The 72089-nt window shown below is 36.4% G+C and overlaps 3 protein-coding genes and 1 long non-coding RNA gene across 9 annotated transcripts in view; all 4 read left to right on the top strand.

Moving 5' to 3' along the window:
* The window catches only part of LOC127847010 (carnosine synthase 1-like), a 78635-nt gene extending 77942 nt beyond the window's left edge, over positions 1–693 (top strand). Inside the window, exon 17 of the mRNA XM_052378499.1 lies at positions 1–693. This exon is cut by the window's left edge and continues 738 nt beyond it. The gene's annotated coding sequence lies outside the window, so the exon portion shown is untranslated.
* A 6-nt stretch (positions 694–699) lies between these two features.
* On the top strand, positions 700–6033 carry LOC127847011 (uncharacterized). The gene is made up of 2 exons (XR_008033782.1): positions 700–929; positions 1086–6033. It is a non-coding gene; the product is annotated as an uncharacterized LOC127847011 (long non-coding RNA).
* A 4885-nt stretch (positions 6034–10918) lies between these two features.
* Positions 10919–12067, top strand: LOC127849260 (uncharacterized). The gene is made up of 2 exons (XM_052381979.1): positions 10919–11003; positions 11442–12067. The coding sequence occupies exons 1-2, from the start codon at positions 10919–10921 to the stop codon at positions 12065–12067; spliced, it is 711 nt and encodes a 236-aa protein (XP_052237939.1).
* A 6802-nt stretch (positions 12068–18869) lies between these two features.
* Positions 18870–67254, top strand: LOC127847009 (carnosine synthase 1-like). 6 transcript variants are annotated; one of them, XM_052378492.1, is made up of 18 exons: positions 18870–19063; positions 22288–22604; positions 26769–27086; positions 27851–28031; positions 32052–32290; positions 33327–33467; positions 34416–34706; positions 42333–42510; positions 45629–45732; positions 46809–47040; positions 52995–53205; positions 55681–55841; positions 56186–56238; positions 56426–56642; positions 59033–59195; positions 59985–60268; positions 62312–62398; positions 65389–67254. In XM_052378492.1, exons 2-18 carry the CDS (start codon positions 22518–22520, stop codon positions 65880–65882), a joined length of 3441 nt encoding a protein of 1146 aa, XP_052234452.1. In that variant the 5' UTR covers positions 18870–19063; positions 22288–22517; the 3' UTR covers positions 65883–67254. The 6 variants fall into 6 exon arrangements, with proteins under 6 accessions (XP_052234452.1, XP_052234455.1, XP_052234453.1 ...); XM_052378495.1 differs by lacking the exon at positions 56186–56238 and adding an exon at positions 55981–56033; XM_052378498.1 differs by lacking the exon at positions 18870–19063 and adding an exon at positions 19200–19527 and having other exon boundaries at positions 22294–22604.
* Positions 67255–72089: the final 4835 nt, after the last annotated feature.

Below are 72089 nucleotides of genomic sequence, written 5' to 3'. Positions count from 1 at the left end.
TTTTCTCATCCAATCTTAATGAACCGTGGTCCTAATTTTAATCAGGATAATATCTAGGCCGAGTTTGAATGTGGGTCACTTTCATCCAGAAAATAGGTCATGACGTAAAATCTTAGTATAAAAAATATTGATAGCACTGTGTAGGCCATTTGTATGGCTAAGTCTTGATACTTGGTCATGACATTCTCTGGGATGGATTTAACTGTAGGTCACATGTGTCCACCAGTCAACTAGTCAAAATTTAGAAACATGATACCACTGAAGAGGCCACTATTATGACTATAAAACTTGGTCAGAATGTTAATCTTGATAATATTTAAGCTGAGTTCTTATCGAGGTCAGTCAAGTTCAAAACCTAGGTCACAAGGTCGAATCTTAGGTAAAAACGTGTTACCACGCTTTATGTAGCATGTGGGAAAAATCTTATTATGCTCCCCGTAAATTTTCGGGGAGCATATAGTTGCCAGTTTGAAGTTCCTTCCTTATTTCCGTACTTCCTTCCTTCCGTCGCACTTTTGTAACCGTTTCTCATAGCACCTTCAATACTTTACCGATCTCTTTCATATTTGGCATGTAGGTACCTTGCATTGACCTCTACTTTTTGATGAGGTTTGAGGTCACTAGGTCAAGTTCACCGAGGATAATAATAATATACTTTTTCCATCACACTTTTGTTACGGTTTCTCATAGCACCTTCAATACTTTACTGATCTCTTTCATATTTGGCATGTAGGTACCTTGCATGGACCTCTACCTTTTGATGAGATTTGAGGTCACTGGGGTCAAGGTCACCTAGGCTAATAATAATATACTTTTTCCATCACACTTTTGTTACAGTTTCTCATAGCATCTTCAATACTTTACCGATCTCTTTCATATTTGGCATGTAGGTACCTTGCATGGACCTCTACCTTTTGATGAGGTTTGAGGTCTCTTGGGCCAGGGTCAAGGTCACCGAGGCTAATAATAGATTTTTCCGTCACACTTAAACAGTTTCTTATATCACCTTCAATACTTTACCGATCTCTATCATATTTGGCATGTAGGTACCTTGCATGGACCTCTACCTTTTGATGAGGTTTGAGGTCACTGGGGTCAAGGTCACACAGGCTAATAATAGATTTTTCCTTCACACTTTTGTTACAGTTTCTCATAGCACCTTCAATACTTTACCGATCTCTTTCATGTTTGGCATGTAGGTACCTTGCATGGACCTCTACCTTTTGATGAGGTTTGAGGTCACTGGGTTATTAACACCTGGGTTAGGTGGTTATTAACACATAGATTGACAAAGCGCATCATCGGGGAGCATTCATCAGTTTCACTGATATTCTTGTTAATATTGAATTTATGATTAGCTGCAGTTGCTCCCCATTAACTGCAATAGTTACCGTAGTTCAGTTTACTTGTGTGTAACATGTGCGTTTTTTTGTTATTTGACCTTCGATAAATTTTATGTCCACTTTCATGGAAAGGGTCATATAGCAGTTGCACTGTACATATGTCTATGTAAATCAATATAAGAGTCGTTTGTAAAAAAACTGGGCATAATGCATGTGCGTAAATTGTCATACTTTCCGCTTTTATGGTATTTAGTTTAACGGAAGTCTCTTCTACACAAAAATCCAGTTAGGGCGGAAAGTGTCATCCCTGATTAGCCTGTGCAAACTGCACAGGCTAATCTGGGATGACACTTTAGGCACATGCATTATGCCTAGTTTTCTCAGAACGCGACACATATGGTGGTGTGCCGCATGTAACTACCGTCGCCTTACCCAAACGGTCAAAGTTACCCGTAGTGGTAAATATTCAAATTTCGCCATAAAATAGTGTGATACTTCCTGTCTCAGCCATAACTTTTGATATATATTTATTGATTATACAATAGCTGAGCTCAAATGCAATTCATAGTAAGGAAACCATAAGGCAGACAAGATGTCCACTTCGCCCTTGGGGCATCAGGTATGACTTGTATCTAAGACAAGGGTATCAATCATAAATAAGATATTGGGACTTTCCTTTTTTAACCCATTTATGCCTAGTGTCTAGAAAAAAGGCCTTGGCAAACAGCGTAGACACAGATGAGACAACAAGTCTCATCAGGGTTTGCACTGTTTGCTTAAAGGATTTTCTGTAAGACATATTCTAAATATAGAAATAAATATACTAGACATCCCTAATTTTGGGAATAAATTGCTCCAATTTAGAAGGATTGGAGAGTCCACCTGGCATAAATGGGTTAAGCAAAATTCCTTTGAGTCATGATTGGATGAGAAGATAATTGTGAGTTGATTTCTTATTTTGATTTAGCAAGAGTTGAATAGCTAGTGGAGAGCACAAACTTCGTTTCTATGCCCTACCCTTTCAAAATAGGCGACACCCTTCCATTTTTACCTAACAGTACTTCAAAATTATTATGTCCCATCTTTTTTTACCCTTTTTAATGTGTCAGTGTGTGTTGGGTACTGGTAAATAAAGACACACTGAACATGTTTGTATTCGCTATCATTAATTGTATAGGGTAATATACAGGTGGACTTGATATTGACATCAACTTCTTTTTAAGAATGTTGAATGGGAGATTGAAGCGGAACAATCTGACAATTTTTCCACATAAGAGGTCCCACGGCCCATTTTTAGGGCCCTGGATGTTTATAGTCTGCATATATATATACTGTACCCAGTGACTTTAGGTTATGTATATGTAATTGATGTTGTTTACATCATTGAGTTTGAAAAAAAAAAATTGTTTTAAAGACATTATGCATACTTGGAAGTAGATCTAATTTTATATGTAATTACATTTTTGACCAGTTTCCTTTGAATGAACTAGAATATTTATGCCATGAAGGAGAATATTTTTGTACTCCCATTCTTACATGGTGTTGATCTTTAAAAGATTTATGTAAGCACACGCAGCTGATTTTGTTCCATATTGTATATGGTTGTTGATAATTGGTATGTTTTTATATGACATGCTTGTTGTGCACTTATTTCTGATTTATCTCAGACAAACTGATGACATTTTGACATTGTAAATATTTCCATCTTGTTCAGTTATGTAAACTTTGAAGGATTTAAATATAATGTTCAGACCGGGCTTCTTGGATGAAAAATTTTGGATTTTTTTAGCTCCAAATATAGAAAAATCTTGGTGGCGGGAATGTTCTATTTTTATTGAAATAATTATGTATCAGAAGTTGTGGACATTAACTTGTCTTGCTTTGAATGTATTATTTGACCGTGTGTTGAAAAATCTGTAAATGTCATCCCATTCCTATTTAATTTTGGTATTTTATGGCAGGTATTTTGTTTATATCATTAAAGGATTTTTTGTAATATTAAAAAAATGTACCCAAATAACAAAAGCATCATGTAAAAACATCATACCGGTATTATGTTCAAAAATGTTTGCAGATTTTATTTGGCGATGTCACAATATTGTCATTCTATAATCTTTTTTTGTTTTCAATAACAAATTTTGTGAAAAAAAATAAAACTTCAAGTTAGCTACTTACTTGTTCAATAAAAAATTAGAATCTACAAAGGTGTGGACATTTACTTGTCATATTTGGAATGTATTTCTTGTATGAAAGTACATGTATTATTTTTGTAAAAAAAGGTATAATGTTTGTAGAAAAAATATGAAAAAATATGTAAAATTTAGCCCATTCCACATATATGTTGGTAAATATGGAATTTATTTCTTTTATACAATGAATACAATATTGAAATATTAAAAAATCAAGGGTAACCAAGGGCACCATTGAAATAGCACCATATTATGTTAAAAATATGTGCTCATAGATTATTAAGCGATTATAAATATTATCCTTCAATAATCATTTTTGTTGCTTGTTACGCAGTATGTTTAAAATTGTAAACCTTTAAAGTTAGATATCTATTCGTTCAATACAAATTCACAATATACAAAGGTTTGAACATTTACTTGTTTTTAGCTCACCTGAGCACAACGTGCTCATGGTGAGCTTTTGTGATCGCTTTTTGTCCGTCATCCGTTGTGCATTGTGCAGCGTCAACATTTGCCGTGTTAACTCTCGAGAGGCCACATTTATTGTCCAATCTTCATGAAATTTGGTCAGAACATTGGTTTCAATGATATCTTGGATGAGTTCGAAAATGGTTACGTTTGCTTGAAAAACATGGCTGCCAAGGGGCGGGGCATTTTTCCTTATACGGCTATATATGGCTGTATTAAAATATTGTTAACACTCTAGAGGCCACATTTATTGTCTGATCTTCATAAAACTGGGTCAGAAGATTCATCCCAATAATATCTTGGACGAGTTCGAAATTTATGCCGGTTGGTTGAAAAACATGGCCGCCAGGGGGCAGGGCATTTTTCCTTACATGGCTAAAGTAAAACCTTGTTAACACTCTTGAGGCCACATTTATTTTCCCATCTTCATGAAACTTGCTCAGAACATTTGTCCCACTGATATCTTGGATGAGTTCAAAAATGGTAACCTTTGCTTGAAAAACATGGCTGCAAAGGGGCGGGGCATTTTTCCTTATATGGCTATTTATGGCTATATTAAAATGTTGTTAACACTCTAGAGGCCACATTTATTGTCCAAGCTTTATGAAACTTGGTCAGAAGATTCATCCCAATAATATCTTGGATGAGTTCGAAAATGATGCTGGTTTGTTGAAAAACATGGCCACCAGGGGGCGGGGCATTTTTCCTTATATGGCTATAGTAAAACCTTGTTAACACTCTAGAGGCCACATTTATTGTCCAATCTTGGTGAAATATGGTCAGAAGATTTGTCTTAATGATATCTTAGATGAGTTTGAAAATGGTTACATTTGCTTGAAAAACATGGCTGCCAAGGGGCGGGACATTTTTTCTTATATGGCTATATAAGGCTATAGTAAAATCTTGTTAACACTCTAGAGGCCACATTTATAGTCCTATCTTCATGAAACTTGGTCAGAAGATTCATCCCAATAATATCTTGGACGAGTTCAAAAATGATTCCGATTGGTTGAAAAACATTGCCACCACGAGGGCGGGGCTATTTTCCTTGTATGGCTATAGTAAAACCTTGTTAACACTCTAAAGGTCACATTTATTTTCCGATCATCATGAAACTTAGTCAGAAGATTTGTCCCAATGATATCTTGGATAAGTTCGAAAATGGTTTTGGTTGCTTTAAAAACATGGCCACCAGGGGCGGGGCATTTTTCCTTATATGGATATATATGGCTATAGTAAAACCTTGTTAACACTCTAGAGGCCACATTTATAGTCCAATCTCTTGAAATTTGGTCAGAAGATTGGTCTCAATGGTATCTTGGATGAGTTCGAAAATAATTATGTTTGCTGGAAAAAAATGGCTTCCAAGGGGCGGGGCATTTTTCCTGATATGGCTATAGTAAAATCTTGTTAACACTCTTAGAGGCCACATTTACTGTTCGATCTTCATGAAACTTGGTCAGAAGATTCATCCCGATAATATTTTCGACGAGTTCAAAAATGATGCCGGTTGACTGAAAAACATGGCTGGCAGGGGGCGGGGCATTTTTCCTTATACAAAACTGTATGGCTATAGTAAAACCTTGTTAACACTCTAGAGGCCACATTTATTAGCCGATCTTCGTGAAACTTGGTCAGAAGATTTGTCCCAATAATATCTTGTTATCTCAGGTGAGCGACTTTGGGCCTTTCAGGCCCTCTTGTTTATGTTATTCTTGTATGACGTAATAATGTATGTTGAAAAAAATCTGTAAATCTTAGCCTATTCTACATATGTTTTGGTAATTTATGGAAGGTATTTATATAATTGAAAAAAAAACAAACATTGTAATAATTAAAAAATCATTTGTAACCAAATCACAATAGCACCATTGTCATAGCACCACATTATGTAAAAAATATGTTACCAAACTTAATTTAGCGATGTTATGGCATCAAAAATATATATTTATTGTGAAAACCAATTCTGTTTAAACAAGTTTTCCTTTATAGAAAGATATCTATTTGTTTAATAAAAAATCTGAATGCACAAAGGCTTATATTCAGTGCTCAGAAACCTTGGAAAATCCTGTTGACAAAACAATCTGGAAAAGGAGAGGTATAAACCCGCCATTAATTGTCACTGGCAGGATTGGATATTTGCTTAAAGCCACACACCTTGAAATGAAATAAATGTTAATCAATACATATAGATGCAATTTAAAAGTGTACAACATTGTCATTAAATCTATACCTTGTTAGCAAGTAATTTTTTTTAGCTCACCTGTCACAAAGTGACATGGTGAGCTTATGTGACCGTGTGATGTCCGGCGTCCGTTGTGCGTGCGTGCTTCTGTCAACAATTTGTTTGTGTAGACAGTAGAGGTCACAGTTTTCATCCAATCTTTATTAAATTTGGTCAGAATGTTTATCTTGATGAAATCTGGGTTGGGATTGTATTTAGGTCATCTGGGGTCAAAAACTAGGTCACGAGGTCAAATAATAGAAAAACCTTGTGTCAACAATAGAGGTCACAGTTATCATCCAATCTTTATGATATATGGTCAGAATATTTATCTTGATGAAATCTGGCTTGGTATTGTATTTGGGTCATCTGTGGTCAAAAACTAGGTCACTAGGTCAAATAATAGAAAAACCTTGTGTAGACAATAAAGGTCAGTTTTCATCCAATCTTTATGAAATTTGATCAGAATGTTTATCTTGATAAAATCTGGATTGGGATTGTATTTGGGTCATCTAGGGCCAGAAACTATGTCTCTATGTCAAATCATAGAAAAACCTTGTGTAGACAATAAAGGTCACTGTTTTCATCAGATCTTAATGAAATATGGTCAGAATGTTTGTCTTGTTAAAATCTGGGTTGGGATCGAATTTGGGTCATCTATGGTCAAAAACTAGGTATATAGGTCAAAGTTTAAAAAAAATGTGTAGACAGTAGAGGTCAAAGTTTTCATCCAAACTTAATAAAATATGGCCAGAATGTTAATATTGATGAAATCTGGGCTGGGATTGTATTTGGGTCATCTGTGGTCAAATACTAGGTCAAATCGCAGAAAACCCCTGTGTAGACAATGGAGGTCATAGTTTTCATCTGATCTTAATGAAATGTGGTCAGAAATTTTTATCTTGATAATATCTGATTTTGGATATGGGTCATCTGGGATCAAAAATTAGGTCACCGGGCCGATTCTAGTGAAAGAGGTCACAGTTTTCATCACGTCTTTTTGAAATTTTGTCAGAATGAATTATTTTATGAAATCTGGCTTGGGATTGTATATGGGTCTGATAGAATTTAAGTTGATGTAGCAAGGTTAGTCAGGTTTGCGATTCAGGGCCATCATGGTCCTCTTGTTTAATATTAAACCGAAAGTAGATTTTCTATTCGTATAGGTCCATTTCGACAAGCGCGATTATTTTTAAGTTTTAAAGCGCAAAAATACGGATTTCTGCCTTGTAACCACCATATATATTCTAAAATGCATATATTAAATTAAGTCTATAGCCTAGTTAGCAAGTAATTTATTATTTTTTAAACCGAAAGCAGGATTTCTATACGTTTATGTCCATTTCGACAAACGCGATTATTTTTAAGTTCTGAAGCGCAAAAAGACGGGGTTCTTTCTACCTTGTAACAACCAGATATATTCTAATTGGCATAGATAAAATTAAATCTATAGCCTAGTAAGCAAGTAATTAATTGTTTTTCAAACGGTTACGCTTTTAAAACCGAAAGTAGGATTTCTAGACGTATACGGCCATATCAACAAACGCGATTATTTTGAAGTTTTAAAGCGAAAAAAAGATGGATTTCTACCTAGTAACCACCAGATATATTTTAATTGGCATAGATAAAATATGTTCCTTATTTATACTTAAATTTACTTTCATTTCAAGGTGAGTGGCTTTAAATCTTGAACACGAGTAAACTAAGGCATAGTTTTAAAAACCCGCAACACATATCCATTGATAGACCTCGCGCTTGGCTACATCACCTTCAAGATCTCGGTCTATAGGGCCCTCGTAAAGTTAAAAAAAATGATGACAGGAACATACATTCGTCAGAGCACTCGATTATTTTTTCTACAAAACTACACGAGTGAAGTTAATCTAACTTGTCGAATATGCAACGATGCACAGTTGACGATGTCACAATTTTTGCTCGACTGCACGGGATATTGCGCGAGAACCAAGACTGAGCGATATTAAATATGAAGTGGACATCCTGTCTTGTAAAGCTTCAAAGCTGCGAGATGAGCAATCTCTGAATAAACAGGTTAACATAATTATGTACCGTACTTCACCTTACAAGAGTGAGAGACTGCATGAAGAGAAGCTAGAAGGCTTTAAGTTGCCATGCAACAGACTCGTATTCGCACCATATAACGAACATGGTAAACACTTAACGTATCTTTATGTGATCAATATTTTAAAACAAGCTGTATCAAAAACCCTCCATCACAAAAAAAGTCTTTAAAAATCGGTGCTACCGGGTAATCGACATCTGGTGTTGAAAACGCTATTATCGACGTAACCATGTATCGTTAACCTATACTGGTGAAGAGAACACAGAGATAACAGAATAGCCGGTCATGGTGTCATAATTATGTCGCTATTGAAAACAACAGTATTTGTAAGATTTTAAAGCGATGAGAAAAAACATGTATTCCCTATCGTCTCGCACACTGGGTGGTGCGATAGTCGAGTGGTAACACTTTGGTCTACCATTCCAGAGGTCCCCGGTTAATTCCTGGCCGGGGCACTTGAACTTTCAGAAATGCTACAAGTGTTTCCCACCCAACTAGAGATGTACTGCTATGAAACCCAGGTAATTCTCGCGTGTATCGGTGCTTTACACTGAGCACGTAAAAGAACCAAGGGATCTATTCGCAAAGGGCTAAGGTATCGCATCCGGATTCCTTCTATCTAAATACTGCCTCTTCTGCTTGCTGTGTCTTCAGCAAAACCAAAGGACCCCATTGGAAATAAGTGCTTGCACTTTCATGGGTTATCCTTGACTGCAAGGTCAAAAGAAATACAAGTACTACTACTTATCATTACATAAAATCACAAATTTGAAACTTGTCGATTGTTGTTTTTTTCAAAACGCAAATACGTCATACGCATTAATCGTTCTCTAAAAACAAACTTTAAAACATTTATTCAAAATAATAAATAAGGGGACTATATTGGTCTGGATCCTGTCTTTTATATGTTTCATATAACCCAGTGTTTGTTTGGAATATTTAAACAATAATAAAAGAGAGTGTTTAACGTTAACTTAACTTACCGGTAAACATAAATAAGTACTCAAAATAAAATACCGAATCAATATTATTGATTACCGATACATGGTGTTCCGCTATGTGTTTTAACAATTAATAAATGTCTATGTAAATATTTAAATAACAAAATGCACATTTTCTATCTTAAAGTGATGAATATGAGTCTAAAAATATATAAGCGTGTACATTAAATCTCCAATTAATAAATAAACGTAAATAAAAAAATCAAAAAAATCAAAGAAGATTTGAATGGTCCATTATTTTATCAATCTAGTTTATAAGTTGTTCAACACAGTGAAATACAATGTCTGAATCTAAGTGGTTTAATTACATTTCACTTATAATCATCTTGTCAGTCCATATTTTATCTCCGAAAAATTTCGATATTAATTTCGTACGATAAAAGGATAAAATTACAAATAGAATCACGAAAATGGTGCCATATAAAATTGAGCAACAAATCAGTAAAAAATGTATTAACATTTACATTAGATTGGTGACAATATCTCCGATTAAAAAAAGAGTAAACTTTTGAAATAATAAAAGACACGCCTGTCCCAATGATGATTTTAATCCATTTCTAACCAAAATAATATTACGATATGCACTTTTTCATTTTCTGTTCTTCCATCCATTTATCTAAATTTCATGTACATTGGCATTTTCACAGATTTTGGCAGATATTGAAGTTTGTAATTAAATGCTTCATATTGATAAATGTAAACATTGGATATAAAAGGCTCCAGTAAAAAAAAAATTAAAGAAAGAAAATAAAGTAACCCTCAACTGGGCTCGAAACACTGGCCCCTGGAGTAAAAGTGTATCGCTTTGACCACTCGGTCATTCGTGCTTATACAATGAGTGACGTATTTTATACTTTAAATAAGCAATCCTCGTAGTGTCACAAAATATAACGACAACATCAGAAATCTCCAAATTATCCAATCGTTCCGCGTTGCAACGCTTTGCAATTTTCAGGTGTTTAAATCGTCAAAAGATGCAGGATTAATGTATTAACATGGCTCTTAAGAGTTTTGAAAGATTTTCAGTGTCTAGTGACAGCCATTCCGTCGGAATACGATTGGACAAAAATGTTAACAAATTAGAAAACTTGTTCGTTGGATTGAACATCGAATCCAACAAGCGAAGGAAGGCGTTATAACTACAGGTGACGGGTGTACGACATTTACGAGTCTTTGGATTTAGAAGGCAACGATTCAAATTACGATGAGACGAAAGCGGCGCTAAAACGACATTTTTCGTCAAACACAAGCACAGAGTTCGAGAAATTTGAATTTCGAAACCTGAAGCAGCAGCAAGGTGAATCGTTAGATTACGACATGTCTCCGTCAAACAGCAACGAACTGTGCCTTTGCTAACAACGATGCTTAAATAAAATGCCAATTTATCCAAGGTGTATTGTCACAGAAACTGAGAATCAAATGTCTCGAGAAATCAAGCAGAAATCAGGTCGTTTCTCGGCATAACAAACTATGTTCCGCGATTTATCCGCGATTACTCAACAATCTCCGAACCGTTAAGACGCCTCACTCAAGATAAGATCGCGTTTGAGTGTACACATCCGCAAGAGACCGCGTTCAGACAGCTCCAAAACGCACTTTCAAGTGATCAAGTGATGACAAACTTCGATCCTTCTAAGGACACAGAATTATGGGTAGGCGCCAGTCCTGTCGGTGTTTCTGGAATACTAATTCAGGACAGTAAGATAATTGCATACGGAAGCATGTCACTCACCCCAGTCGAACAGCGCTACAGTCAAGCAGAACGAGAAGCTCTCGCCTGTGTTTGGGGATGTCAACATTTCCATTTATACTTGTTTGGCAAAGCATTTAACCTCATCAGCGATCATCGGGTCTGGAGTTAATTTTTAACAACACAAAGCAGATCCAGTCAGCCCGTCTTGAACGATTGTGCTTAAGATTGACCACATAAAACTTTTAAGTTAAGTACCGTGCTGGGAACCAAATGATCGCCGACTACTGCTCCAGACATCCGATTAAAAAAATCAAAGCATACAACGTAGCAGAAGAATACGTTAACATCATCGCGAGCAATTCTGTGCTAAAATCGTTAACCCTCTCAGAGGTCTGGCGTGCCACCCAGACAGACTGACTGTATAATTCAGTGTTTGGTTCAAGCTGTTAAAAACAACACGTGGGGCAAACACAATTGCTCGCAGACAGACAGTTATCGCAGTTATGTAAACGTTCGCGAAGAACTGACCGTGGTGTCACTCTCAGATGGACACATTTTATTGCGTGGCACCCGATTGCGTTTCCCAGAATCATTGCAGGATAAGGCCATTAACCTGGCACACGAGAGTCACCAAGGTCGAGTCCGCACACGAGAGTCACCAAGGTCGAGTCTGCACACGAGAGTCACCAAGGTCGAGTCCGCACACGAGAGTCACCAATGTCGAGTCCGCACACGAGAGTCACCAAGGTCGAGTCCGCACACGAGAGTCACCAAGGTCGAGTCCGCACACGAGAGTCACCAAGGTCGAGTCCGCACACGAGAGTCACCAAGGTCGAGTCCGCACACGAGAGTCACCAAGGTCGAGTCCGCACACGAGAGTCACCAAGGTCGAGTCCGCACACGAGAGTCACCAAGGTCGAGTCCGCACACGAGAGTCACCAAGGTCGAGTCCGCACACGAGTCACCAAGGTCGAGTCCGCACACGAGAGTCACCAAGGTCGAGTCCGCACACGAGAGTCACCAAGGTCGAGTCCGCACACGAGAGTCACCAAGGTCGAGTCCGTTGTAAATCATTACTGCGTGAAACCTGTTGGTTCCCTTACATGGACAAACTTATAGACGACAAATGCAAACATTGTATACCCTGCATGTCCCATCAAACGAAATAGAACAAGAACCAGTTAAGCCAAGCCCGTTGCCTAAACGTCAGAGGGATGAAATTTCGGTAGATTGCTGTGGCCCAATGCCTTCGGGAGAATACTTAATGGTAGTTATTTGTTACTACTGTAGATATCCAGTGGTCTAAAAACTCAACCACGTAGCTGCACAAGCCGTTTACAAATTTCTAGAGAGAATCTTTGGACTGTTTTCAATACCAAACGTTGTCAAAACCGACAACGGATCGCCGTTCAACAGCCATACATTGTGCGTTCTCAGAATTTTCCGAATCACAGGAAAAGAACATCCCTTCACCGAAAAGCCAACGGTACAGCAGAGGCTTTCATGAAACCTCTAGTCAAATGTATGAAAACAGCACTGGCGTCCGGACAAAACTACAAATCAGAACTTTAAAAATTGCTTATGAACTACAGAAGCACCCCGCACCAAGCACTGGAGTTTCACTATTTGAACTAATGTTCAAAATGAAAACAAACCTCCCGCAATTTTCGTTACCGCCAAGTCGTAAACGAAAATATGTCAAGGAACGTGACACAAAAGTGAAGCAGAAAAACAAATACTACGCCGATAAACGGAATAAAGCAAAAGCATCTGCGTTACGACCAGGAGACAAGGTTCTGGTCAAACAGCAGATGCGAATCAAACTCGTACACCGTTTTCGCCAGTTCCCGGAAGTCGTGTCGCGCAAGCTTAAGGGTTCCATGGTAACTGTTCGACATAAGGATCGAACCCTAACACGCGATGCCTCTCACTTCAAGCCTGTGCTGGCTTTACCACTGTCTCACGATGACCTTCGTACGCCAGGAAATAGCCGTCCATCAACCCGTACAACAACCGCTCAGACGTTCGAATCGTCAAGGAAAGCCGCCGCGAAAATACGACAATGACTAACAAACCGCAAATGTGACACATGGTACAGTATGTATAAGAATAACGTGCGCGCTAGTGTATTATTCATGAATGGATTTGTTAATAATGATCATGTATATACAGACCGGACTATAAATACGCGTTAGATAACTGCAGTTCAAAAATATTTTTTGAAAGGACATTCTCCCGACACTCTCTGAGTATAAATTACTGGAATAATTTGACTAGACTTTCTTCAAACTTTTTGGCATCTAAATTTACTTTATGCATTTTAAATCATGCATTTTTATTTGAAGATAAAAGGGATGTAATGTCCAACCAAAACTTGAAAAGGCTTTTTTATAAGTCTAAAATTGTCAAATCATCTCCAAATCTAACTCTATAAGTTGAACCTTAGAAACATAGTATTGAAATCCCTTTTATTATCAATTTTAAAGTATGTGTAAGCATTTTTAAATCAATAACATAAATCTCCCAATTTTAGGCAAAAGTACGCGGTACTTCCAAATCCAAAGGGACCCGGCCCCATTTCCAAAATGGTGTTAACACTGAGTAGAATTTATGTCTGAATAGAATATCAGGTGCTTGTGTTTTTGTAATGTTAAAGAAAAATGGTTTCCATGACAAACTGATATTAATTGCAATATCATTAAACATGGTTTTATTATAATTATTATAACATTTGCTTATTCTTTTCATGGCGGAGTGGTGTAGTGGCTATGGTGTCCGCCTAGCGATCGGGAGGTCACGGACTCGATCCCCACCGTGGGAGCGTTATTGGGGAGATTCCCCCCCCCCCCATAGACACCAAGTACTGGTTCTAGTCCCAGGAAACGCATAAAACCTGAACAGGCTGCGAGTTTATCGCAGGCGGTTCTGGTTTCATGCTGTTTGCACGTAGCCATTTTCACTTTGCTTCGAAGTGGGAAAGGGTTAAACATTTTAACTTATTTGAAAAGTAAACCTGGTTGCTTATTACAACACTTCAATGTTGAATAATTTCTGGACAAAGTTTGAACTGTGGAGCTCCTTGAAGCCTGTTTAAACCACCAGTGCTTTTGAGTTTACTGTCCAAAGGTGTTGACATCAGTTTTGATCATGTTTGTGCGTTTATTATGTATATGCATGTATTGTCTTGTGCATTTGTTTTGTGTCTCATTGTTTGGCAATATTTAGTTTCTTGTCTAAAATTAAGGACCACATTCTCTTATAGCGATTTTCTGTTCCCAATTGGTAAAACAATGCGCAAACAACCCTGAAATTGGGAAAATTCGCGCCGTGAAATTTTCATATTGGGAAATAGGTGTATTTAATTTTCGCTCCCAAATACGGTACTTTAAAATTGATAATTAAAATTGATAACTAAGTGTTGTCAAGTTGTTAATAATATATTTACTTACGTTCAAGCCATGGAGCTGCAAAGGGAAACTAACTTAATAATATTTATAACAAAATCAACTGGGATTTTTTCACAGTGTTTGGGAAATTTGAAGTTTCTTTTCCTAATTTGGAAAGTGCCGGTTTCCGGTACTTTATAAAGTAGGAAAAAATCGCTGTGTATTTCGCTCCTGCTAATGTATTTTATGTCATTCATCTATATTTAGTCCATTTTTTCAAATAGGTATTTTTTCGGTGTGAAAACCAGTGAATTTAAAATGTGTTTGTGATAACAAAATATGCGTTAACATTCAGCAAAAATTGCTATATGTTGTGTAACGTAATTACTCTTAGTTTTCGGACACTTAATGTGTGTCTGAAAATTTAGATACGAAAAGTAACTATTTAAAAAACACAGGTGTTGGAAAATTTAGACACATACTAAAAATATTTGTATACTTAATGGCTGCCTATGGATCTGTTAGCTACAATAAACTTGTTGATAATGGGAATGACCTACAATATCGTAACATTTTGTTATGAAGTGGTTCGACTTTTGTTTGTTTTTGATCTTTATTTGATTTTCTTTATAGCACCTTTCACTCTTCTCGCTGTTATGTATGATCTTTGATATAACGACAATTGGGTTTAATTTAATCATGCAAAACTGTCTTAACATTTGAAGTCTGTTATACAATAATGTAAACATTTGACCTTTTTGCCGTTTGTGCCGACCCATTATAATCCATGTTTAACGTTACAATGTAAATAGCTGGGCGAAACATCTATGCAAAAAGAGACACATTTAAAACCAAATACACCCCTCTAAGCCCATAGCCAGAACCAAACCAATCATTGATTGTACATAATTTATGTACTACACGTCTTTTTAAGCAGAAAAGACATTCAAGAAACGTGTAACATGGCTTGGTGATGAGGACTTATGTTGTAATATCGCAGTGCTAAATACGTCAAAACGTTCCATGTCATAATTTCAATCGTTTTGCTTTTATACACTATTTCATGTTCTTGTCGACCTATACAATTTATCAAGCCATTGAGGTGTATGCATATTAGTCAATGTTATTGACTCCAATATATCCAATATTAATTATCTTATTGATATTTGCTCAATAAACATAATGCATAAATTATAAACAACAAAATTACAGTCCAAATTTAGAATAAATATAGCATGTTCTTTTAGTAAAAAATGTTATCATTAAAATATGCATAGAATGTTATTCCTCCAATACTCAATATCCTTAAAAAATATTGCTCAAAACTCTATTTTACCATATACCATCTGGCATTTTTATCTATGGCATTTAACCACTTCCGGCATTTTTACCTCTGGCACTTTTACCCATGTCATTTTTACCTCTGGCATTTTTATCGCACACCAAAACTTATACTACGGGAATGCACATAATATGTGTCCTCACATGCCTTATTATGAGTGTATTTCTTCACGATCGAAATATATCGTATGCTAATATTTGATTAACATGCAGTTTTCTCTCGATACATTTAACACTTTCACAGCCGCGTCATGCGAAAATGGGTCTTATGCGTTTCGGCCAACGTATATTAAGCCCAACCTGTGCATTTGCGCAGTCAGGTCAGAGGCGATGCTGTTCGCTATAAAATAACCCAAAATGTTATGGTCTCATTATGTATCTCCTGACCAGACTGAGAGATGCACAGGCTGAGTGGGCTATACATATGATGGGCGCATATGGCATAAGACCCATTTTTGCATGACGAGGGTCATTAAAAATCTCATCGCGAATCGTTAATGGCAAATTTTAGCACAATGCTTTCCGATACAAAATTGTATTCAAAAAAGCAAACTTGTAAATAAGGGCAGCCTATCCAGGCGTTTAGGAACGATTTCTAGACGTGCTGACCGAGTCCGGCAAACATTTGTGGTTGGATAATTAATCGATTTTCCTCTTATCGTGACACTATACGATTTGTTTGTTTTGTCATCTTGAAAGCAAAACTGTGTTTATCGATAGTTAATTATATATTTCTCGGACGATTTAGTGAACGAATACTGACCCTGAAACTCTGCGAGATGGATTTGAACGCGTAATTGTAACTGGACCACAATTTGTGTCATTTGGACATACAGTGAGTAGTCCGGAATTCCTTACACTGAATAGTGATACATCCTTTGCGATGAGCACAGGCACAGTGATGTAGCCAAAATTCAGATGTTTTATCTAGAATCAGCCTATGAAATATTCGAATATATTCATGCGTGTCTGCTGGCGTTATGTAAAAGTTATTTTAGGCGAAAAGCTGGGTAAAACAGCCACGCCAAAAAAGAGCATTATTGCTCTATACCCATGTTAAGGTCAGAGTTGTCGACATCGCGTGAACTGCTAGGATAGCAAGTAATGCATAAACAACAAAGTACGGGTCATTCAGATGTTTTATCTAGAATCAGCCAATGAAATATACTTTATGTACCTTTTTGCCGTTTGTGCCGACCCATTATAATCCATGTTTAACGTTACAATGTAGAAAGCTGGGCGAAACATCTATGCAAAAAGAGACACATTTAAAACCGAATACACCCCTCTAAGCCCATAGCCAGAACCAAACCAATCATTGATTGTACATAATTTATGTACTACACGTCTTTTTAAGCGGAAAAGACATTCAAGAAACGTGTAACATGGCTTGGTGATGAGGACTTATGTTGTAATATCGAAAAACTGATGTCAACACCTTTGGACAGTAAACTCAAAAGCACTGGTGGTTTAAACAGGCTTCAAGGAGCTCCACACTTCAAACTTTGTCCAGAAATTATTCAACATTAAAGTGTTCTAATAAGCAACCAGGTTTACTTTTCAAATAAGTTAAAATGTATAACCCTTTCCCACTTCGAAGCAAAGTGAAAATGGCTACGTGCAAACAGCATGAAACCAGAACCGCCTGCCATAAAGTCTTTATGACTACCTAATTCATGAGTAAAAAGTATTACTCGCAGATCAATGATCTTATTGTATATTTTGAATTTGTATATTCCAAAAAAATAAATAAAAGGATCTCTATGTAAATTGCTACACACAGTTTGTAAAACCAATGATATTGCACAATCTTAATTTAAAATAATGAACGGTTGTTTACGTCATCAAATGCGCTATCAGTTGCATGAAAAGTAAAAGTAAGCCGGTTTTGAGAAAAAAGCGATTCCAAAACCCGTTCAGACGCCATTTTGTTTTAACGCTCCGGTCGCCAATTACGCAACGTCAACGCGTGCCGACGATCCGCCGTTGCTGCGAGTTAACCGGAAGTTTGACAATAACCGATTTTGGCACAGTGTGCCAACAACCGGTTATTTGCACACTTGCTTAAAACCGGGGTTTTTAACGAGTTATTTGCGAACTAAATATAGTAACATATGCAATAAACTATTTTTATACTATTCTTCACAAATTTACACTCTACGAACTTTGCATTTATTGATTCATACTGGTGCAACATTTTCTCACTAATTCATAGGGAAAATATTAAGGTTTAGAAATGCACAGATCTATCAATAACCACAGGCACTCGGCATTAGCTACAACCCCCATCCCCCAGCTGCTTCCCCTCCCAATGCTCTCAAAATTGTCCATTGGTAATACAAAATAACAAGACAAAAAGTTTGTCGAAAAAATATTTTTTTTTACTTGTATATGTTTTATATATTTATTGATAGCTCTTTGAGTCTTTGAGAAAGGAAAAAGCCTGGGTTTTGACAGCTATACGCCGAACAAAGAAAATTGATTTGAAGATTTTCAGAGCGTAAAAAATTGACGGTTTGGCTTTTAAGAGTTACGTTGTGTTACTTTAAATATGATAGGAAGCTTAAGCATAGTCGCGATCGACTTTATGGGGTATTATTGATTTTAAAGGGGCCTTTTCACAGATTTTGGCATGTTTTGAAGTTTGTCATTAAATGCTTTATATTGATAAATGTAAACATTAAATTTTAAAAGCTCCAGTAAAAAATCAAAAATAAAATTTAGAAAAGGAAAAAAAGTAGCCTGCAGCAGGGCTCGAACCAGTGACCCCGGAATCCTGAAGTAAAAATGCATAAGCAAACTGAGCTATCCTGCCAAGCAAAAAACATCAGTATTGAATGTATTTTATACGTTATATAAGCAATCTTCGTAGTTTCACAAATTTAAACAACAACAGAACTCTCCAAATTATTCAATCGTTTCGCGTTGCAAGGATTTATATTTTTTAAGTTTTTAAATCGTCAAAAGATGCATAAAATGGCTATATTAGACCATGGCAAATGTTCAGTAATACTGTTTCCTCACACATATCATAACTAAACCGAAACTTTGCGAATCTGAAACAACTTTTTTCAATTTTGTCAATTTACCAAACCGTGAAACAAACCTTTAAACCTTTACCTTAACTCACGCAACTTGCAATAATTCCCGTGGGGTTACCTCCTCTACTTTGTCTCTCCGAACGAATGGAACTTTCTCGATAAACAGAATTGACTGGCTTGCTGAATGTGTTCGGTTATGCTATAGTCGGTACTTAGCAGAGTTTATATATTGCAATCGCAATAGCACAGTGCCACAAATTCGATGCGTATGCTGAGGATTTGGCAGGGAAACTAAAGGTTAGTGCGAAATATTTAATACAAATAATGATCCATATTTTCATAGTTAAAAGTAGGTTACAAGTAAAATACATTGTTCTATTTTTAGAACCTGACCACTAGACCGTGAACTGGATCTTTGTTTATTGAGTTTATTTTCATTTAGCGGTTATCTGTCAAACATAATTTAATGGAAAATGCCGTATTGGAAGCAAATATTTGTTGGAAAGATTTGTTAATGTCAATTGCGTATGGAACCATGTGAATAAAATCAATAGCAACTGCATAAACATAGGAAGAGGGACGGGCTATCGAGCTTTTGCAGTTCACAAGCGTCTTGTCAATGTTGTTGTTCCTGGTCTTTGGACGCTTGCTCGTGTCTAAAAGAAAAATCGTCTGTTTAAAATTTCCTTGAGTGCCATATTTATTTTAATAACATTAAGAATAACCCACATACGCACCTGTTTTCTGTAAACGTGTCCACGGTGTGTTTGTTCTCATTGCATTCATCAACCCAGTAAAGTATTATCAATATCAACTTTGCTATTGTTGCAACCATTTCAATGGGTTCAGTCAGTCCCATACTTTGGAATGTATGACATATTCATATATCTGATTGTTGATCGCACTTGTATTGGGGGCTGTCCATAAAGTATGTTAAGCTCCAGTCCAGGCAGGGGGGGAAGTATTTTATAGCTTTAAAAATAATGTTCATGTTTTCGTAAAACATTTGATTTTATGTTATTTAAAAATTGCATGGAATGCGTATATCCTGAATGTGTTGTTCACGATTCCTCTATCTAGGAGTGCAATGAAAAAAATGTTCGAAAGTGTTGCATATTTTAGAGGGGGGGCCAAATTGTGCGACATTTTGTGACAAGGGGGAGGAGGTTAAAACTGGGAAAAAAATTATGTGACATACTTTATGGATGGACCCTATTGCTGTCAAAGTGACTTTATGCTTAGTTTATAAAAAAATGAATAGGATTAATTCAGTGTTTGAACAAAACTAGTTGATATATACAAGTGATATTTATAACTTCGATAATCTTTTCTTTGAACAGATTATCCAAAATGTATACCCTAAAAAACTTTCCTAAAATATGTTGTGTTCATCCTTTACTCATGCTGCATTACTAGACTTAGCATCATACATCTTAATTGTGCTCATTGGGTCGTTGTCGACCTGAAATGGCTTGCAGTCACCCGGGGGTGACTAGAGGCCGATTCATGTCACCCGGTCTGCTTGAAAACACCCCAGGGTGCGCTACACTCATTGGGTCATTGTCGACTTGAAATGGCTTGAAGTCACCATGGGGTGACTAGAAGCCGATTCATGTCACCCTGGGATGACTTCAAGCCGATTCTAGTCACCCGGTCAGCTTGAAGTCACCCCAGGGTGACATGAATCCGCTTGAAGTCATCCTATAGGGTGACAAGAATCCGCTTCTAGTCACCCTTGGTTGCCTTCTGTCAAGCCATTTCAGGTCGACAATGACCCAATGAGCCTTAATTTTGTTGACAATAAGTATATACACACATCATTATTTTAAATTTTCAACAATGTATTTAATATTCCTGGATGGTAATATTTATTTAGCACTTTGGTATAGAATTTATGTTTCACAATTAGTTTGATGTGCTTATTATTTTTAGAGCTTGTTTCTGAGATAAGGATTTCAATGAACGCAATACATCTTTCAGTGACTAAAAAATGTTAAAGCAAGACTTCTTTTACCAAGTCCATGATCTTCGAAATGAATTCACCAAAATTTACAAGAAATATAGCAGTAAAGTTTCCATGAACAAAATGTCCTTCAAATGATTTTAACTGATGGGATATAAACATCCACATTTTTATAATGATGTCCTTAAATGTGTCTGCAAAATAAATATGTAAGAGTGATTACAAAAGAAATACTTTCTAATTTGTTACATTCTTTCTTATCCAATTAAATATAATGCCCTGATATAAATGAATAAATGCTTATTGTTTTTTTTTGTTGCAAATTCTTTTCATCTTTACAAGGTTGTTGTTAAATGGTGAACAAGTAACCTATTTTTAACTATTAGGTTTTGACTGATGTGAAGTGTGGGATTAAAAAAAACTTCATAAACAAGTAGAATTTATGTCTGTGTAATTTTGTAATGTTGGAGGAAAATATTATATGGTTTCCATTACCAAACTTATATTAATTAAAATATCATTAAACAGGGTTTTATTAGCAACATTATAACATTTACTAATTCTATACATGTATAAACTAGCAATTAAGGTAATAAATAAAGGTAATAATAAAAAAATTCAGTGTTTTTCATGTGTTTGTTAAAGTTATTATTAAATTGAATACTTAACAAAGGCTTTTTGGGAGTGTGGCCCCTGAAATTGGAAATATTAGCATCAATTTACTTGGGAAAAATATTAATGATTGATTTCATAATAAATAACATAAATCAGATAATTTTGCCTTTTCCGACGGACCTTATTGAATTGCATGACAGTGACATGAATGTAACACTAAGTGATGCTCTGTCTTTTAAGCTTTTTTATAAAGACGAGATGTAGTAAATACTTATTTTAGTTTTAATATACTTCAGTAATTTACTGTTTAGTGCTCTGGTATGTCAGTATATGTATATTCCATTTAGTTAAATAAACAGTAATTTAATTGGAACTCATGCACTTTTAATGCTATTTCATTTGAATTGTGATGCCATAAGGTTGATGATTATTAATTATCAATTTTAGTAACAGCTTCAATAAATGAAATTGAAATATGAATAATATGGTATTAGATTTATTAAATCTGTGTATCTGCAGCAGTATTATGTATTATCATGATATATCCAAGACTGAGTTAGCTTTTGTTAAAGTACAACTTTCAGTACCTTATTTCTACATTTGATTTCAGTTTGAATTGTATCATTAACAATCATGGGTTAGTCAAATCATGAGAGAACTTTTGTCTTGGTCGGGATGGTTACATTGCGGGAGAGCTTTTCTCTGACCCACTAAGTAGGGACAGTTGGTGAAATAATGAGGAATTAAACTACGCACAGAAAAATCTCATTGTTGTTTCCAATCTTTGAAGCCTTTGCAATCTGCTAATATCATTGTTTTGCTATGCTCCAAGAACATCAAAATGCTACCCCGTACTGTAGAGCATGTGATCTACAACAAAGACTATACTGTTTTACATGTTAACCTTTTTTTTGCTATTTAATGAAGTTCAGCTTAATGCCAGTTCCAGTGTAAACACAGACAGCAAAGAATAGCCACACCATAGCCAGTCGCAGTGTAAACACAGAGCGCAAAGAATAGCCACACCATAACCAGTTACAGTGTAAACACTGACAGCAAAGAAAAGCCGCACCATAACCAGTTACAGTGTAAACACTGACAGCAAAGAATAGCCGCACCATAGCCAGTTGCAGTGTAAACACAGAAAAGAATAGCAGTACCATAGCTGGGCAGATGGCAGAGAGTACAAGCTATCAGGAAAATGTTTTATGGCATGACAAGAATGCAGATAACATCAAGATCCAGTCATTGGCCAAACAGGTATGTTTGTAGTGTAATTGGCATCAGTACCAAACTCATTAATAAAGTAAGAGGAGACATTCCCATGTTTGATCCATTAAGGCTCAGTTCCGGGCTGCACCCATTTTTTGCCCATATTATATTTCCAAGGCCAATGTGAGCCGAGTGCTCTTTTATCATTTGCTAACATTGTTTGATACAGAGGACTTGGTGTTGAACTTGGAATGGATAAGTGACAAACTGATAAGTTCATCTGCCTGTCCAAAGCCAATTTGCTTTTACCATTGTATTGGTCGATTGTGTTTTTTTCCGTATTTGTAGTCCCTTAGAAAGTTAAATTTAATTAAAGGTCTTTCTTACTAAATTTAAGTTTTAAAGGCATCATTAATAAACCTTAGATACTGATGAGCAGCAAACAGCATAAAACCTGAACAGACTGCGAGTTACTCGCAGGCTGTTCTGGTTTTATGCTGTTTGCACATAGCCATTTTCACTTTCCTATAAGTGGGAAAGGGTCAAGCGGGGCCTTTGTTTTAACAATTTATTGGATACAAAGTATTAGGTAAATTTAACAAGCGTTTATTGTCCGCTTTTGACAGCCTCCCTTGAAATGTTCAATTGTGGATGGAAACTGTTTTGTTTTATGATTTGAAACGGAAGAATATCTATACCTGCAGACTGACTGGGTTTTGTTGTTCACAGTTACAAAAGCATCATAATAACTTTTACTTTCATGTTCGAAAAAAAATCATTGAAAAGTTGATTTTCTGAGTAGATAACGAAGAGGCCTTTCCCTTTCCCATGGAAAGAAATTCCAATTTATTATTGTTAATACATCATTACCCACACTTCATAGTATTCCTTTGACTTTTTCCATAGCTGTTCATATTTAGCATGCTGCTTTTTTTGGCACAAAATACGTTGAATGTACCTTTTTTATAACAAACTCTTTGATGAAAATATTATTTTTTAATTATTATATGTGATTGAATGAATACAACAATTGTCATCAATTTTAAACCATATTTAGGGGATCAAATGACCATAAACTGGGCTATGAATTTCTTTATAAAGTAAGTGACCTTGCAAGTCTAGTATAATTCAGTGCTCCAGCTAGGTCTAAATTGAAGGGCGCCCCGCTCTGCCCTGACAAACCTCCGCCCTCCCCTTCCCAGGCCCCCTGTGCCCTAAAAAAATAAAAATAAAATAAATATATATATATATATAATTTATATATTTTTTTTTACATATGATTATTTATAAATCTCTGATTACATTGTAATTAATTTAGTCCTCATTCTAAAAATATATTAGAATGGTTTAATAATAATGGCAATAATAGATTCTAACAATTATTAATAACATATAAATTAACATGCAACAGGTAGCATTCCAGAAATGCCAGCGCACTCGAAAGTGCCCTTTTGACAAAATACTGAGCTTGGAAAGTGCCCTTTTGACAAAATAGCCCCCCCTGCCATTTTCAAATCCTAGCTGGAGCACTGATAATTGTTTTATTTATCTACATGTATGTAAGATGTTTTCACACAGGATATTTTATTAACCTCTCCTGTAGCTGCCTGTCATGGAAGTTCCTTAGTCACAAACTGTAGGATGTTTTCAAAAAGGCCTGTTTGGATGAACATTTTTGGATTCACTCTTTCAATTTGCCTTATAGTGTTTCTAATCTTTAAAAAATATTAATGTTATATTTAGCTCGGTGTTTTCGGAGAAAACCCGAGGTATTGTCATAGCTAGCTCGTTGTGTCGTCCTCTGTCCACCGTCCACTGGCGTTGTGCTAAAACCTTTACATTTTGCTCTAAAATCAAAGTGCTTCCACCTACATCTTTGAAACTCCGTATGTAGATGCACCTTCATGAGTTCTACATGCCACAACCATTTTTGGGTCACTAGGTCAAAGGTCAAGGTCACTGTGACCTCTAAAAAAAAATAAAAAAATCTGAAAGGCTTTCATTTATTAGCTCGACTATTATATGAAATATATATAGTGGAGCTATCCTACTCAACCCGGCGTCGGCCTCTGCATTAGCGTTAGCGTGCAAATGTTAAAGTTTTCGTACTGCCCAAAATATTTTCTTTGTCCCTTGACATATTGCTTTCATATTTTGCATACTTGTTTAACAACATGACCCCAACCTATAAACAAGAGCAGACAACTCTATCAAGCATTTTGTCATAATTATGGCCCCTTTTCCACTTAGAATATGCAGCAAATGTTAAAGTTTTTGTTCTACCCCATTTATTTTCATTGTCCCTTGACATATTGCTTTTACATTTTGCCTACTTGTTTACCAACATCACCCCAACCTATAAACAAGAGCAGACAACTCTATCAAGCATTTTTTCATAATTATTGCCCCTTTTATATTTAGAATATGCATATTATTGATAAATCTATGTTAAAGTTTGCGTACTACCCCAAATATTTCCTATATCCTTCGACATATTGCTTTTATATGTTGCATACTTGTTTACCAACATGACCCATACCTATAAACAAGAGCAGACCACTGTATCAAGCATTTTGACATAATTATGGCCCCTTTTACACTAAGTTAATTGAACATTTTGCTTAAATTGCCATAACTTCTTTATTTATGATCACATTTTATTATTACTTTGACAAAACAACACTTACCTGAATACCACAATGGATTCCACCCAAACAATACCCCACGCCCCTACCCAGAATCCCTTGCCCCCCCCCCCCCAACCTCACCCCCCCCCATATTTTTTTTTTAAAACATCATCTTATAAATTACCCCACCCCACATTATACCCCCCTCTCACCCCCCACCTCCCCTACCCCCCCCACCCCCCCCCACAAAAAAATTTGTTATTTAAACATCATCTAATAAATTACCACACCCCACATTATACCCCCCTCTCACCACCCACCCCCCTACCCCCCCCCCCCCCCCATTTTTTTTTTAAACATCATCTAATAAATTACACCACCCCACATTATACCCCCCTCTCACCCCCCCTCCCCCCCCCCCAATTTTTTTTTCTTTTTTTTTTTGAAAGATCGTCTAATAAATTATTTAATATGAACAATTTCCTCATGATGGCTTATGCTATACTGTCAAGCACTCGAATAGTCGAGCGCGCTGTCCTCTGACAGCTCTTGTTCAAAACTGCACCCGCAGCCGAGCGTTGGCACTCGTTATGCGATGCTCTTGTTTTATCATGATGACAAAAAACAATGTCTGCAGCAAGTTACATCATCATCATCATAAAAGTAGTGTAAATGATAATATGGATTTTTTGTCTTTTCTTTAATTATTTCCATCAAGAAATACATGTTTAAAAAGCTGTAAATACTTAAGCATTTTTCATTAAAAATAATGATTTTGACTTCTAAATTAAAATAAGCTTGGCAGTTAGTGACAATTAAGTAGGGTGTGTTATTGCTCATTAACATTTCCAATGTTTTAGCTTTATTTCACATAAAACATTTAAAAAAAACCCAGATTAAATGAATCAGCTATACAATACAATATGACATTGAATATTCATTCAGGTGAAAAAAAGTTAAATCTAATACATTGTATGCCCTTTCAGAGTTGTTTATTTTTCAAAATTAGGGCTCATATTCAGACCAATTCCCAATGGAAATAGCATATACTTTTGAAAATTTTTCCAATATTGAAGGTTTAAAAAAAAAATCTTTTTTTATATCAACATTTAGTTTATCGCATCCAGCTCTACAAGTAACACTTTATTACATTTAATATTAAAAACACTTGTATCCTCATTTTGAAGCAAAAAAAACACAAAAATACCAATTTACCAATTTTGGTCAAAACTCCGGGATTCCCAATCTAAACGGACCTGATCCTATTCTGATATGGTGAAGAAAAACACTGCCTTTTTATCAGACTCACTTTGCAAGAAATACCGCCTTTTAATTAAGCCGCACCATTCTAACCTTCCAGATTAATACAATATTCAAGTTGTGTAAGGGAAAAACACAAAGATATTGTCCTTATGTTAAATTCATAGTTACTTTAATTTTAAAGAAAACCTGTTTAATGATATTATCAATATGAGTAAATTTATTCTTTAGCAGCTGTTTCAACATCAAAATCTAAGAGTATATTCATTAGTATGATAGCGCACACATGTATAGAAAAGAACAGACAATTGCCTCCCTTTTAAAGGTGGAAAACTTGGAGATAAATGAAAAAGATGAAAAGGAAGTGGATGAAGACAAAGATGTGGATGATGATAAAGATATTGATGATGTTGACAAGGATGTGGATGAAAACGTCACTAGTCGCTTTAGCATGAAGAAAAATGACGAGAAGGAAAAGGAAAGAGACGATGATGAATATGAGGAGAACCTCATCACTCACTTTGGGGTCAAGAAAACCGGTGACCTGGAGCAGGATCAGTACTGTAAGACCCATGGCATGTGTGTCACATGGAACACTGAGGTCAACCTTGGGGACCCCATCATACTTGGCAGAGGATATCGGGTAAGTTGGAGTTAACCCTTTGCCACTCATATACATTGTACGCATTTTTGACCCAATTGGCCGTCCCTTTGAAAATGAAATGAAATTTTAAACTGATTAATAGTTTCCAGTTTAAAAGACTTCATTTCCAACACTTAGATACTCATAAGCAGCAAACAGCATAAAACAAGAACCGCCTGTTAGTTACGCGCAGGCTGTCCTGGTTTTATGATGTTTCCATGTAGCCTTTTTCACTTAGATCCTGAGTGGGAAAAGGTGAATTGCAATTATTTGCAACTACAAGTTATTTGCAGTTTAAATTCTATCTGTTGTTAAAAGATATCTGTAGATTACCTAGGAATGCATCCCAATCGTTTGGCCAAGTTTGTTTGGTCAAGAAATCACAGCCAGATGATTAAATTAGATTTGGGCCGTTCTCTGTGAAAAGGTGGTTTAATGCTTGTGCGTAAAATGTTGTCCCAGATTAGCCTGTGCAGTACGCACAGGCTAATCAGGGACAACACTTTACACTTTGATGATATTTTTCAATTAAAGAAAGTCTGCACAGGCTAATCTGGAACAACACTTTAAACACATGCATTAAACCCCCTTTTCACAGAGAACCGCTTATTTAGAGTATTCATCACAATGTATTGTTTTCCTCTGAAGCAACTTGTTTATTTTCAACTTGAGCCCAAATTTGTCATATCTACTGATCATGCATGCAATGACAGAGCTTTGACAAAGAAAAGCTCATTATTCCATTCCTATGTTGTTAAATACAGTCGGACTCCGTTGATGAGGCGGTGTTGGATTTCTACAATTCACTGCAGTACACTTTCTATGAGACCGGTTTTCCTGAAACTGAGGACCGCACTGCGATGCCTCGACGCACCATCAACAAAGAGAACGCCGTCGTTGCTGTGCTGTCTGCACCCTGTGAGCTCATGGCACCATTGATTGAATGTAGGTAACAGGATTTGGACCTTCCTGTGTTTTTTTTGCTCCAAGCAATTGTTATTTTATTTTTATTGAACAATTTATTCACATCTGTGCATCATTTTAATTGTCATTTGGCTGCTATCTTCAGAATCCTTATAAACTAATTGTGTAGTTTAATTCTAATAAGTGTGGAAGTTGTTTAGCTATTTCATACAAAATTTCAACCACAATTTAAAATATTTACTTTTAACTTTAAGAAATAAGTCACATTTTGTGATAGGCAGCAAAAGTCCTGATTGATCTCAATCATGTTAATGTCGAATGGCAAATTGATAAGCCGACGCGGCGGCCCTCGGCGATGGGAAACGCGGAGGAAACTCCGTGTTTAACGAGATAACGATCAATTAATCTTTGTTTGACTCGTTGATTTTCAGATAAAATTACATTTATTACAAGTACATATATATATATATATATATATATATATCTATATATATATAAATACAATTTTAAGACGTGCACAAACTGTGTATTGTCGTACACATGTAAATTATTACACGTATTGTTTATATCTATATTATGGCAGAACGTCATATTCATTCTAACAATTTTAGAAATATAAACCAAAGTTTAGCTATAAAAAATTCTTGCTGATAAATAAGTTTCCTCCATAATGATGTATCGGTCTAATGGCAACTTTGAATCATGCTCTTATTTCGCATATCTTGGTCAACTAAATTTGCACTACTTACTCAAGTAAACACGTTCAACGAATGCATAAGGAATGGCTTTAATTGTCAGAACAAAGCCAGTTCTCTCCTCACTAATGCATTTATTTTCTCTTTGAAGGTAGGTAATTCCATTGATTGCTGAAAGAAGGTGGTAACTATTTATGAGTTGCTTTATTAAATATATTGACGATTACAAGTGCATTGTGTGCCCATGTAAGCTACATGTAACCAATAATTGTATCGAAAAGAGAAATACAACAATATCCATTTTGAATGTTTTTTCTCAGAGAAACAACAGCTGCCCTAAAAAGGAATAACAAACTAATTATATATTTACAAAACGCTTGTACTAAGTACAACGTATCTTGCAAGACATGATTAAAATCCATGTCAGTCGTATATGTTAAAGCAATTTAACGAGTAACTTAAACTAACCGTATGCAATTCCCATTTATACAATTGTTATAATTTGTTAAAATATGTTATTACTAAATAATTTATGTTGAACACAAGGTACTTTTTGCATTATACGTACATGCATGAGTAAGTAAAACACATCGAGAACAAACAACGTACATGCATGCGTTAGTTAAACAAATCGAGAAAAAACAGAACATCATAGATTAACACAAAAAAGCTTTTAAACAACTGTTGAAACTGTAACATGCAACATATAACAAAACGAAACTTTAAACGATCACCTGGCATATTCATTCATATTGTAGACGTACCTGTGAGTTAAAATATACATATTAAATTTCTATACAATTATCTTTATTTTTATTTAGCCACAGTATTTAAACAATTTTTAATTACAATGTTTTTATTTTTTGGCATTCACAGTAGCACACTACTTCCACGGTGTTGCGCGGCGGTGTCCTGATAAGAACAGAAATTGTATGCATTTACCGACTAGGCTAAAGTTATACAAGCCGCGGGTATTAGCTAACTCGGCAGAACGCCGAGCGTTTTAGCGAGTACATCTCGCCTTCCCCGCCGCTGAAGCACTCGCTAGCAGACAAAAGCCCAGCGGAAGGAGCGCGTTTTTTTGGGAAAACGCTTGGACTGTACTGTAAAACAACCAGGGGTTTGATGTTCAATGACCAGGGGTTCGATGTTCAATGACCAGGGGTTTGATGTTCAATGACCAGGGGTTTGATGTATAAGAACCAGGGATTTTCTGTTCAATGACCAGGGATTTGATGTTAAACAACCAGGAATTTGATGTTCAACAACCTGGTGTTTGATGTATTACAACCAGGTGTTTGATGTTCAATGACCAGGTGTTTGATGTTCAACAACCATGGATTTGATGTTCAATGACCAGGTGTTTGATGAATAACAACCAGGTGTTTGATGTTCAATAACCAGGGGTTTGATGTTCAACAACCAAGGATTTGATGTTCAATGACCAGGGATTTAATGTATAACAACCAGGGATGTGATGTTCAACGACCAGGTGTTTGATGTATAACAACCAGGTGTTTGATGTTCAATGACCAGGGGTTTGATGTTCAACAACCAGGGATTTGATGTTCAATGACCAGGGGTTTGATGTTTAATGACAAGGGCTCTGATGTTTAACAACCAAGGATTTGATGTTTAATAATCAGGGGTTTGATGTTCAATGACCAGGGGTTTGATGTTCAATGACCAGGGGTTTGATGCTTAACAACCAGGGATTTGATGTTCAATGACCAGGGATTTGATTTCTCCTCCTTTCATCTGTTTCTTCCATTTTAATGTCAGGATAAGTTTACAATGCCCTGAGATGCCAAACAGGGTATATTTTCTTTTATTTTTGGGGGCTGAAAGGTTAACCTAAAGTGACATTTTTGATCAGCCATTAATCTTGTTATTGTGTATCATTAAGAGATGAACAAAAAATAGTATATTGGTAAAAAAATGTAAGGTTAATCAATGTGTATAGCAAAATGACTAAAAGCTGAAAAAATCAGGTGCCAGGCAAAATAGACATTGAGTGTGCAATAATACTATACATATATTTTAGTTTCATGATACAATTAGGTGCGAAAAATCATACAAACATCTTGTCAGGTTGTTATGGCCTAACAGTGTTAAAAAATGATAATGGTTGGTTAAAAACCATGGCTGCTACAGTGCCGTAATTACTCTATGTTTTCAGACACTTAAAAATTAGGTGTTAACACAGTTTTCCTTAGAAGTCTTTTGTGAAACCTTGTGAACATTGCTTGCTCAGAACATATCAGTTCTTTGTTGTCTTCATGCCTTAGGACCTGTGGCACTCTTGTTTACATAGTAAAGTGTTATTGCCTATAACAAATAGTTGAAATATTCTCAGAATATCACTGCAGATGAATGTTGAACCTAATTTGATATCCCCCAAACCCTCAAAATCAATTATTGTTGGATATCTGTCTGTCTGTTTGTCTGTCTATCCATCTGTCTGTCCATAGACTCATATTTGTTGTAAGGTGTTCTACACATTTGAACATACAACATTCAAACTTGCAATCATTGTACCTGATGGTATTTAGCTGTGCATCTACAGTTGGTATCCGCCTATGTTAAAATCACTTTTCAACTGCAACACCGCCTATGTTAAAATCACTTTTCAACTGCAACACCGCCTATGTTAAAATCACTTTTCAACTGCAACACCGCCTATGTTAAAATCACTTTTCAACTGCAACACCGCCTATGTTAAAATCACTTTTCAACTGCAACACCGCCTATGTTAAAATCACTTTTCAACTGCAACACCGCCTATGTTAAAATCACTTTTCAACTGCAACACCGCCTATGTTAAAATCACTTTTCAAATGCAACATGGCTACATACATGTACATGTATTACATAATGTTGCATTCCAAGGGAATTCTGCTATACTATTTTCACAAACTCTAGTTTTGGCCTGATATTACAAGGATTGTTTCTTCTTTATAAAGAACCATTATCCCAATCTACGGGGAAAAAATCCCAATTTACATCTAGAAAATTCTCAAATTGTAGGAAAGTTTAATCAACTTCATTGCAAATGGTCATTATATATTTACAACTGAACAAATAAAATGAGTATTGAAAGTAAACGTTTAAGCCAAAAGCCATGTAAAAGAATATGAAGATGGGATTGTGAAAATAAGTACAAAGCATTTTAAAAGACCCAAAATTCCCAAAGTAATATTTCACGATGTGAGCTTTAATTCCCCACTCCAGGCTTTTTCCCCGCTAAATTTCCCCAAATGGTGCTATAATGGTACATTTCCCAACTGTGCAAAAAAAAATGCTAGATCGTTTCAATGCTCGCCAAATACATAGCTTTATTTTTCAGGTGGAAACCAAGTGTCAGACAGCATGCATTTGATATTCTCCGAGTCCTGGGTATTGAAGAAACCATCATTAGAAAGTCCAGGTCTGTATGAGCTCTTCATTCTAAAGGCAATCACGTTCCACAAGGGGGGCGTGACCTACATCGACGAGTTTAACCCTCCACGGAAATGCACCTACCTCATCAACTTCTTCACCAATGCAGCGACTTCTGGCCTGACGGACTGGGGTACTGAATTAGAGGTATGGTTTTTTAATATAGCCCATTCCACAACTGTCTGTGGTACAAGTTGTGTAGCAGTATTAATTAATGCATGGATTAAACATAACATGTTTTCTTAAGACATAGAACATATAAATTGATTTTTATCTACCCAATTAAAAATTAAAAAAGAAGTGGAGTTTTTAGTTCTTAGAAACAATTGAAAGTAAATATTTAGCAAATATTTATCTGTACTTTGTGGGATAAACAGTCATGTGAAGTATATATATATTTTTTTCTTATTATGTATTGTATTAATTTACTCAATTTTAACAATGTCTGAGCATTTATTTCACAATGGTTAAAAGGTAGCTGATACAAAAGTGATCGTAGAAAATGCCTGCATGACAGTGAGACATTGCTGATTGCAGTTCATAATGGTTTGTCTTTATTATTATGTTGTTAGTATTAATTTAATTTGAAATATTTAAAGGCACACACCTTGAAATGAAATACATGTAAATCAATACATATAGATGCAATTAGAAAGTGTGAAATCTATAGCCTAGTTAGCAAGTAATTTATTGTTTTTCAAACGGTATGTACGCTTTTAAAACCGAAAGTAGGATTTATATATGTATACTTTCATTTCGACAAACGAGATTCTTTTTAGGTCTTAAAGTACAAAAAGACGGATTTAACCTAGTAACCACCAGAGTTATTCTAATTGGCATATATAAAATTAAATCTATAGCCTTGTTAGCCAGTAATTAATTATTTTTCAAACGGAAACGCCCTTACAAACGAAAGTAGGATTTCTAGACGTATACGTCCATTTCGACAAACGCGATTATTTTTAAGTTTATAAGCGCAAAAAAGACGGATTTCTACCTTGTAACCACCAGATATATTCTAATTGGCATAGATAAAATATGTTTCTTATTTATTCTTAAATTTACTATGCCAAATAAGGTGTGTGGCTTTAAATGCAATAAATTCAACAATTGAAGCAAGGAAACCGTTTAGAAAAGGTAAAAAAAAAAGGTTTGCATTACATTGAAACGTTGTTGATTGTAGAAAAATCTGGACATTCCAATGAGCAGCTCAGTCCCCCTGTGTGCGGTAGTGGACGACAAACTGTGGACGCGTTACCAGATGTCACGTTGTGGTGTGCCACACCCGGAGAGTCTTGCGTTCACTCTCGCGCCAAAGAGATTCGTATGTTTTCATGAAGCTGGTTTGGGGTGTCAGTCTTGTACACCTGGGGTTCAATCTCGTTAAAATAAAATCGCCTTATTACAGTGCTTTACCATGTATTATGTACAGCCATGTATAACGCAGAGCAGATTTTTAAATGCAAACCATGGCTTTGTTTATATATATTTACCAAAGTACAATGAATTCTTCACAAATTAGAACACAGAATAGCGCACCAACTTGTTAAATTGAAATTGGCTGCTTTAAAACTGGGCATTATATGGCTGTTAGGATCTGAGAACATATTGCATAAGACTTTGACCTTTCTGTTTACCTCTAAGTTAAATCTTAGGTGTCCATTGTTTTTACCAATGAAATAACTCGTTATGTTAAGGTGTTCACCTTATAACCTTACTGAGTGAATAAAAAAGAAAATCTAAGAGTTTTGAAGAGTGACAATTTGATTGGTTATTAGAAGGTCACCTGAGGGTGACCTCAAATGTGATATCAGATTATAACAACATTAACAAACTGAGCGAACATTTTTATTTGATTTTAATGAGATTCTCTGGGAGTTTTGTTGAGTCCTGTAATTTAAGTTTTCAAAAGACATTTTGATGACTTTTAGCTCACTTGAGCACAAAGTGAGCTTTTGTAAGCGACTTTTGGATTTGTACTGCAAGTCAACATGATTTAAATGACTGTATTTACACAATAAGTTTGCACAAATGACATTGGCACATTGAAAATGAGTATGTTGAAGTAACAAAAAACATTTAAACCTGTCTTTATATAAACATTTCAGTGGAAATATTAATATCATTTAATTTTGAGGCCATTCAGCTATTTCCTCTAAGAAAAACAACCCATAAAGAACACCACAGTTGTCTGTTGCACACCATTAATGCATTTAGCACTGTGCTTTTTAAGCAAATCAAATACAATTGAACACATCTGTGTTATTTGCAGGTCCCAAGCAGTGAAACCATCAAAGTTTGCACATTAGGTCGATGTGTTAAAAGCGGAAATCCCCAGGAAGAAAACATTCAAAAGCAGAACACTTTTGACAACAAGGAAGAAAACAGCAACGTGCCAAACACATTGAATGCCCCCATCGAAAGTCACCCAGTTGACCTGATGACAAATTGCGTGTTTACGGCTAAGCAGATTGTGGACGGTGGTGGGGTGTGTACTCATGCAGTACCCATGGAGGAGGAGATCAGGAACTTCCTGAAAAAGCCTTCCATTCTAAACAGAAAGGTAACATCCTTGACAATGTGATCTTCCATTCTAAACAGAAAGGTAACATCCTTGACTTGTGCTTCATCTCAACAGAAAGGTAACATCCTTGACTATTGTGCTTTATCTCAACAGAAAGGTATCAGGACTCGACATTAACGGAAGTCCGAATGTCCAGACAACAAAATTGTTAGTCCGGACAAGTAAATAAAGAATTTGCTAGTCCGACGGGACGAGTGGTTGTTATAATTTAATTACTTAGAAAAAATGCCTTTAAATCCATTATTTCTGTGGAGTTACCACAAAACTTTTTGGAATATAATTTTGTTTACATTTTAACAACAAAGCCCGAGATATTCCGATAGTTCCATGTGATAATACACTGTACTGTTCACAAGGGAAGCAACCCTTACATTTTTCTTTGCCAAGATAACAAGAATATTCTCCCTTGTAAAGAATATGCATTTTACGACACCTGAACATTTGTCTCCATGACAGATTTGAATTTCAGTTACAATTTTGTATTGTTAATGTTAATTGATATTGATTTATTTGTCAATCCTATTTTGTAAATGGCCCAAGGCAAGGGGACATTTTCAGGAAACATTTGGTCAGTGAGTTGTGTTAAGGTTGTTTAAAATATCAGTTCAATACTGTACATATTCATCACTTTGAAGATTTTCTGCTTTATGGTGGCAAAACACAAGTTTTTGTCAGGTATTATGGATTTGTATAATGTTTAAAAATCAATAATCTCGAGTTTTCCTGTTATACTAGTCAGTTCTTTTTGTATTGAAATTGCCTACAATTATGTTAACATGTATTTTGAACAATTGAAGTCTTTATGATTTGAGCATTATGTATTATATCTTTATTTTGCAAAGTACTAAGCAGAATAAGATATAACGGTCAGGACAAGTCGCTTTTTGTTCAGGACAAGTGAAATTTTTTGTCTACTTGTCCGACTGGACAAGTGGCTTTAAAAGTTAATGTCAAGCCCTGGTATCGTCCTTGAAAATGTGTGCTTCATTATCAACAGAATGTATCATCCTTGAAAATGTGTGATTCATTCTCAACAGAAAGGTAAAATCCTTGAAAATGTGTGATTCATTCTCAACAGAAAGGTAACATCCTTGAAAATGTGTGATTCAATCTCAACAGAAAGGTATCATCCTTGAAAATGTGTGATTCATTCTCAACAGAACGGTATCATCCTTGAAAATTTGTGATTCATTCTCAACAGAAAGGTAAAATCCTTGAAAATGTGTGATTCATTCTCAACAGAAAGGTAACATCCTTGAAAATGTGTGATAAATTCTTAACAGAAAGGTAACATCCTTGAAATTGTGTGATTAATTCTTAACAGAAAGGTAACATCCTTGAAAATGTGTGCTTCATTCTTAACAGAAAGGTAACATCCTTAAAAATGTGTTCTTCATTCTTAACAGAGAGGTAACACCCTTGACAAGCATGCTTTGAAGTTTTCATGTGTAAGAATTGATTCATTGGTGCTAGTTATCCTTGGAACGGTTAGACATTTACAGAATTTTGAGGGAGTAGGGTAATTTCTCTTCATTGGGAGTGTTCCCAGCATCACATTCCTACAGGGATTGAAATTTACTTTTTATATCCCCCAGTCTATACTGGTGGACATATCATTTTTGCCCTGTCTGTTGGTTTGTTTGTTGGTTTGTTTGCATCATATCTTTTGCAATATTGAAGATAGCAACTTGATATTTGGCATGCATGTGTATCTCATGGAGCTGCACATTTTGAGTGGTGAAAGGTCAAGGTCATCCTTCAAGGTCAAAAGTAAAAAAATACAATCCAAGGGAAGTAATAAGCTTTCAAAGGGAAATAATTTCTAAACCCAGGGCTCGAATTTAACTTTTTTTTCTACTTGCAAAACATTGCGAGCAGCTTTAATACCAACTGGCAAAATCAAAAACATTCTCGCAAATTTTGCTGGAAACATAGTTTAATTTCATTTTTTAGCTCATCTATTTTTTGAAAAAAAATTATGAGCTATTGTCATCACCTTGGCGTTGGCGTCGGCGTTGGCGTCCGGTTAAGTTTTGCGTTTAGGTCCACTTTCATCAGAAAGTATCAATGCTATTGCATTCAAACTTGGTACACTTATTTACTATCATGAGGGGACTGGGCAGGCAAAGTTAGATAACTCTGGCGTGCATTTTGACAGAATTATGTGCCCTTTTTATACTTAGAAAATTGAAAATTTTAGTTAAGTTTTGTGTTTGGGTCCATTTTATTCCTTAAGTATCAAAGCTATTGCTTTCATACTTGCAACACTTACTAACTATCATAAGGGGACTGTGCAGGCAAAGTAATGTAACTCTGACTGGCATTTTGACAGAATTATGTGCCCTTTCTATACTAAGAAAATTGAAAATTTGGTTAAGTTTTGTGTTTAGGTCCATTTTATTCCTACAGTATCAAAGCTATTGCTTTCATACTTGCAACACCTATAAACTATCATAAGGGGACTGTGCAGGCAAAGTTATGTAACTCTGACTGGCATTGTACGGAATTATGGGCCCTTTATACTTAGGCGTAACAAAAATAATTGTTTGTTTCCGGTGGCCCGACCTTACCTAATTTTTTGCCACCGGTCCTAATCTTTTTTGAGCCCAAAATTCGAAAAAAAATCGGACAGCGTATTTTTCGGCGACGGTCAATAAACTTGTCAAACTTGTCTACGTTATCCGCATATCATTTTTATTGTTATTGAAGCGCACGTGGTAGCTGGCCAATCAGCAATGAGTTTGCTCACACATGATATTGGGTCATTCATGCGCAGACACTGTACACTTGGAATACACAGTCAGTTGATCTTGTCGTCTGCCAACAATATAGCGGCCGATGGCAAACGTCGTATATAAAGATTAGCAAATCAAAAGAAGCGTACCAATAAATAAATTATTTCTAAGCTGATTACTTAACACCTTTCTCCCGACTATCGATCTGAATTAAAGGATGATAATTAAATAATAAGTTCTATTTTGACGATGTTACACCTTTTTGCCGAATATCGTTTGAAATTAAAAGGTGATAATTAAGTTGTTTTTTACCCACAAAAAATGCTATTGTAAAGCAATATGGCAACCAAATTGTATATTTGCTAGGTTTTGCAATGTCTGCAGTCAAACGATATGCACATTTTAATTAATGTGGCAAGCGCGTACAATTTTTCAGACTGTCATTTTCGGATACATTATTTTTCATCGATTATAATTTATTTTCGAAGTTCTTTATAGAAGAAATAGAATGACGAATGCACATGCGGTGATACGGACGGTGTGGTTTATAATATTTTAAATTGTATTCACCTGAAAATACAATTGGAAAGACTATAAAAAAGAACAATTAGTAAGGGCTCTGGATGGGTTGGTGGATCTGCCCTTTATTCCTGTTGGATTCCTGCGGCTGCAGTTCCAAGACCCCCAGCCTAATTTTCAGGATTTCAAATTTGGAACAATCGACACCCCTATTAAATGTTCATCTATAAAATAACTTATGTTTGTACTTTGACAAGTACCATACTAATTATTTGTATATTGAAAAATGTATGTTACATTATGATATGTGATATGCCCTTGTTGTCATTAAAAGAATATTGACAAGTTGATAGTAAATGTATATATAATTATGTCAAAACCAGTTTTCGCGCAGCGAAATACAAAAACCTGGTCGGCTCAAAGAAATTTTGGGACAGCGCTAGCCCTGGTAGATAGACCTCACAACACCAGTACATAATATAATCTGAAAATGTGGTCCTTTGGAAGCATAAACTGCATCCAAGAAATATAATAGCACACCCAGTTTGATTGGGTCTGTTCATGGTGATAATGTTACATGCAACACCACTCGCGTCCCCCAAGCATGGCTTTTGGGCTATTTAATATATTATAAATTATAAATAATATAGTATATACTCCATGATTCCAAAGGAACGGAAAGTATAACAACACTGAATCCCTATAGACTCTGAGGGTCAAGCTTACTGCGGCTTTAGTAATGCCTTTTATTGGTAATAAAATGGACTATTAAAGCTGCTGCCAGAAGTCAACATTAAACTCGGAAATAAGGAAAGCAACAAATGCAAAATTAATGAACAGCAAGTTTTTATTTCATTAAAGCATTTAAATAAAGCCATATTGCATTACATACATCATCAAATTTATTGGACATACAGTTGTACACAAAAAAAATGAGAAGAAGATGCACCATGTACGACATTTTCTAAAAAAAAATATTTTTTAAAATAAAATTATTTGCCTACCTACCTACCCTAATTTTTTAGGCCATGTCAGTGGAAACAAACATATTTTTTTGTTAGGCCTTAGAAAATTGAAAATTTGGTTAAGTTTTGTGTTTTGGTCCACTTTACCCCTAAACTATCATAGATATTGCTTTCATACTTGGAACACTTGCAAACTATCATAAGGGTACAGTAAAAGGAAAAATTGCATAACTCTGGTTGTCATTTTTACGGAATTATGGCCCTTTTTTGACTTAGTAACTTTGAATATATGGTTAAATTTTGTGTTTCGATCCACTTTACTTCTAAAGTATCAAGGCTATTGCTTTCAAACTTCAAATACTTTCATGCTATCATGAGGTTACTGTAACTGGCAAGTTGAATTTTACCTTGACCTTTGAATGACCTTGACTCTCAAGGTCAAATTATTAAATTTTGCTAAAATTGCCATAACTTCTTTATTTATGATTAGATTTGATTGATACTTTGACAAAACTACTCTTACCTGACATACCACAATAGACTCCACCCAAACCATCCCCCGTGCCCTCCCCGAATCCCCCCCCCCCCCTCCCCGAATCCCCCCCCCTAACTTTTTTTTTTAAGATCATCTCACAAATGACCACCACACCCTCACACTATACCCCTCCCCCACTCCCCCCCCCCCAAATTGTTTTTTTTTAAACGGTTAAAAAACACAAATATTTATTTTTATTATTTTATTTTTGAAATCCCGTCCAACCATCGCACCCAAGAATACCCCCCACCCCCCCCCATCCCCAAATTCCCCCCCCTATTTTTTTTTTTTAAGATCATCTCACAAATGACCACCACACCCTCACACTATACTATCCCCCCCCCACCCCACCCCCCTCCGAATCCCCCCCCCCTAAATATATATATATATATATATATTTTTTTTAAGATAATCTCACAAATGACTACCACACCCTCACACTATGCTATACCCCCCACCCCACCCCCCCCCCTCCGAATCCCCCCCCTAAATATATATATATATATATTTTATTTTTTTTTTAAGATCATCTCACAAATGACCACCACACCCTCACACTATACAACACCCCCCACCCACCCCACCCTACCAATTTTTTTTTTGACACAGTTAAAAAACACAAATATTTTTTTTATTATTGTATGTTTGAAATACCGTCCAACCATCGCACCCAAGAATACCCCCCCTCCCTCCCCCTCCCCCCCTCCCCCCCCCCCGAATTTCCCCCCCCCCCCCCTATTTTTTTTTTTTTTTTTAAGATCATCTCGCAAATGACAACCACACCCTCACACTATACCCACCCACCCCACCCCCCTATTTTTTTTTTTGGAAACTGTTAAAAAACAAATATTTATTGTTATTATTATGCCCCTCTTCGAAGAAGAGGGGGTATATTGCTTTTCTCATGTCGGTCAGTCTGTCGGTCCGTCCACCAGGTGGTTGTCAGACGATAACTCAAGAACGCTTGGGCCTAGGATCAAGAAACTTCATAGGTACATTGATCATGACTTGCAGATGACCCCTATTGATTTTGAGGTCACTAGGTCAAAGGTCAAGGTCATGGTGACCCGAAATAGTAAAATGGTTTTTGAATGATAACTCAAGAACGCATACGCCTAGGATCATGAAACTTCATGGGTAGATTGATCATAACTCGCAGATGACCCCTATTGATTTTGAGATCACTAGATCAAAGGTCAAGGTCACGGTGACCCGAAATAGTAAAATGGTTTTCGGATGATTACTCAAGAACGCATACGCCTAGGATCATGAAACTTCATAGGTAGATTAATAATGACTTGCATATGACCCCTTTTGATTTTGAGGTCACATGGTCAAAGGTCAAGGTCATGGTGACCTGAAATAGTAAAATGATTTTCGGATGATAACTCAAGAACGCTTTTGCCTAGGATCATGACACTTCATAGGTACATTGATCGTGACCCGCAGATGACCCCTATTGATTTTCAGGTCACTAGGTCAAAGGTCAAGGTCACAGTGACAAAAATCGTATTCACACAATGGCTGCCACTACAATGGACAGCCCATATGGGGGGCATGCATGTTTTACAAACAGCCCTTGTTTAATGTTTGAAATACCGTCCAACCATCGCACCCAAGAATACCCCCCCCCCCCCCTCCCCCCGATTTTTTTCTTTTTTTATTTCCGCATATTTGGAAGATAATGTAATAAATGTCCACGCCCCCACACTATACACCCCTCTTCACTCCAACCCTCCCTCCTTTGTGATTGAAAATGAGAGTCCCTTCACCTTTAAAAAGAAAATAGATGAGCGGTCTGCACCCGCAAGGCAGTGCTCTTGTTTTATTCAACAGTTAACTTTGCTCTATCTTTCGTATTGTTTTTTCCGTCTGTGGGCAAAAAGAAACTAGTTATTTTTCGCTTCGACGCCATGTCTGTTCAAGTTCAATGAACACGTGTGAATTAGTCGACTGTCTCACGTTCTTTGTACCAACACCCTCCTTGTATCTGTACTTTAAGTATACTAGTCTACATACAAGGCGCCCGCTTCCGCATACGGGTATTAGGACGTTTTATGACCTACGGTTTAGGGTTAAGGACGTCGAACGCATTTAGCAATATTACTGTCTTTTTTCATTATTTCTTTACTCGCAAAAAATTACTAGTGGCTTAAAACTTAACTCGCAATCGGTATTTTTCACTCGCATTGGGAGTGTGCGAGTGTTAATTTCGAGCCCTGCTAAACCTGCCAAATGACATATCAAAATTTTATTTCATAGTGGCTCAATAGGGGGCATTGTGTTTCTGACAAACGCATCTCTTGTTTCAACATGTTTCCACATCTTTAAGCACCCATAAGTGATTGAATAATTTAAATCGTAAAATTTCATAACTTCAAAAATGATAAAACAGTATAAAGATTACATGTTTGTTTTCATTAAAAAAAAACCATCTCAAACATCATGAGAGCTGACATGTTTTAATGCACAGGATGGACGATTGGCTGAGATGCTAATGCTAGCGTAAATTAAACAGACATTCCTGTGCTGAGGGCTGGGAGTATTGGGAAATCTGCTAGTAATTGTTACAATCAGCGAATTAAATAATGCTCAGAATCTTTAAGCACAGAGTTACCCTTTTGCCTGAAGTTCCAATTAAGGGGCACTCATGTGCAAAAATGTCAACTTATGTTTCTCGGCTTGTTATATGTTTTTAACGTTATATAGAAAATAACATTTGGCACATGAAAAATAAATCAAATTTGTATACCCCTTTGTGACATCAAAATCCTGGGTAAAAGCCTGTCTTCTGAATTAAATAATTAATCATAATTAAATTAAACTTGCCTATGTGTTCCTTGTTTAACAGATTGTTGTCAAACCGTCTGGCCCAGATTACCACGCAAGTATTGGTGTAACATTCCATGCTCCTGGTAATGTGGACTCGGTTATTGATGCAGTAGAAGATCTACTGGACTCTATAGATGATGGCGATTCAATTCTCGTGGAGACCTTTGTGGAACCTATCAACCCTCGGCCAGTTACAGGTAAAATGTGTTTAAAATAAAAGCAATTGTTTTGGATGTAAAATATTTGAAAATAATGTTAACAGAAAATGTTCCTTGTAATTGAAAGTGGTTGCTTGGTAACATGACGCCATAAATGTCAAAAGAATCAGTCCTATATTTCCATCACATGTCATACCGTAATTACTCTATGTTTTCGGACACTTAAAAATAATTATTTTTTTTGTGTCCGAAAACTTAGATACGAAATATATTTACAAAATACAGGTGTCAGACAACTTAGAGTCGAAAATTGAAGTGACCGAAAATAGCGTCAATTGTATCAACGTCTACTGGTAATAGCACGCGCTTGTAAAATACCATACCGTATAGTATAAATTACAGTTATATATGTGTGCACTGCATTTTAAATAATTTTAAATGCTTAATTTATTTGACAAAAAGTTACTTCAAGGTTGTACTTTGACCAACGAGTTCAAAGATGAGCATGTGATGTACTACTCGCTAGTATGAACCTGTAATTAACACAATAAAAAAAGCAAACTATCAATTCTTTGTTCGTTCATTTCCGTTAGTTGTTGTCTAACACCTTTCATTGATCGTAAAACTTGCAATAGGGTGCATCACACTATGTTTAAGTGTTTAGTATTTGTCACAGTTTTTTACTGAGAAGGGTAGACCATTGAGGTAGATAATTAAACTGTTAATTGGCACTACCTCTGATAATTGTCATAACGCTTATGCTATCGGGTGAGACCATTATTTAATACCGGTTTACAAGGTTATTTACCCAATAACGCAAATGTAATGGTCCGTTGCCCTCAGGCATGCACCTGCCATGTTTCATGATGTTAATCTGGTTGTAAAATCCCATGATCGAAGTGTTATTAGATATCGAAAACAGGACCGACATTTGGTAAAATAGCGCTGTAAAATATACTGTCCGAAAACTTAGAGACATGAATTATGGACGAAAAATTGTGTGTCCGAAAATTAAGAGTCACGAAAAATAATTATTTTTGCTAAAAAAAGGGATGTCCGAAAACTTAAGAGTGTCCCAAAACATAGAGGTATTACGGTATGTAAAATTATATATATTTTTAGGCATGACATTTCTCTTTTTTAGCTCTGCTGTTTCGAGGTATTGTCATAGCCAGCTGGTTGTCTGCCATCCGGCGTCTGTCAGCTGCCGTCCTCGTCGTGCTAAAACCTTAACATTGGCTCTATAATCAAAGTGCTTCCACCTACAACTTTGAAACTTCATATGTAGATGCAACTTGATGAGTTCTTCACGCCACACCCATTTTTGGGTCACTATGTCAAAGGTCAAGGTCACTGTGAACACTAATATAAAACTTCAACATAGGCTCTAAAATCAAAGTGCTTCCACGTACAACTTTTGAAACTTAATATGTAGATGCACCTTGATGAGTTCTACACGCCACACCCATTTTTAAGTAACTAGGTCCAAGGTCAATTTCACTGTGACCCACGGTTATTCATTTACTTTCATTTATTCAAAATTGCACCCACAGCCGAGTGTTGGAACCGACTGTGCGGTGCACTTGATTTTAAATGACTTTTTCATTGACACGCACATTTGTGGATTTCCAAGTGTTAAAAAAAAGAGAGGATTTTGCGTCCGTCATTTTCGGATGTGTTTATGTCAAATTCTTGGATCATTCATGATTCAAGCCATGTATTGATGGCTAACAAATGAAAATGATTTTACAATATGTTATTCTTTGTCGCAAAAACAGAATAAACAGAATGCTTACAAAATTTATGGAAATACTGTGAAACATGTGCTTGCCGTAATGCTTGAAGTCAGTCTTTTTCATTATGCAAGCATGTACACCTTTTTACTACAGGGTTAATATTGCTATACCTTACTGCTTGTAAAAACGCTACTTACAACTTGTCCTTAAGGCATTTATGTAGCTTAGTCAGTCAAAACTAAACTGCTCAGTTCATGCTGAGGGACAACACTGATTTTTCTGTCAGTAATTACCATTTATAAGGTTTATTCACTGAAATTACTATAAACTCAATAGTGGGTCAACTCAGAAGAATGCCAGCAGTTTCTTGAACTCTTTGCATGCTGGGAAATTTGTAGTCTGATAAAATGTTGTCTGCTGAATTTCTAAAATTAGCATTTTCCTCGATTTTTTTCAAAGAATACAATCAGAATAGCAAACAGTTTGGATCCTGATGAGACGCCACGTTCTGTGGCGTCTCATCTGGATCCAAACTGTTTGCAATGGCCTTCAAATTTTGGTTCCAGCACTGAAAGAGTTGAGACCAGGGTATCAGGTGAATCCCCATTTTGACCAAATTATTTAACAAAACCCATGTACATGAATTAGTATCCCGATATCCGTAATTTCATGCTAAATGTTGAAGCGCTAACCACATAACCTATATGTAACCTATCCCTTACTTTAAAAACATTCTATATTTATCTTTAACATGAATGACTTGAAGAGTAACATTACTAAATGTAGTTTATCTTATCCAATATTTTGTATATTATACATGTACATTAAAAAGCAAGTATATTTATATTACTTAAACTTTTATAAGTAGATATGGGTTGATATCATTTAATTTCTTGATTTGATTTAATAATTAACAGTTAAGGTAAATTATTATAATTTATGATGTTTTATTGTAAAACATCGATTTTGTTTATGTACGAGCCACATTTAGCACAAATTTGGACATAACATAGTGACATTTGATGTTTAAGCACTAACATAATTTTTGTTGGTGTTCTTTTAATAATCCAGGCGCCATTTTACCTGTCAATTTTCTGAGAAAAACACAATCAATTGCAAATGAAGTTGATTTTACCGATATTTCCTGATTCCATTAGTCTTCACCAACTTCACTCTTCCCCACTCAGAATCAAAATGAGGTCAGGTTCTATGCTGTTTGCTACACATCAGTTTCTTACAGTTAGAAACAAAGCCTTTAAAACTGGAATCTATTCAGAAACTGAAAGATCTTTAATTCAATTTTCCAAAGGACTTGAAACAGGTGAAACAGGTGAAAATACCGTACATATCTGAGCTGGAAAGTGTTAAAATGAGTGTTAAAATCTCTTACGTTTATCATCTCATACTTGGAATATTTTCAGGTGTTGCCCACAATATACAGCAATGGAAAGCTGACGGAGGGTTAAGTTTTAGAGTGCGCTCCACTTGTTGCAAAGATTTTGACGGCAAACCTGTGTGCACTATTGTAAGTTATTGCATGGCATTAGTTTTCAAGCTTTTTTATGAATATTCTTTGTTCATTTCTATTTTTTTCTGTTTTTGTGTGTAATTTATGTTTTACCATAGAATATAACATATATGCATGTTATATTCTTGGTAGTTTACATACGTGTACTAGATGAATGTATTTAAAGATATTTGTTAAACATAAATTCATGTAACATATTCCAGTATTTATTTTATATTTCAAGAATTATAGGAAACAAATAACTTGAACAAACATACAAATAGAGTTTTAGACATAAGCAGGTGAATCACCTATCTATGTTATATTGTACATAAGACAGATAGTGTAAGTGCTGAATCACATTGTGTATAATACACTGACATTCAAACTTATCAAAAAACTGATGTGATGAACAATATTTATATGATTTGTTATGATTATTAATGTCACTAATTATCAGTTTTAAATCACTGATATTTCTCTATAAACCACCGGAAAGCATAAAATAAATGTCAGTCAAGTCCAAATGTTGAAGGAGTCCTGTTTTTCCTCTGACAATCAAAGATATACCCTTCAATTTCAATCCACACAATATTTATACACATGTATTATTCATTTTAATATGTTATTCCAAGTATTCAATCCTGACACGTCAGCTTTATAGATGCATACTGTTTTATACTTAATTGTTTCAAAATGTACATAGATTGTAAGCCAACATTTTCATCTTTAATATAGGAGATTTTTGTTTCTATGATTTCGTTGTCTATTATTAACCTTCAGATTTATGTACATGTATGCTTACATGTAGAAAGATTGAACATAATAGCATGTATAGCTTTAGTCATCCATTTGGTTTGACGAGACTTGATGATAATATTGTAATCCTTTTTTGGTAAACATTTTTTACCATTCCCTACTTTAATAAGAATGGAGATTTATCCCTTTCCAATAGCTGGGTAGGAGTTATAAAAAAGAAATTTTGCTAATGTGGAATTAGTTTTTGATAAAACATGTTCTGTAGGAGTAATAAAAAAAATTAATTTGCAAATCCATTATGCATCTTTGATGAAACTTGTTCTGTTGCTATGCAGATCACATGCGGCGTTGCCTCAAAGCACGTCCCAGTTAATGGTGACAACACCGTCGTTCAGACCCTAGACACCACACTGCTGGCATTCGGAGTGTCTGACCCCACTGTGCGTCGGAACATTGAGCGTGACGTACGCAAGAAGTCAGAGGACCTTCTACAGACTATAATGGAGGAGGAGAAAAAATTGACAGTCGAACAACGGGGCGGAATTGGTGGCTGCACTGAGATCATAGGTGAGTGTACTGAGGTCATAGGTGAGTGTATTGAGGTCATAGGTGAGTACTGTCGTCATAGTTGTGAACACTGAGGTCATATGTGAGCACTGTGGTCATAGGTGTGAACACTGAGGTAATAGGTGTTAACACTGAGGTCAGAGGTGTGAACACTGAAGTCATAGGTGGGTGCACTGAGGTCATAGGTGAGTACTGTGGTCATAGGTGTGAACATTGAGGTCAAAGGTGAGTGTACTGAGGTCATAGGTGTGAACACTGAGGTCATAGGTGAGTGTACTGAGGTCAAAGGTTAGTGTATTGAAGTCATAGGTGGGTGTACTGAGGTCATAGGTGAGTGCACTGAGGTCAAAGGTGAGTGTACTGAGGTCAAAAGTGTGTACACTGAGGTCATAGGTGTGTACACTGAGGTCATAGGTGAGTGCACTGAGGTCATAGGTAAGTGCACTGAGGTCATAGTTGAGTACACTGCGGTCATAGGTGTGTACACTGAGGTCATTGGTGAGTGCACTGAGGTCATAGGTTAGTTGAGGTGGTTTAAGATAACTTAGTTGTTAGAATTAGCTTACAACAATTAATTAAGCTCCATGGCATACAAAGCGGAAGATGACTTAACATTCTCTCTAGTTTCCTGGTTAAACAAGAAATTGGTGTCTATGCGGTAGATTTCAAGAATACTTTCACAGTCAGGATCAAGCCTGTGACGTCACAGTTTCTAGGCAGACACCACATAGTTGCTAGGATTGGTAAGTAAGTGAGAGAATGGCGGATAGATTCTTTGCTCAGCCAAATAACTAGTTTGGAGATTGGTTATGAAATGGGTCTTACCTCAGCCGTCCTCTGATTCAAGAGACTCATTCTCTTTATATGAGTTGTGTCTGAGAAAACTAGGCATAATGCATGTGTGTAAAGTGTCGTCCCAGATTAGCCTGTGCTGTCTGCACAGGCTAATCAGGGACAGCACTTTAGGCCTTAATTAGCTTTTTTGCGAAGAAGAGACTTCATTTTAACGAAAAATGTCATAAAAGCGGAAAGTGTCGTCTCTGATTAGCCTGTGCAGATTGCACAGGCTAATCTGGGACAACACTTTACACACATGCATTATGCCCAGTTTTCTCAGAACACAACTTATATGATGGGGATCATATTTTCAATGGTGGTTAAGTTTTAAAGTATAAAGATATTTACATTGAAAGGATAGTTATGCATTACTAAACTCTTTATATGACGACAATATGGTGAATGCTTAGCATTTTTGTATCATTTCTGTATTAAACAAGCATATATTTTTGGAAAGTGTGTTTTAAAGCCCCATTAACACTCAAAATCAACGAATATTTCTAAAAATAAATTAAACACATTAAAAATCAGTGTTCCTTTATAGCAATAGTCAAAATTTAAATGCTAGACGAGGTATAACATAGATTTAAGGAGATACAAAATGCTCGTTTTTATTTTTTGTGTGACAATATATTCCATGTGAATTTGTGATGATATCCAAACATTTACGAGCAAACGCTATTTTACAAAATTATTAAACATTCACAGACCTGTTTACTTCTACGGATTGCCGTAGTTACAACGGATTATTTGGCGAAACTACGCACTACAGATTTGTACTGAAAAACTACAGATCCATCGATCAAAATGGTCAAATTTCAGTTTTTAATCGTACTTTTGCTTATTTTCGGTCTTTGCGGGTAATTTATCAATCATAATCATTTTTGCGCTGGTGTAGTAAGAAATGTTAAAATTCAAGCCTCCTGGGGAACGAGTGCTGATGGAGCTTGTCGAGTCGTCACCGAACAACAACTGCCTTACGTATTGGTTCGCAAATTTAGCCGAATATATACGATTTTACGTTGCTATTCAGTATACACAACTCTCTCTATTGCGGAGAATACCGACGATAGTCGATGTATCGGGATTGAGCACGCCTGTTTGTACACACGTCCAAGATGGCGGCAAGCAGACGAGAAATTGCGATTAACAGCGAAAATAATAAATACCATTCAAATTAACAACAGATATCTTACGGTCATTAGGGAATAATATAATGCAAAATACTACGTTTGAGATATAATTTTTTTTTTATCAGAAATCAGCACAGTGAATGTGCGTCACGGAAACAAGTGTTGGAGAATTGGTGTTCAGTCTACTCACAATGAGCATCGTTCCAAAATGGAAAGAGACAAACATGAATTGATTTATATGTTAGTGGATCTGTGTATACTCAGATTCATATGCATATTCTGCTTTATTATGTTTGTTACGCTGTACAGTTTAATGAAATAGCATTGAACTGAGGTTGTCAAGTGCAAGATATTGAAAGGTAAACAAATAAAATATACTATTTTAACTCCATTTAATACATCTTTAACTCAACAACACACTTAAGGGTGTTTTTCAATATTTATGCCCCTCTTCGAAGAAGAGGGGGTATATTGCTTTGCTCATGTCGGTCTGTCGGTCGGTCGGTCGGTCTGTCTGTCGGTCGGTCCGTCCACCAGGTGGTTGTCAGACGATAACTCAAGAACGCTTAGGCCTAGGATCATGAAACTTCATAGGTACATTGATCATGACTCACAGATGACCCCTATTGATTTTGAGGTCACTAGGTCAAAGGTCAAGGTCACTGTGACCTGAAATAGTAAAATGGTTTCCGGATGATAATTCAAGAACGCTTATGCCTAGGATCATGAAACTTCATAGGTAGATTAATCATGACTAGCAGATGACCCCTATTGATTTTCAGGTCACTAGGTCAAAGGTCAAGGTCACGGTGACCCGAAATAGTAAAATGGTTTCCGGATGATAATTCAAGAACCCTTATGCCTAGGATCATGAAACTTGATAGGTAGATTGATCATGACTAGCAGATTACCCCTATTGATTTTCAGATCACTAGGTCAAAGGTCAAGGTCACGGTGACCCGAAATAGTAAAATGGTTTCCGGATGATAACTCAAGAACGCTTATGCCTAGGATCATGAAACTTAATAGGTACATTGATCATGACTGGCAGATGACCCCTATTGATTTTCAGGTCACTAGGTCAAAGGTCAAGGTCACAGTGACCCGAAATAGTAAAATGGTTTCCTGATGATAACTCAGGAAAGCTTATGGCTAGGATCATGAAACTTCATAGGTACATTGATCATGACTCGCAGATGACCCCTATTTATTTTCAGGTCACTAGGTCAAAGGTCAAGGTCACAGTGATAAAAAACATATTTACAAAATGGCTGTCACTACAACTTAGAGCCCATATGGGGGGCATGCATGTTTTACAAACAGCCCTTGTTTGCATACTTGTTTACCAACATCACCCCAACCTATATTTCCCCCCCCCCCCCCCCCCGCCCCCCCAACCTCACCCCCCCCCCTCAATTTTTTTTTAAACATCATCTAATAAATTACCACACCCCACATTATACCCCCCTCTCACCCCCACCCCCCCCATAATGTTTTTTTTTTAACATCTAATAAATTACCACACCCCACATTATACCCCACCTCTCACTCCCCCCCTACACCCCATCCCCCCCAAAAAAAAATTTTATTTTTTATTTTTTTTAAACATCTTATAAATCACCACACCCCACATAATACCCCCCTCTTTTTTTTTAAACATCTAATAAAATACAACACCCCACATTATACCCCCCTCTCACCCCCTACCCCCCCACCCACCCCTCAATTTTTTTTTTTTTAAACATCTAATAAATTACCACAACCGCACAAAATGCCCCCCTCTTACCCCCCCCCCCCCCCCCAAAAAAAAAATTATTTTTTTTTAAATAAATTACCATACCCCACATTACCCCCCCCTCTCACCCCCCCCTTCCCTACTCCCCTACTCCCCTACCCCCCCCCCCCCCAAAAAAAAAAAAACAATTTTTTTTTTTTAAAACATCTAATTAATTACCACACCCCACAATATACCCCCCTCTCACTCCCCCATACCCCCCCCCCCCAAAAAAAAAAAACAATTTTTTTTTTTTAAACATCTAATTAATTACCACACCCCACATTATACTCCCCCCCTACCCCCCCCCACCCACCCCAAATTTTTTAATTTTTTTTAAACATCTAATTAATTACCACACCCCACATTAAACACCCCTCTCACCCCTCTACCCCCCCCCCCCCCAAAAAAAAATAAATATTTTTTTTAAACATCTAATAAATTACCACACCCCACATTATACCCCCCTCTCACCACCCTACCCCCCCCCCCCCCTACCCCCCCCCCCCAAAAATTTTTTATTTTTTTCCTTTTTTAACCAGGTTTTCCGATGGAAAAAACTGGTTATTAGATTGGCGAGTGCGGGCGGGCTGGCTGGCGGGCGGGCGGAACAAGCTTGTCCGGGCCATTACTTTGTCGTTCATTGTGAGATTTTAAAATCATTTGGCACATTTGTTCACCATCATGGGACGGTGTGTCTTACGAAAGAATCACGTCAATATCTCCAATGTCAAGGTCGCCACGACTAAAAATAGATTTATTTTAAAACAAACTTACAAAGGGGGTTAATTTTGTTTGTTCATTTCAAAAGTTCAGTTTGAGTTGTCTCCCTTTATCAGATTTTTTTTCACAATGAAAACCTGGTTTTGTGACAATTTTGTCCCTTGTTTATTTTTGAAAGATCGTCTAATAAATTATTGAATATGAACATTTTCCCCATGATGGCTTACGTTATACTGTCAAGCACTCGAATAGTCGAGCGCGCTGTCCTCTGACAGCTCTTGTTAGGTCACAAGGTCAAAGGTCAAGGTCACAGTGACTCGAAATAGTAAAATGGTTTCCGGATGATAACTCAAGAATGCTTACACCTAGAATCATGAAACTTCATAGGTACATTGATCATGACTGGCAGATGACTCCTATTGATTTTTAGGTCACTAGGTCAAAGGTCACAGTGACTCAAAAGAGTACAATGGTTTCCGGATGATATCTACATTAGGTCAAAGGTCAAGGTCACTGTGACAAAAAACGTATTCACACAATGGCTGCCACTACAACTGACAGCCCATATGGGGGGCATGCATGTTTTACAAACAGCCCTTGTTGTTTATGTTTTCCCCTTATGATATTTAATTTAAAAAAATACTGAATCAAATTAATAGCTACTCTTAAAGAGCTTATGATCAAATGGTGTATTTAAGAATCTATAGATTATTGCAAGTTTAATATGCATGTGGATGGATATTAACTAAAAATTGTCTTCATTGTAAGAAGACGTTAAAGCAGCACTTTATAATATAAAAATGCTGTCAAACATGCACTTAAAAACAATTTTAATTCTGTTACTTATAATCATATTTATAATGCTTAATGTTTCCCAATTTCATGGTTTATCGCGCTATTTTATCCAATTTCATGGTTTATCACGATAATTTTCCCAATCCAAATGGCAGAGGCTGTAACAAATAAAAGCAAAAAAAAATCACTTAACAGATTAAATGATTAGCAAGTAAATTCATCTAATGCTTTATTTACCATTAAACTGATCTGTGACCCAGTCATGGTGTTTTAATGCTTAAAATGATTGAAAACGTTAAAACTACTGACAACAGCCCAAAACTACTGAGAGATGCCTTCCATACTACTGAGAAGCGATTGGTAGGGTAAACAGGTCTGCATTCATGGATTTTGAGTATTAATGGGGCTTTCAACAATTTATATAAAGGCTGTAAAATACTGATCTAGTTGCTATAATATTGTGGGATTCTTTACAAAAACAGCTAAATCAAACAGCTGGATCACCATATCAGAAGTTATATAAAGTGTTCAAGTATACAAAGGATTACTTAAAGTATGGAAATTACGGAAAGTGTCGTCCCTGATTAGCCTGTGCGGACTGCACAGACTAATCTGGGACGACACTACGCACATGCATTAAGCCCAGTTTTCTCAGAACGCAGCTCATATGATTTGCGTCTTGTTAACAATAGGGATTGATTTCTTCCTTACGGAGAAGAACGGCCAGATATCACCTGTAGCGATCGAGGTGAACAGTCATGACTGCACCATAAACTGTCAGATCTTCGAGTTCATTGCGAGCTTGGCCCACCGATGTACAGTTCTCAACGGCCAGGTCATGAATCCGGTGTACCAGCTGTCCGAGCACAGATTTGGGGAATACTACACGAGAGAGAATACAAGGTAATGGTTTATTGTTGTTAGTTTATTATTACCCCTGTACCAAAAAATATGGTATTATACTCGAACTACCATGGGCTTCTGTTGGTCTCTCTGTCATTCTGTCTGAAGATACTAATATTTCAAATATGCAACATTCAAGCCTGTAAGAATTGTGCTTTATAATTTAAGGTTGTGCATTTTTATTATCTTATGTTAAAAATTACTGTATTTACTGGTTTGTTCCTTTTTAAACATAAAGATTAATACAGACATTCAAGTTAATGGGCTGGATCATAAATTAGTTATGCGGTCTGCCATTTGCACCCCTGTTTTTATCTGAATTTTGTATCAGAAAATTGTCCATTTCAAAAACCGAATATTTAATGTTAAATGCTTATTATTTAGTTTTAACAACATACAAGTTAAAAGATATGTACTTACATACAAGTTAAAAGATATGTACTAAGATTACTTGTTGTAAAACATCCAATTGTGTATTCAAATATATTTGAACATCCCAAAATAAGTATACAGTTGAAACTGACCTAACGGCCACCTGAATTTACCGGTCACCTGCAGACAACCGTCAGTCTGGAATCCCCCCGACGAAAAACACTCTATATAACACTTGAATTTAACGGCCACCTGATCATAACGGCCAACGGCCACTATATTCCACTCCGAAATTCATGTTTGACCTGAAATCAACTGTCACGCGTCAGTCGTCTCGAGTCGCGAAAATTAAAAACACAGCACATTATTTGTCCGTCTATTTTGCGTTTAAAGCGTCTGAAAGCGGTAATTGTCTATGATATTATAAAAGCGGCCCGCTGCGAGTAAACAAATTATAAGGTGTTGAGAAGGTTTCTTTTCCGGGGATAATTGTGGGGGTATCTTCAAAAGGAAATATATCAGAGTTTATGACTTGTTGAAAGTTATTATCGCTAAATTAAATGACCACTATTTCTTTGAATTAGAACGGTACAATTACACCGTACTATCGGTTTATGACACCGAATCCGCTTTTTAGACTTTTACGGACGTGACGTCAACGGAACGTGACAAGCTTTATTTACTGAATGAATGAGATGCATGAGAAAACAATTATACCAGCGTTGATAAAGTCATTGTTTAATTTAACAATATGAAATTAAATCAATCTAAAAGATATTATTCTCTATTATTCAATGTACATGCATAAGTTAATGCTGTTATTATGCTTTGTTAATGCAATGAGCATTTGTTTTACACTGTATGCAAACGACTGGGTGGGGTAACGACGTAGTAATACTACCAACTGACCAACCTTCTTAAAATTGTGATCCGAATTCAACGGTCACCTGTGGACAACGGTCACTTTGATCATTGACTGACCGCTGAATTCAGGTTTGACTGTAATTTAAAAAAAAATATGTTTGAAAGTTTGTATGAACTTTAAAGTTCTTTAACATCTAACATCAATTAACTTATAATATGTATGCCAGTTTTACGACGTTAAAATGTTAATATAATATAAAACAAAAGTATGGTTATGTCCTTGTTAATAATTGTACTGTTATATTATTGTAATTGCTTTACACTTTTCACGTTGTCATGTCACAAATAATAATAAAACAATTATTCAACAAACAACTCTGACCAAAAAAAAAAACGAGATTTGAAATCTGTTATAGTTTTCTGCTGGTTAATTGACAATTTAAGTTGAGCTGATTGTTTTTGTTTGTCATGTGTTGTCAACATAAACATTGCGCAAAAAATTAGTTTGAATGATGCTGAATTAAAAAATGGGTCCGGTCTATCTAAATTGTGAAATCCTAGAAATCAAGTTGTTTGCCCTGTCATCTTGAAATAGTGTAACAGATGATATCTGGGCCAAGTTTGAAAATGGTTCTCCTCTGTTGAAATAAAAAGGTGCTAGTGGGTGGGACAGGTCACCTTATATAGCTGGTACGAAACCTTGTCAACCCCTGGGTATCACTTTTGTAGGCCAATCACAATGAAACTTTCTCAGAACATTTGTTTCTAATGATAACAAGGCTGTATTAAAAAATGGAATGATAGTTGCCGTATTCAAAAATGGAATGATGGTTAAGCTGTTTTCAAAAATGTAATGATAGTTAAGCAGTATTCAAAAATGGAATGATAGTTAAGCAGTATTTAAAAAAGGAATGATAGTTAAGGCATATTAAAAAATGGAATGATAGCTAAGCCGTATAAAAAAATGGAATGATAGTTAAGCTGTATTAAAAAATGGTTAACTAGTGACAGGAGCCGCTGGGTGTTGGGTGGCAATCTTCCTTATGTGGCTATTAAAACAATACAAGCTCAGAACAGACAAAGTATTTTGGATCTCAGATGAGCCCCTTATGTTTGGTCCTCTTGGCGTCTCTTAAGTACTCTAGTTTGAAATACTTACTTTTGGCGTTTCTTAAATACTTTAGTTTGAAAAACGTAACCTTTGAAAAAATGATTATCCCATGTTGCTTTCTTTTGAAGAGTCTGTAGTGACAACTCGAATCAGTACGAGCGAAGAGATCTTGACATGCCAAAGTTTGACGAATTGCTTGGTCGATGCGTTAGGCCGTGGGTGCGAACCATGCTCACGCGTTCCCAGGACTACGTGCTTCGAAATAAGATGATCCTTGTGATTGGAGCTGGTGGCTATAGCAAGAAGTTTATCTGGCCTGCCTCATTGGAGATGGGAGTGAAGGTAAGCCAGAGGGCAGGAGGTCTATAGCAAGAAGTTTGTCTGGCCTGCTGCATTGGAGATGGGAGTGAAGGTAAGCCAGAGGGCAGGAGGCTATAGCAAGAAGTTAATCTGGCCTGCTGCATTGGAGATGGGAGTGAAGGTAAGCCAGAGGGCAGGAGGCTATAGCAAGAAGTTAATCTGGCTGTTGCATTGGAGATGGGAGTGAAGGTAAGCCAGAGGGCAGGAGGCTATAGCAAGAAGTTAATCTGGCTGTTGCATTGGAGATGGGAGTGAAGGTAAGCCAGAGGGCAGGAGGCTATAGCAAGAAGTTTGTCTGGCCTGCTGCATTGAAGATGGGAGTCAAGGTAAGTGTGATGTATTCAAGCTAGATTGTACAAATTCTTTAGGGTTATTTAAAAGTTATGTAGTCGGATTTCTGGATAGATCCAGTACCTGGTGTCTTAGGGAGAAAACTAAAGAAATTTAACCCCTAATGTTTTTGTTGCTAGACATACACCATATCTACTGCTTCATGGTGACTTTTTATTTCAGATAGTCCTTGTGGAATCCAACCCCGAGCACTTTGCTCGAGACCAGGTACACCGTTTCATCTGCATCGACATAGAGGACCACAAACAAGACCGCCTGCATGCAAGCATAATCGTTGAGATACTCCGAGACGAGAACATCAGCGTTGAGGGTTGTCTGACCTTCTGGGAGGATTGTGGACCCTTGGCCGCCCTCGTGTCTGAACTGCTGCAGCTTAAAGGCATGTTTGACAAATTAAAACTTTCTGTAAAACAATTATTTTTTGTCGATTTAGTTGTTGTAAAAAAAAAAAGTAAAACGTAAGACCATATAATAGATCTGCTAGTTTTATTTACAAGTGCTGGAAAAAGCTTTCTTAGGTAAAGTTTTATGAAAATGTATTTTTTATAGCAGTAAAATGAAGTTTTAGATTTTTTGAAAACAGTGTATGCAATATTGCATGAATGTAATACCATATTATCTAAGTTATTTGCATGTTACATTCTAACCTGTTTTATCTGCTCACACTTTAGACAGTGGCTTTAAATTAATACATTGTGTACTTGATAAACATTTGACATACTGTATACGATTAAGCTGTCTATCAGGGGTGTAAAATTACGGTCGCCCGCTCGCATTGGCGACTAACTTTAAGCCTCAGGTGAATTCAATTCTGAAACACTCGCCCGATTGTGTGACCGAATTTTCATCAATATAAAATTCCTTTCTATAAATAAATCCTGTTAAATCCCAGTTTTGGCACCTTCTCTGTGTCTTCACTCATAGAGCAACAAGCACAATGCCTGAATGCTCAACACCCTGGAGTTAAAACAGTATCACATCATTAGCTTAATAGCACGTGCTTCCCATGGAAACGTCTTTTCACTGTGGCATTAGTAATCAAGTAATGTCCTTTTTCCTTACACACGAAATACATGCATTGTTTGAACTTTCACATCAGCTGATTTCACTACATCATGTGTCTTGTGTGTAGAAAAAATTGGATTCGCTTTTGGGACTTAACATTGTTACCTGTTCGTATAACCCTTAATTGCCATTCAAAATTCATTTAACTAAATTAGTTTGATAATTTAACGTAGATGTAATTCATTTAAAGGGGTAAGCCAATAGTGTTGTTTTAACAAATTATATTAAACAAATGATGTGCTATACATGAACATCGCAAGCTATATCGCGATCATGATCCATGGATCTGCAGTGTAGTTAAATTAACAACTGATTGCTTAAAACATAGAATCATTATCATTTTACTGTAAAAAATTTGGGGCAACCACAAAATAAGTATGGGCGACCTAATTTTGTACTCTGGTGGCCCTGTTTATTGTCAGATCTGCGGGGTCTTCCCACAGTGAGGACCCTTTTCCAACAGTGATATGCTTTTTATTTAAGCAAAACATATCATTTGTATCCTACACTTGCCCTTGTGATTCATCAGCTGTTTGTTGTATGCTAAACTTGCCCTTGTGATTCATCAGCTGTTTGTTGTATGCTACACTTGCCCTTGTGATTCATCAGCTGTTTGTTGTATGCTACACTTGCCCTTGTGATTCATCAGCTGTTTGTGTCATGTATGCTAAACTTGCCCTTGTGATTCATCAGCTGTTTGTGTCATGTATGCTACACTTGCCCTTGTGATTCATCAGCTGTTTGTGTCATGTATGCTACACTTGCCCTTGTGATTCATCAGCTGTTTGTGTATGCTACACTTGCCCTTGTGATTCATCAGCTGTTTGTGTATGCTACACTTGCCCTTGTGATTCATCAGCTGTTTGTGTCATGAAATAAAAGTTAAACAGTAAGGAGGATGAAACGAAAATGAAAAGCAAGGTTGTAATTATTTACCCATCTCCCATTTAATCCATTGTGTTAAGCCTTTACTACTAATAGCATGTGTAGTCCCTTAGAAAATTAAATTTAATTAAATACCTTTATTACTCAATTCAAGTTTTAAAGGCTTTATTTCCAACCCTTAGATACTGATCAGCAGCAAACAGCATAAAACCTGAACAGACTGCCAGTAACTCGCAGTCTGTTCTGGTTTAATGCTTTTTGCACATAGCCATTTTCACTTTGCTTCTAAGTGGGAATTTTTAGTCCCCTACCAGTTTCACCGGAGGGGACTTATGGTTTTCGCTCTGTGAGTCTGTCACACTGGATCCTGCGATAACTTTAAAAGTTCTTAATATTTTTTCATGAAACTTGGAACATGGATAGATGGCAATATGGACATTATGCACGTCATTTCATTTTGTACCTACATCTAAAATTCTGGTTGCTATGGCAACAAATACACTAGAAATACTGCTGAAAATGGTGGTTTTCTGGATCCTGCGATAACTTTTAAAGTTCTTAATATTTTTTCACGAAACTTGGAACATGTATAGATGGCAATATGGACATTATGCACGTCATTTCATTTTGTTCCTATGTAAAAAATTATGGTTGCTATGGCAGCAAATATATATTTTTTTAAATCTGAAAAAGTTGGAATTTCTGACAATGGTGGAGCCGGTAGGGGAATTATATTGCTTGACAATAGTCTTGTTTTTTTTATTTGCTTCTAAGTAAAGTGGGAAAGGGTTAATAGTCAACATTCACATGCGATTGCAGGCAACACATACAAGGCTGCCTCCATAGCAAAAACGAAGAGTAGAACCCAGGCCCACTTGAGAGGCCGAAATGCAGACATTCCACACTGGCCCGTGACTAACATGTTCGCCAGTAGGTCAGCACGTATAACATGTGAGGCAGACATTGAAAAGGCTATTCAATGGTTAGTACATGTACCACTGAATATTTAAGGTACATCACTTTGTTTATTGTGTTCTATTTCCGATCATTAGATAAGTGGTAGCCCTTGCTCAGTTCATATAAAGCACTTGTCAATTAGTCTCAGGGGTGTGCAATTTCTGCAGATCCCCTTATTTCAGTCGATGTGACTCCTAGGGGTTATATTTGAGATTGTGTAAATTGGATATGAAGGGATACGACTGAAACCACGGAAGATTTTATAACCTTTATGAATGTCAAATTGGCAGCAATATCTGCATATTGCACTTGTACCATTATTGTAATGAGGGATGTTATTTGCTGTCATTTCCCAATCTATCAAAACCGATGTTTGAAAATTTGTGGGTTATTTGATTACTGATTTGTTTGCAAATGGCTTCATACTGAAACAAAATTCAGATTATCAAGAAAACACACATCTCTCACCAAATCTATGTGATAGACAAACTTTAAACAAATTTGAATGGGAATTGCTGATATCAATCACGGATATAAGTCCAAAACCAAAACTCGTTGCTAAATGGTTTTCAAAAGGTTAAGGCACATCAAAATTCCTGTTAATGTCTTCTGTGTTATCAAAGTGAAACACAGACATGAAATGCTGATTAACAAATCCTGAACTGAAGATTATGTTTGTTCGTCTTGAAAAGCCATTTGTCATCCAGATAAACTATCTTATCACCCCAAAACTGTTGACATAATTCTTCTCCCTCCCTTGCCACTGCTTTTCAATCAAAGCCATGTAGACCCAAATATTACTTCTCACTTTCAGTGTGAGTTTTCCGGCCATTCTCAAGCTGGAGTACGCCTCCAGTGCGGTCGGAGTTAATATGGTGAAGTGCGAAGAAGACATACAAAATCAGCACGCATACCTGATCAACACGCTGCGAACCAACGATGACTACCACGGAATCGGTCTGGGATTTAGCAACTCGATGATCCTCATGGACTACCTGCAGGGGTCAGAACACGACATTGACGTCGTTATCTTCGAGAGAAAGCTTATCGCCGCCTTTGTCACTGACAATGGCCTCACCAACTGGCCGTCTTACACAGGTACATTTTTTGCTGTTTGCTGTGTCTTGTTTGCATTGGTTTGTGTTTTATTGTTTGAAGTTAAATGTCAAGTAGTCATTTTAAAAGCTTGTTGCTGTATCTTTCATCACCAACAATCGCCCCAAATGTCTTGACGTCTTGTACAGGAATGGTAAGTGATATATTGAAAGAGGGAAGACATTGACAAAACCTACAGAAGTTGTTGTTGCTATATTGTGTGTAACAGACAGCAGGCATTTGTCTTTGGTCAAAGTTTATGTAGAAAACACTTCTCCCTTGACTTGGGTTAAGGAGGAGTCAGAAGAAATCAATAAGAATTAAGTAATGTGTTTTTATTTAATGATATATATAGTGTAAGAAGTTGCATTATTCTTTTACCATTTGACAGCTTTAAGAACAAAATGTAGATGATGAATTCAGCCAAATCCATTATCGTACTTGTGATATGAATGTAAAATCAATTAAAATTTCAATCAATTTTCAACTCAATAATTTTAATAAGTTAATATTAAAGTTGATAATTTATTTAATGGTAAGTTTATTAAATTATCAATCAAAGAGGAAACCAAAAAAAACAACAACTCATAGCACTTATGGCATTAAAGTTTGCATTACATTCTATATTATATTTTCATCCTCACACGATACATGAAACAGGAAATTTTTTTGAGGGGGGATTTATATTTTTATGCCTCCGGATCGAAAGATCAGGGGTATATTGTTTTTGGCCTGTCTGTCTGTCTGTCTGTTTGTCATTGTGTCAGTCATTGTATGTGTGTGTCACAGAACTTTAACCTTGGTTAAAGTTTTATAACTTTTGCAATATTGAAGATAGCAACTTCATATTTGGCATGCATGTGTATCTCAAGGAGCTGCACATTTTGAGTGGTGAAAAGTCAAGGTCATCCTTCAAGGTCAAAGGTCAAATTGATGGCTTTAAAGCACCGCAATAGGGGGCATTGTGTTTCTGACAAACAAATCTCTTGTTGTTTTATGACTTTTATATGTATTTAAAGCTTTTTTCATAACAAAATATTACCTAGCAAATAATTATGTATTTCCAATTGAAATAACAGTAGAACCTATAAAAATGCAGAAGTGTTTGATAATCTTATAACAGTGTTACCAAATGACAGCATGTGACGTCAATAGTGGAATGCCTCTCAAATCTGCAAACTGTTATATACTCCTATCAATGATGTTGGTCTTACATATAAGGTCTTTGATAACTGACAAATTTCTCACCAGATTGTTTGTGCAGGTTCATTATAGCTCTAAATCGTAACGTTTTATTAAAAAAAAATCCTGCTTTGTCAAATGCTGTTTCCCCAAATCAAATGTCAACAGGAATAAATATTATCATGGGGCCCACAAGCAAATGACCCCCACAATCTGTGATGGCCCTCTTAGGAAAGTCCTCTGTTCAAGACTACAAATATTGGCTAATAAATGGTGGGAAACCATGACCAAAAAGTTAGTTTCTAACCTGTCTGCATAATTTAAGTTAATGCCATAACAGTATTTGACCGATATGAGTCCATCTGTGTCATCCCACATTAGCCTGAGCATTCTTTCAAGCTATTCAGTGATTCTACTTTACGCTTTTATTGTAGTTTTTATTTTGAGAGAGTCTTTTTGATGAATATCCAGTTTAAGCCGCCTGCATATGTTTATCTGGGACGACACTTTACGCACATGCATTAAGCCCTGTTTTCCCAGAGTGAGGCTCATATATATTATATATTATATATTTTTATGTCCCCCACCACTAGAGTGGGGGACATATTGTTTTTGCCCTGTCTGTTGGTTGGTCTGTTGGTTTGCGCCAACTTTATCATTTTGCAATAACTTTTGCTATATTGAATATAGCAACTTGATATTTGGCTTGCATGTGTATCTCATGGAGCTGCACATTTTGAATGGTGAAAGGTCAAGCTCAAGGTCATCCTTCAAGGTCAAAGGTCAAATATATAGCTTCAAAGCGGCACAAAAGGGGACATAGTGTTTCTGACAAACACATATCTTGTTATGTTTCCTCTACAGAGACATCCTCCTTGATGCCATCATCGTTGCCTGTTGACAAACAGGCCCAGTTGGTCACTGCCGCCTACCAGTGCTGTACGGAGATAGGTGAGGCTTGATAACAACTTATAATGTATGTTCTGTAAATGTTACTTGCTAGAGTTAGTTATTAATTTAATTTTTAATAATAAAATATATATATAACAAACTCGGTCAGTAGATTTGAGAGATCAAGAATTTATTTAGGATGATCTAAGAGACTACTGTCCATAGATTAAAAAAATCTTACAGGCCTTGTTAATTATGTGGATTTAGACACATTTGAACATGGCTTAGTTGCCGGCATCTTTAATTCTATTTGCTTGACTGGCAGCTGTTTTGTGAAGTGCACTACTTTCACTTGTTGACACATCTCCATTTAATTGTATACTGCTAAGCTAAATCATGGGGATTACTGTGTAACATTTTATAGTTTAATTTGGCCGACTAGCTGCAATCTTGATAAAAATTATCTGTCAGCATTTGTTTTTCATATATGAATGCATTTCAAGATTTTAAAATTTCTTGTGACAAATGTTGAATGATATGTGACAACAGAACTCTATTGCTATCTTTTAGGTCAGGGAAATGCTTAAACATTGTTTTAAAAGTTGTGCATGTGTGAATGAATCACCATGTTTCAAAGCTGTAGTTTCCATGACAGTGAATGACTCACTGACACTTAGTTGCCAACACTATGACAAGATATTTTGGTTGTAAGAGTCGTAGTTTCCGTGACTGTGAATGACTCACTGACACTGAGTTGCCAACACTATGACAAGATATCTTGGCTGTAAGAGCCGTAGTTTCCATGACTGTGAATGACTCGCTGACACTGAGTTGCTAACACTATGACGAGATATCTTGGTTGTAAGAGCTGTAGTTTCCATGAATGCAAATGACTCACTGACACTGAGTTGCCAACACTATGACGAGATATCTTGGTTGTAAGAGCCGTAGTTTCCATGACTGTGAATGACTCACTGAAACTGAGTTGCCAACACTATGACAAGATATCTTGGTTGTAAGAGCCATAGTTTCCATGACTGCAAATGACTCACTGACACTGTGTTGCCAACACTATGACAAGATATCTTGGTTGAAAGAGCCATAGTTTCCATGACTGCAAATGAATCACTGACACTGTGTTGCCAACACTATGACGAGATATCTTGGTTGTAAGAGCCATAGTTTCCATGACTGTTAATGACTTACTGACACTGAGTTGCCAACACTATGACGAGATATCCAGGCTGTAAGAGCCATAGTTTCCATGACTGTGAATGACTCACTGACACTGAGTTGCCAACACTATGACGAGATATCTTGGCTGTAAGAGCCATAGTTTCCATGACTGTGAATGACTCACTGACACTGAGTTGCTAACACTATGACGAGATATCTTGGTTGTAAGAGCTGTAGTTTCCATGAATGCAAATGACTCACTGACACTGAGTTGCCAACACTATGACGAGATATCTTGGTTGTAAGAGCCGTAGTTTCCATGACTGTGAATGACTCACTGAAACCGAGTTGCCAACACTATGACAAGATATCTTGGTTGTAAGAGCCATAGTTTCCATGACTGCAAATGACTCACGGACACTGTGTTGCCAACACTATGACAAGATATTTTGGTTGAAAGAGCCATAGTTTCCATGACTGCAAATGACTCACTGACACTGTGTTGCCAACACTATGACGAGATATTGGTTGTAAGAGCCATAGTTTCCATGACTGTGAATGACTTACTGACACTGAGTTGCCAACACTATGACGAGATATCTTGGTTGTAAGAGCCGTAGTTTCCATGACTGCAAATGACTAACTGACACTGAGTTGCCAACACTATGACGAGATATCTTGGTTGTAAGAGTCGTAGTTTCCATGAATGCAAATGACTCACTGACACTGTGTTGCCAACACTATGACGAGATATCTTGGTTGTAAGAGCCGTAGTTTCCATGACTGCAAATGACTAACTGACACTGAGTTGCCAACACTATGACGAGATATCTTGGTTGTAAGAGTCGTAGTTTCCATGACTGCAAATGACTAACTGACACTGAGTTGCCAACACTATGACGAGATATCTTGGTTGTAAGAGCCGTAGTTTCCATGACTACTAATGACTCACTGACACTGAGTTTCCAACACTATGACGAGATATCTTGGTTGTAAGAGCCGTAGTTTCCATGACTGCAAATCACTAACTGACACTGAGTTGCCAACACTATGACGAGATATCTTGGTTGTAAGAGCCGTAGTTTCCATGACTGCAAATGACTCACTGACACTGAGTTGCCAACACTATGACAAGATATCTTGGTTGTAAGAGCCATAGTTTCCATGACTGTGAATGACTCACTGACACTGTGTTGCCAACACTATGACAAGATATTTGGTTGTAAGAGCCGTAGTTTCCATGACTGCAAATGACTCACTGACACAGTGTTGCCAACACTATGAAGAGATATCTTGGTTGTAAGAGCCGTAGTTTCCATGACTGTGAATGACTCACTGACACTGAGTTGCCAACACTATGACGAGATATCTTGGTTGTAAGAGCCATAGTTTCCATGACTGCAAATCACTAACTGACACTGAGTTGCCAACACTATGACAAGATATCTTGGTTGTAAGAGCCGTAGTTTCCATGACTGCAAATGACTCACTGACACTGAGTTGCCAACACTATGACAAGATATCTTGGTTGCAAAAGCACTGTGCTTCAAATCAGGATTGGGGGTTTGATTACAGGCCCATCAACATAACTAGTGTGGGTATAGGCCATGGAATTGTTTTTATGGCCATTCTTTTTCCTTCTATTCAAGTCGAGCTGGCGTAAGTTATTGGCTTTAGAATGTGCAATTGGTACTTTTAAACAAGCTTACACAGGAAGTTTGAATAGGTTAACTAACCCTGGTGATATAAATGAAATTCTGTTAAAAATTTGAAAATCTTTAACAAAACAAAACTGATATTTTTTCTATCAATCTGCATTTATATAAAAATGTGTGTTAACCCCTTTACACTGTATTACACATCTCCTTCTCAAGGTCTGTCAAACGGCGTGTTCAACGTTGAGATGAAGATGACACAGACAGGACCAAAGCTGATAGAAATAAATGCACGCATGGGCGGCTTTTACATCCGCGACTGGGTCAAGAGGCTTTACGGCATTGATATGATGAAGTGCGCGCTGATGTGTTCGTGCGGTATCCGACCTTACGTACCTACCATCCCGCCGACAGAGTTCATAATGGGCGTGATGCTGATCCCTTCGGAGCACAAGCATGTGATGCTTGACAACGTGACCCGGATGGTCCTAGACGATATGCAGTCTCGAGGCGAAGTCATCCTCACCATGCTTGAGAGCGAAGAAGAGCTGAAGCACCCGTATGACAAAACCGAATACGAGGAGCCGTACGCAAATGTTGCTGTCAGAGCTCATACTGTTGAGGAGGCTCGACGCAAATTGCTTGCCGTGTGCAAGAAACTTAGCATTGAGACCAGCGACTATAAGGTCTCGGAGTTTATCAAGTTTTTTTAGTTTCTTTGACTGTTGAATATTGTTTGAAACCAAAAATCATAAGGTCTGTGAGTTTTTCTGAAGACATTTTGATATTTGTTTGATTCAGTTGAGCCTTACTAAGGTCGAAGAATTTTGAAAGTTCTTTGTGTTTGTGGATTTAGAGAATAAAATTCATTTGTGTTGAGTTGGCTAGCTGAAAGCTTGATTTTGCCACCATCTTAATGGTCTAGTGAATGTGTGTGTGCGCGGGTGATGGGTACAAGCTAGTCTGTACTGTAACTCTGTCGTCATTGTGCAATTCAAAAATAACATACCTCAAATGACCACTGTATGGAGAAGGCATGCTCCCTGTAACATCCGCCTGCCTATCTGCGAAGGTCCCACTTAGTGGCGATATGTTGAATTTGGTCATGAAACAGCTTGTCGGGACTGTAATTTTGTTATTCATCTTTTAATTAAAAAAAAAAAATCCACAGTAAGAAGACAATGTGTTTCATGTTAATTTGTTTTACTTCCTCAACAGTCAAGGTCAAACTAGAAGATCAAATTTTTAATTTGGCCATTAATTAACTCTTTAGCACTTAGATACATATTTTGACGCATTTGTTGTCCCTCCTAAAGTTTTTTGAATTCAAGACATTTCTTACTAGATTCAAGTTTCAAAGGCTTCATTTCCAGCCCTTAGATACTGATGAGCAGCAAACAGCATAAAACCTGAACAGACTGCGAGTTACTCACAGGCTGTTCTGGTTTTTTGCTGTTTGCACATTTTCACTTTGCTTCTAAGTTGGAAAGGGTTAACCAGCCAAATACTCTAAGTTTTTAGTTGAAGCTCCTTTAAGCAAGGAATGGCTTAGGAGCAATATGTATATTCTATTGATTAATTTTCTGTTGTTTGTGCCATTAGATTGTATTAATGTTGTGCTCTTATTTATTTATTTTAAAAATCAAAACCCAATTTAAAAATAATATATGCTTGTAGTTATGTAGACATTATGCATAACAGTAACTTGTTCATTTTATACTTTCTATATACATGTATACATGTTGTTTAATTGTGTAATCATGCATGTAACATTTATGTAAGAGTTCGACGTTTTTTTGAGTCCCTTTCTTGTTGATTTGCTCGCAATTTTAGGCTACAGATCCATGCAGCTGATTTAAGAGGGTTCAACTTGTTTTTATTTGATACTGTGTGTGTATTTAGCTCACCTGATCACAAAGTACGCAAAGTTACATGTAGCTACGGTGATCACCATATACCCAGGGTTGTGCACTGTGTGTCATCAAATTTCATCATGTTACCACTTTTGTGGCCACATTGGTTCCCTAATACACCATTATTCTAACCTACACTTTCATACTGGTTCCCTGATACACCATTATTCCAACCTACACTTTCAACAATGATATCTTATACACTGGTTCCCTGATACACCATTAATATGATATTATCCCCCGCCAGAGGCGGAGGGATATTTCTTTGGCGTTGTCCGTCCGTTCGGCTGTCCGTCCGGCACTTTTGTGTCCGGATCCATATCTTGGAAGTGCTTTGGCGGATTTCATTGAAACTTCGTATGAGTATATATATATGCATAAGAGGATGATGCACGCCAAATGGCATTGTACACCATCTGTTAAAAACAGAGTTATGGCCCTTTATATCTTGAAAAAATGCTTTTTACTATAGGCGCTTTTGTGTCCGGAGCCATATCTTGGAAGTGCTTTGGCGGATTTCATTGAAACTTGGTATGAGTATAAATATGCATAAGAGGATGATGCACGCCAAATGGCATTGTACATTATCTGTTAAAAACAGAGTTATGGTCCTTTGTATCTTGAAAAAATGCTTTTTACTATAGGCACTTTTGTGTCCGGAGCCATATCTTGAAAGTGCTTTGGCGGATTTCATTGAAACTTGGTATGAGTATATATATTCCCCGCCAGAGGGGGAGGGATATTGGCAGAGGGATATTGTTTTGGCATTGTCCGGCTGTCCGTCCGTCACTTTTGTGTCCGGAGCCATATCTTGGAAGTGCTTTGGCGTATTTCATTGAAACTTCGTATGAGTATATATATGTATAAGAGGATGATTCACGCCAAATGGCATTGTACACCATCTATTAAAACCAGAGTTATGGCCCTTTGTATCTTGAAAAAATCTGTCAGTTTGTTCATCCGTCCCATTTGCACCCATCCTCAAACAAAGCATATGTTGCGGGGGATATCAATTCTACGAATTTGCTTGTTCCAATCTACACTCTCAACAATGATATCTTATATACTGGTTCCTTAATACACCATCATTCCAACCTACACTTTCATACTGGTTCCCTGATACACTAATATTCCAACCTACACTTTCAACAATGATATCTTATATACTGGTTCCCTGATACACCATTATTCCAACCTACACTTTCATATTGGTTCCCTGATACACCATTATTCCAACCTACACTTTCAACAATGATATCTTATATACTGGTTTCCTGATACATCATTATTCCAACCTACACTTTTATACTGGTTCCCTGATATACCATTATTCCAACCTACACTTTCATATTGGTTCCCTGATACACCATTATTCCAACCTACACTTTCAACAATGATATCTTATATACTGGTTTCCTGATACATCATTATTCCAACCTACACTTTTATACTGGTTCCCTGATATACCATTATTCCAACCTACACTTTCAACAATTATATCTTATCTACTGGTTCCCTGATACATCATTATTCCAAACTACACTTTCATACTGGTTCCCTGATACACCATTATTCCAACCTACACTTTCAACAATGATATCCTTTCCTCCCTGGGTAGCTCCATGTTTTCAATTTCTGGCCTTTTACTCACAAATATGTAATCTCAGTTTCATTTGCAATGTATCACTTTTATATTTGTTGTTAAAATAAGATTTAAATTTAACTTTTATATGTATTGATCTAATTGATGTTGTGAAATTCCCACACTTAACTTGCTGTTGTTCAATGTCCACACTTGTAAAAGAGAGACTCTTTTTTTATTTTGCAGTTAAGTATTCAGGGCCTCTTGTAGAGCTAATAAGTACCAATTATCAAACTATTTTATGATTGGTATAAGTGTTTTTGGTCATGAAAATTGATTTATTTCTCCGTTAGTTAGAGCAAAGGATAAAATGAAATAGATCTGGTGGACATTTTTGCGTTTGGAGTTATTGTTAACTACGTTCACCAAATTGTTATTTTTGCTGGAAAAAATATAAGCATTAGTGTTACAAAATCAGTTCTAGTATTCCATTTTGTGTTCGCAATCAATTTACTCAAAACGTATTTAAAAACAAGTTGCATTGAGTTTATTTTGTGTTTTTTTTTTTTTTTCAATGCTAAGCGGGAAGTAATTTGTCAGCTCTATGTGATGGCGACCTTTCCAGTGTGATCGGTATGGTGTGCACAGTTTTAGAACGTTATCGAAATGGGTATGCCACTCACGTAAGTGGCATACTCATTTCGATAACGTTCTAAAACTGTGTTGTGAGTGGCATACCCATTTCGATAACGTTCTAAAACTGGCATATTAAGAGATATACTGTAAAACTTAACAATAGCTGTCAGAGGACAGCGGGCTCGACTAAACAAGTGCTTGACAGTATAACGTAAGCCATCATGGGGAAATTGTTCATATTCAATAATTTATTAGACGATCTTTCAAAAATAAAAAAGGAAAAAAAAAAAAAAATTGGGGTGGGATGGTAGGGGATGGGGGGGGGGGTGAGAGGGGGGTATAATGTGGGATGTGGTCATTTATTAGATGATGTTTCAAAAATAAGAAAAGGAAAAAAAAAATTTGGGGGGGGGGTTGAGAGGGGGGTATAATGTGGGGTGTGGTCATTTATTAGATGATCTTTCAAAAATAGAAAAAAGGAAAAACAAACATTTTTTTTTTTTGGTGGGAGGTGGGGGGAGGGGGGGGGGGGGGCAGGGAATCTTGGATGCGGCGTGGGGTATTGTTTGGGTGGAATCCATTGTGCTATTCAGGTAAGTGTTGTTTTGTCAAAGTATTAATAAAATTTGATCATAAATAAAGATGTTATGGCAATTTAAGCAAAATGTTCAATTATCTATCTAAGTATAAAAGGGGCAATAATTCTATCAAAATGCTTGATATAGTTGTCTGCTCTTGTTTATAGGTTGGGGTCATGTTGGTAAACAAGTATGCAAAATATGAAAGCAATATGTCAAGGGACATAGGAAATATTTTGGGTAGTACGCAAACTTTAACAAAGATTTATCAATAATATGCATATTCTATGTATAAAAGGGGCAATAATTATGTCAAAATGCTTGATACAGTGGTCTGCTCTTGTTTATAGATTGGGGTCATGTTGGTAAAGAAGTTTGCACAATATGAAAGCAATATGTCAAGGGACATTGAAAATATTTGGGGTAGTACGCAAACTTTAACATTTGCACGCTAATGCCTACACCGGGGTGAGTAGGATAGCTCCACGATATATATTTCATATATAATGGTCGAGCTAAACAATGCTTGCAATTAAAATATCATATCGCTTGAACAAAAAATTGCCTGTTTAAGTAGTTTGTACCCTGAGGTAAATTTTAAAATAATTTCAGTTGAAGTATTTGGCGTAGAACGTTTCGTAAATTGCTATTGAACCCTATACTTGTTTACTCGTTCGAGAGAATGTTGGAAAATAATCAAAAAAGTGAAAGGAGAGTATTAAACTCTTAAATGCTCTCAAAAGGTTAAGGAGTAAACATTAATGTTACATATTCAGACAATGACGCTGTATTTAATATTTTCATTCTAAAAAATAAAAATACAAGAATTATGTTATGCTTAGTTTGGATTTTTGTGAACTAAATATTGTATTTCTTTACTTAATTGTAATGCCATGGTGCAATTCATACAATTCTATTTTGTGCTGTCTGCAAGAAATTCCTTTGACCCGATAATATCTTCACACAGATAAAATAACTTCAAACAAGAGCTGTGTTTGTGAAACACAATGCCCCCTACTGCGCTTTGAAGCCATATATTTGACCTTTGACATTGAAGGAAGACCTTGACCTTTCACCACTCAAAATGTGCAGCTCCATGAGATACACATGCATGCCAAATATCAAGTTGCTATCTTCAATATTGCAAAAGTTATGACCAAGGTTTAAGTTTTGGGACAGACACACACAATGACAGACAGGTCAAAAACAATATACCCCCGGTCATTTGATCCGGGGGCATAAAAACCAATTTGTATCATTTACCAAACACAATAAAGTTGGTTTTGAACACTTCCTATTCAATTCTATCAAATTGGAAAACCAATTGAACACTCACAACATTTCCAATATTTCTAATTTTGAATAGAGATTGCAGATGTCTCTCGGCTGATAATTAACAAAAATTTATATATCTAATGATATGGCTTTCAAATATATCGACATATGTTGTTTGTCAGACTTAATGATCTTAATTACATTTTACTATTCCTGGAATATCACAATCAGACAAATACATCTTTGTTACATATGTTTCTATTGTAACAGACTGCACAGTTGACTCAGTTGTTATTTTACATTAAATAACATGAAGTTATCACATGTCAAATCCATTTAAAAACTTTATTTAACACTTACTTTTCCAAAAAGATGAACACTTCAATCTACTACTCTCTCGGTTGAATATCCAACAACAATAATGTTTGAAACATGCTAAGATACAACTCGATTCTACGTGGCCAGTTGGCATGCTTTTATGTTTCAGTATAATCATAAAATGTGGCTCTACTTTGTCACTACAAAATGGGTGTTTTTGCATGAAGTTATACAGGCAGATCAGAAAGTGCACATGCAAGGACTTGGGGGAGAATTTGATTACTTGTAGATAGTCCAGCCGTCCAATATATTTGTTTACAGAACACTCTAATCATATTAAAAGAGAACACACGTTCTAATACATCCGAGGAACATTGTTCCTTTGCCCATTGCATCTTTCTTTAACGCATGGCGTTTTGTAAAATGGCGGAGTTGCAAACTTGAATCCGCTGAATGTACTTGGAAAAGGATTGCATTTTTAGCTCACCTGAGCACGCTGGTTAGGTTAAGGAGTAAACATTAATGTTACATATTCAGACAATGACACTGTATTTAATATTTTCATTCTAAAAAATAAAAATACAAGAATTATGTTATGCTAAGTTTGGATTTTTGTGA

This window comes from Dreissena polymorpha, chromosome 10 (genome assembly GCF_020536995.1).
Source record: "Dreissena polymorpha isolate Duluth1 chromosome 10, UMN_Dpol_1.0, whole genome shotgun sequence".
NCBI classification, from domain to species: Eukaryota; Metazoa; Mollusca; class Bivalvia; order Myida; family Dreissenidae; genus Dreissena; species Dreissena polymorpha.
Note: the sequence above shows the minus strand (reverse complement) of the source record. Positions and strands in the feature narration are given on the sequence as shown.

Excerpts from the sequence above, each read along its gene's own strand:
- LOC127847009 (XM_052378492.1), top strand. The coding sequence starts at position 22,518 with ATGGCAGAGAGTACAAGCTATCAGGAAAATGTTTTATGGCATGACAAG. Across the intron at positions 47,041-52,994 it reads TGGCTGCACTGAGATCATAG|GGATTGATTTCTTCCTTACG; the intron begins GTGAGTGTACTG and ends TGTTAACAATAG. Across the intron at positions 62,399-65,388 it reads CCAGTGCTGTACGGAGATAG|GTCTGTCAAACGGCGTGTTC; the intron begins GTGAGGCTTGAT and ends CTCCTTCTCAAG.
- LOC127849260 (XM_052381979.1), top strand. The coding sequence starts at position 10,919 with ATGACAAACTTCGATCCTTCTAAGGACACAGAATTATGGGTAGGCGCC. Across the intron at positions 11,004-11,441 it reads TGGAATACTAATTCAGGACA|CTGTTAAAAACAACACGTGG; the intron begins GTAAGATAATTG and ends GTTTGGTTCAAG.